The 72,089-nt window shown below is 46.8% G+C and overlaps 1 protein-coding gene across 1 annotated transcript; it reads left to right on the top strand.

The window, feature by feature from the left end:
* Nucleotides 1-13,088: 13,088 nt before the first annotated feature.
* LOC134970181 (NAD(P)H dehydrogenase [quinone] 1-like) lies at nt 13,089-51,123 on the top strand. The gene is made up of 6 exons (XM_063946199.1): nt 13,089-13,175; nt 19,621-19,785; nt 23,989-24,119; nt 26,810-26,926; nt 40,825-40,926; nt 49,977-51,123. Exons 1-6 carry the CDS (start codon nt 13,169-13,171, stop codon nt 50,286-50,288), a joined length of 834 nt encoding a protein of 277 aa, XP_063802269.1. The 5' UTR covers nt 13,089-13,168; the 3' UTR covers nt 50,289-51,123.
* Nucleotides 51,124-72,089: the final 20,966 nt, after the last annotated feature.

Genomic DNA, 72,089 nt, shown 5'->3' with positions numbered 1-72,089 from the left:
CCTCATGGGGAACCTGTCTTCAGAAAAGAGATTCCCTGTGTGTGTGAAGTGTCGGTACGTGTGTGTCGACATGTTTGACGAGGAAGGCTCACCTAAGGAGGAGGGGGAGTGTATGATGGTCAGGTCGCCGTCGGCAACGCCGATACCGGACTGGGTGAATAAGTGGAATGTCTTGAATGCAAATGTAAATTTACTGCATAAACGATTAGACAAGGCTGAAGCTAGGGATCAGTCAGGTAGTCAGACCATGCCTGTCCCTGTGGCACCAGGACCTTCGGGGTCTCAAAAACGCACCATATCCCAGATCACTGACACAGATACCGACACAGATACTGACTCTAGTGTCGACTATGAGGATGCAAAATTACAGCCAAAGGTGGCGAAAGGTATTCGTTACATGATTATTGCCATTAAAGGGGTTTTGCATATCACTGAGGAACCCCCTGTCCCTGACACGAGGGTCCACATGTATAAAGGGAAAAAGCCTGAGGTCACTTTTCCGTCCTCATTTGAACTAAGCGATTTGTGCGACAAGGCTTGGGAATCTCCAGATAGGAGACTACAAGTTCCCAAAAGGATTCTTATGGCGTATCCGTTTCCACAAAAGGACAGGATACGATGGGAATCTTTGCCGAAGGTAGACAAGGCGCTGACACGCTTATCCAAGAAGGTGGCACTGCCTTCTCAGGATACAGCTTTCCTCAAGGTTCCTGCTGATCGTAAGCAGGAGGTTACCATGAAGCACATTTACACACATTCCGGTACTATCGTTAGACCGGCTATGGCATCGGCATGGGTGTGTAGTGCTGTCGCAGCATGGACAGATTCCTTATCTACGGAACTTGACACCCTAGATAAGGATACCATTCTAATGACCCTAGAGCATATCAAAGATGCTGCCTTATATATGAGGGATGCTCAAAGAGACATTTGTTTACTAAGCTCCAGAATAAATGCTATGTCTATTTCTGCTAGGCGACTCCTGTGGACCCGACAGTGGACGGGGGATGCCGACTCAAAGCGGCATATGGAGTCGTTGCCTTACAAGGGGGAGGAGTTGTTTGGAGAAGGCCTCTCGGACCTTGTCTCTACTGCTACGGCCGGTAAATCGAATTTCTTACCTTATGTCCCCCCGCAGCATACTAAAAAGGCACCTCATTATCAAATGCAGTCCTTTCGTTCCAATAAAAGCAAGAAGGTACAGGGATCGTCCTTCCTTGCCAGAGGAAAAGGCAAGGGAAAAAAGCTGCATGTGTCACGTCTAGCAAAGTTTGGGGATTCGGCAGTTGAGACTTGCCCAAGGAGGTAGCAGGCTGGGCAAGAACAAAACGAGGGGGTTGGATATAGTTTCTTTGCATGGGATACGGAGCAATGGAGGATGTAGGCGGAGTTTGAGAGTCAATGGAAAGTATTTATTATGTACAGAGCAGAGGTAGAAAACTGAGGTTGATGAACGGTGACTTGAGAACGTGGTCGTAGACAAAGAACTGTGGAACTGTGGGTGAGAGTAAAACGAGGCTGAAGACAAGAACTGTGGACTGCGACTTCTGAGATGAAACTGCGGTAGAGGAGCTGAGAACTGTGGACGGTAGTTTGGGTCGTGACTGGAGACTGAGAACTGTAGACTGTGGCTTGAAAGATGAAGCTGGAGATAACGAGCTGAGGACTGTGAATGGTGGTTCGAGGACTTGGCTGGAAGCAAGAATCTGCGGACTGTGGCTTGGAGGACGAGGCAAGAGACCCGGGGTCGTCTGTGCCCAAAGGGTCTTACTGAACCGGGTTTTCCAAGAGCGTCTCCAGGGGCAGCAGCAGGCTAGGAACGGGAAAACTGCAGCAGCAACTGAGAACTGGCAAAGCAGGGTTAGAAGTATCAGAATACAGCAGGAATCCTGGGAGCACAGGCTAAAGCACCTACAACAGGGTTGTAACTTGAAGCACTGGCATCCCTGTCCTAAACCAGCCCCCTTTTATAGGAAGAAGTCTCCCTGGATTGGCTGGAAACTAGGAACAGGAATTATGTCAGAAACTTGGTCTCCAACATGGCGGCGCCCAGTAATGCAGACCTTTTCTGACAACATGCTGCTCATTGCCCCTGGTCTCCTAGGCAACGGCTTAGCGAGAGCGAGCTGCTGCAGCAGTTTGCAGACTGTCCATCCCAGCATGAGATACTGCAGGGACATGCTTGGATGCCCCTAGACATGCTTGGATGCCCTAGGCAAATGCCTAGCCTGCCTATAGCTAAGGCCGGCTCTGCCGCCGCTGCCCGGCCGCCAGTGAAGCCCGCCCCGCGGCCCCAGCGTTCCGGTAAGACCCCGGACGCTGACAGTATGCAGCTAGTTCCCAGGAGCAGAAGTCCTCCCCTACATCTGCAAAGTCCACCGCATGACGCTGGGGCTTCCCGGGGGGAGTCAGCTCAAGTGGGGGCACGTCTTCGATTTTTCAGCCAGGTCTGGGTTCACTCACAGGTGGATCCCTGGGCTATAGAGATTGTTTCTCAGGGATACAGGCTGGAATTCGAAGATGTGCCTCCTCGCCGGTTTTTCAAATCGGCTCTGCCAGCTTCCCCGTCAGAGAGGGAGTTAGTGTTGACTGCAATTCAAAAATTGTATCTTCAACAGGTGATAGTCAAAGTTCCTCTTCTCCAGCAAGGAAAGGGGTATTACTCAACCCTGTTTGTGGTCCCGAAACCGGACGGTTCGGTCAGGCCCATTTTGAATCTAAAATCCCTGAACTTGTACTTGAAAAAGTTCAAGTTCAAAATGGAACTGCTCAGAGCGGTCATCGCCAGCCTGGAGGGGGGGGGGATTGGATGGTGTCCCTGGACATAAAGGATGCATACCTTCATGTTCCGATTTTCCCTCCTCACCAGGCGTTTCTGAGATTTGCAGTACAGGACTGTCATTACCAATTTCAGATGTTGCCGTTTGGGCTTTCCACAGCCCCGAGAATTTTCACCAAGGTAATGGCGGAAATGATGGTGCTCCTGCAGGGTGTCGCAATTATCCCATACTTGGATGATCTCCTCATAAAGGCGAGATCTCGGGAGAAGTTGCTGGACAGCGTGTCGCTGTCGGTGAGGATGTTGCAGGGGCACGGCTGGATTCTCAATATACCGAAGTCCCAGCTAGTCCCTACAACGCGCCTGACCTTTCTGGGTCTGATTCTAGACACAGACCAGAAAAAGGTTTTTCTTCTGCTGGAAAAGGCTCAGGAGCTCATAGCCCTGGTCAGGAACCTATTAAAGCTAAAAAAGGTTTCAGTGCATCACTGCACGCGTGTCCTGGGGAAGATGGTGGCATCGTACGAGGCCATCCCCTTCGGAAGGTTCCATGCGGGGACCTTTCAATGGGATCTACTGGACAAATGGTCCGGGTCCCATTTACAAATGCATCAGAGGATCACCCTGTCTCCCAGAGCCAGGGTATCTCTCCTGTGGTGGCTGCACAGTGCTCACCTCCTAGAAGGCCGCAGGTTTGGAATTCAAGACTGGATCCTGGTGACCATGGACGCAAGCCTCCGAGGTTGGGGAGCAGTCACACTGGGAAGAAATTTCCAAGGTCTCTGGTCGAATCTACAGACTTGTCTCCACATCAACGTCCTGGAGTTGAGGGCCATATACAACGCCCTACGCCAGGCGGAGGCATTGCTTCGGGACAAACCGGTTCTGGTTCAGTCAGACAATGTCACAGCAGTGGCTCATGTAAACCGCCAAGGCGGCACAAGGAGCAGAGCGGCCATGGCAGAAGCGACCAGGATTCTTCGCTGGGCGGAAGGCCATGTAAGCGCCCTATCAGCTGTATTCATCCCGGGGGTGGACAACTGGGAAGCGGACTTCCTCAGCATGCACGACCTGCATCCGGGAGAGTGGGGACTTCATCAAGAAGTCTTCGCACAGATCGTGGGTCGGTGGGGACTGCCTCAGATAGACATGATGGCGTCCTGTCTCAACAAAAAGCTAAAGCGGTATTGCGCCAGGTCAAGGGACCCTCAGGCGGTAGCGGTGGATGCTCTAGTGCAGTGGTTCTCAAACTCGGTCCTCAGGACCCCACACAGTGCATGTTTTGCAGGTAACCCAGCAGGTGCACAGGTGTATTAATTACTCACTGACACATTTTAAAAGGTCCACAGGTGGAGCTAATTATGTCACTTGTGATTCTGTGAGGAGTCCTGCAAAACATGCACTGTGTGGGGTCCTGAGGACCGAGTTTGAGAACCTGTGCTCTAGTGACACCTTGGGTGTTCAGATCGGTCTATGTGTTCCCCCCTCTACCTCTCATACCCAAGGTGTTGAGAATAATAAGACTAAGAAGAGTAAGAACAATCCTCATTGTTCCAGATTGGCCACGAAGGACTTGGTATGCGGATCTGCAAGAGTTGCTCACAGAAGATCCGTGGCCTCTTCCTCTAAGACAGGACCTGCTGCAGCAGGGGCCCTGTCTGTTCCAAGACTTACCGTGGCTGCGTTTGACGGCATGGCGGTTGAACGCCGGATCCTAGCGAATAAAGGTATTCCCTGAGGAGGTCATTCCTACCCTGATCAAGGCTAGGAAGGACGTGACATTGAAACATTATCACCGTATATGGCGAAACTATGTTTCTTGGTGTGAGGCAAGGACTGCTCCTACGGAGGAGTTCCATTTGGGTTGTCTGCTTCACTTCCTGCAAACAGGAGTGACTTTAGGCCTAAAATTAGGGTCCATAAAGGTCCAAATTTCGGCCTTATCCATTTTCTTTCAAAAGGAATTAGCTTCTCTTCCTGAAGTACAGACATTCGTGAAGGGGGTGCTGCATATTCAGCCTCCTTTTGTACCTCCGGTGGCGCCGTGGGATCTTAATGTGGTATTAAGATTCCTCAAGTCACCTTGGTTTGAACCACTCACAACAGTGGAGTTGAAATATTTCACTTGGAAAGTGGTCATGTTGTTGGCCTTGGCTTCTGCGAGGCGTGTTTCGGAATTAGCGGCTTTGTCACATAAAAGCCCCTATCTGGTTTTCCACGTGGATAGGGCAGAATTTAGGAATCGTCCTCAATTTCTGCCTAAAGTGGTCTCTTCTTTTCATATGAAGCAACCTATTGTCGTGCCTGTGGCTACACGGGACTTGGAGGATTCCTAGTCCCTTGATGTGGTCAGGGCTTTGAAGATTTATGTGGCCAGAACAGCGAGGGTTAGGAAAACTGAAGCGCTGTTTGTTCTGTATGCAGCCAACAAAGTTGGCGCGCCTGCTTCAAAGCAGACTATTGCTCGCTTGATCTGTAACACGATTCAGCAGGCGCATTCTACGGCAGGATTGCCATTGCCTAAATCGGTTAAGGCCCATTCCACTAGGAAGGTGGGCTCGTCTTGGTCGGCTGCCCGAGGGGTCTCGACATTACAGTTGTGCCGAGCAGCTACTTGGTCGAGGTCAAACACCTTTGCAAAGTTCTATAAATTTGATACCCTGGCTGAGGAGGACCTCCTGTTTGCTCAATCGGTGCTGCAGAGTCATCCGCACTCTCCCGCCCGTTTGGGAGCTTTGGTATAATCCCCATGGTCCTTACGGAGTCCCAGCATCCTCTAGGACGTTAGAGAAAATAAGATTTTACACTTACCGGTAAATCTATTTCTCGAAGTCCGTAGAGGATGCTGGGCGCCCGTCCCAAGTGCGGACTTCTTCTGCAAGACTTGTATATAGTTTTTGCTTACATAAGGGTTATGTTATAGTTTCATCGGTTTAGACCGAGACTATGTTGTTTGTTCATACTATTAACTGGGTAGTTATCACAAGTTATACGGTGTGATTGGTGTGGCTGGTATGAATCTTGCCCTGGGATTCCCAAAAATCCTTTTCTCGTACTGTCCATCTCCTCTGGGCACAGTTTCTCTAACTGAGGTCTGGAGGAGGGGCATAGAGGGAGGAGCCAGTGCACACCCGGAGTCCAAAGTCTTTCTTAAAGTGCCCATGCCTCCTGTGGAGCCTGTCTATTCCCCATGGTCCTTACGGAGTCCCAGCATCCTCTACGGACTACGAGAAATAGATTTACCGGTAAGTGTAAAATCTTATTATCATTTATTTATTAACAGTTTCTTATACAGCGCAGTATATTCCGTTACGCTTTACAATTAGAACCACAGTAATAGAACAAAACTGGGTAAAAACAAACAGACATAAAGGTAGGAAGGCCCGGCTCGCAAGCTTACAAACTATAGGAATTGCAAATGATAAATAGCACCTCCTCCAGGAACTCCATTTAATTACCAGCCTTCAAACAATAAAATAAACTGCCCCTGGCATCACTCCATCAATAAAAGAATATCTTTGTTCTGGTGAATGACTAGCCCTCACTATTAGATTTATAGCCCACACCCGGTCCGTGCACCCACATTAATCTTCATCACTACCAAACAGCTGGAGTTAGCTTGGGTGCTCACTTACTTTTAGAGCGTATCACAACATCCAGACCCAATACTTCACTGTTTCAACTTTCCAGATATTAAGATACTGCCTATAGATGTATTATGCGCTGGCAGCACAGTGTGGGCCGTGACCCCTAGGTAGTGGAGTGGGACCTTATACAATAATAAGTACCAGGAAATTCTTCTGGTATACGAGCGGACAAGTCTGACAATGCTTGTGTGTTGCAAATTTGACAGCCAATTAGGCTACTTTGGACAAGACTGACTTCAAACCACAGAGCCGGCCCTAGCCAATTTGATGCCCTAGGCAAAATTTTGTCTGGTGCCCCCTAGCTCCGCCGCTAGTTCTGCATCTGTACCTGCAACGCTCAGGTAGTGGGGCCCACCGGGGGGTTACCCTGTGGGCCAGTTCAACTCTGCACAATGCCACACAGTAATGACCATAATACATATAATTACACACAGTAAAGGAACCTTACACATATGCCCCACATTAGTAATGCCCATAATACACATAATGCTACACAGTAATGCACCTTACACATATGCCCCACATTAGTAATGCCCATAATACACATACTGTATACTGCCACAGATACTGCCACACTTGCTGGTTATACAAAAAGATCAGTATCAAACATGTAGAAACTGTCCATTCTCTTCACTATTCAGTGTGTTTGCTGGTGTCTGTTACTCCCGTTAACTGCATGCACTTTACTTTATACTGTGGGAGCTAAATGCTCTGCCCTCCAGTCTGATGTGTCCAAAAGTCACGCTGCACTGATGTTTCATATAGAAATAGCACAACGCAACTTACTGACCACGTTACAGTGCTAGATGGCAGGGGAATTTTACGGTATGGACTGACTAGGAAATAAAGTGTGGAGAGAACACTGCCCATGTTATGTCCCTGCAGACACCTGGGGTTTGCACAGGGATAAGGGACACACACAGGATGGCAGGGTCCCCCTCCCCCATGTGCACAAGCAGTATAGGTGATGTCAGGTTTCTGTGAAGCAGTCTTCCAAAATACACATGTGTTATCATAAGAAGCCATCCAGTAATAACCTTATACAGGTTGAGTATCCCTTATCCAAAATGCTTGGGACCAGAGGTATTTTGGATATCGGATTTTTCCGTATTTTGGAATAATTAGATACCATAATGAGATATCATGGTGATGGGACCTAAGTCTAAGCACATAATGCATTTATGTTACATATACACCTTATACACACAGCCTGAAGGTAATTTTAGCCAATATTTTTTAGAACTTTGTGCATTAAACAAAGTGTGTGTACATTCACTCAATTCATTTATGTTTCATATACACCTTATATACACAGCCTGAAGGTCATTTAATACAATATTATTAATAACTTTGTATATTAAACAAAGTTTGTGTACATTGAGCCATCAAAAAACAAAGGTTTCACTATCTCACTCTCACTCAAAAAAGTCCGTATTTCGGAATATTCCGTATTTCGGAATATTTGGATATGGGATACTCAACCTGTATAGTCAGTAAAAATGTCACAGGTCCAGGAATTGCATTTACTGGGCGTCTGCTGTCTGTATGAGGTCTCACAAGTCAGAGGCATTCAAGCATGTCAGAGGAAGTTTAAGGCACAGTGTGCATTTTTTTTGACAAATGTAAACAGCAGTGTATACAAGTACTGATTGAATACATTTGGAAAGTAACAGTTAGTTTGCGGACTGTCCCTCTCAGCATGAGATGCTGCAGGGACATGCTTTGATGCCCCTAGACATGCTTGAATGCCCTAGGCAAATGCCTAGCCTGCCTATAGCTAAGGCCGGCTCTGTCAAACCATATAGGCCCAAACACATCACTGATTACAATTAAGAGCTAAGATGTTATTTGGCAACATACAGTAAATGTGTCTGATGACATCTAGCTGCGGATGTGGTCATTGTATGACCGCATTATTGGCCTGATGCAGATCAGACAGATGCTGTGTCTATGTACGCAGCGGCTGTGCGATGATACGCTAATACTGCAGGACGTGTCTCCTGGCGGCTTCTCAGATCAGCTGCTGCGTCTAAAGATGCAGCATCGGATCATGGGGCAGATGTATTAAGCCTGGAGAAGTGATAAAGCAGTGAGAAGTGGAAGGTGATAACGCACCAGCCAATCATTATGGAGTTAGGAGCTGATTGGCTGGTGCATTATCACCTTGCACTTATCACTGTTTTATCACTGCTTTATCACTTCTCCAGGCTTAGTACATCTGCCCCATGTGTGAGAACATCGGACATCTGAGTAAACCTCAGGTTACTCAGTATGTCTGATTATCAGGGAATCTGCGTCGGAAGATACCGACAGACGTGCGGTGAGCTAAATGGCTCAGGAGGCACTGGCTAGCACTAGAGCCAGATTTACATGCAATAAATGAGCCAAAGCGTACATCTGGGCGTTATACACAGGTGCAGCAATATAAACTCCTGGAAATTTGGTGAGTTTTGATCAGAGATGTGCAGAAAAGTTAGCCAGGTGAGGCACTGCCTCACCTGCCATAGACTTTTTACTCCAGAGTTTTGGCTATAAAAATGATTAGATTAATGCAAAGAAGATATTTCAAACATATTCTTTGTATTTTTCATATACTTTATACAGTCAAAACTTTGGCACAAACGTTAGTATGACAGGAAAGGCTTTGCCTCACCTGCCTCACCCCACCGCACGCCACTGCGACACGAGGCTCTGCACTCCTACAAAACAGGGATGACATGCCCCCGTTTTGGCAATGCTCCCTTGCCCTGCCTCCAAATGGAAGCGGCCTGTGAATCAGGCTGCAGTGGCCAGGGCACATGCATCTCCTACATGCCCCCCTAGGATCCTTCTGTTGTGAACAAATCTACCAGAGGTCTGACTAGCCAGTGGTCAGGTTGAGCATTCAGTATATGGCAAGTTTATAGTACGGAAACACAACCAGGTCAAATGTTACCCTTATTGTTCTGAATATTAGTAATAATTGCCGAGTATCCCATTTGGAAGTATGTTCTGGCTATACGCTGTCTTGGTACTTGCATGAATAATATCTTATGTTTGTTTTTAGTTGTATTGTGCTTTGTTCCTTGCTGACGACCAGAAGTGAATGTTATCAGTTGTGATCTATAATACCAGACTTTTAATAACCTTTAAGGTATTTTTGTAAACTGGTGCTACAGTAGGTTGTAAACCCACTGAAATCACCCGTGGTGATTTTACCTCAGGAGGGATTACTGGTCACTGAATGAATGGTGTCTCATGTCATAGCTCGGATACCATCCTCCGCTCTCCGGCTGTATTGCTGGATGGTAATGATTTACTGTAAGTTGTTTAGCTACATGCACAGCGCACGGCATCGATAACGCAGAATCCCTGATATGTTGTATGTTCCCCTGTAACCATTAACATAACTTTATTCCAGTTGTTGATTTTTTGGGGGACTTTGTCCTGACAGTAATAAACTCTCCGTAATCATACCTAATGTAACTCCAAAGATGAAGTAGGCACTCAAAATTCATGTATAGTTGATAAATGCTTGGGTTAGTTGTGCTGTGTCCCACTGAATTTGTAATCTTATTGCTTTATTACAAAAGTCCAGTTATAGTGGCCTATTGATCCGTCACATTACCCATAGTCTGCCCTGGCCTATGTCAAAGCTGCACAAGCAATCCGCAAGAACAGGTCACGCCGCGGCCCATACAGTACACACGGGGCCATTTTTGCCTATTTTCTAAGCGATCTGTCCAGATCTCTCTGCAGGGTGTGGTTCATTAGATCGACATGCATTAGGTCGACATACATTGGTTCGGACACTGAAGGTCGACATGAACAAAAAGTCGACATTCGTTTTTTTACTGTTTCTGGTGTCGTTTTCTTCGTAAAGTAACGGGGAACCCCAATTAGTGCACCGCATCCCCTCACATGGCTCGCTTCGCTCGCCATGCTTCGGACAAGGTGACTCGCTGCGCTCGGCACAGGTTATCGTTCCCAATTGTAGTCCACGTGGATCGTTAAGTATGAAAAAGGTGAAAAAATTAAGAAATTGTGAAAAACTCATGTCGACCTTTTGCATGTCGACCTAGTACATGTCGACCTAATGACCATGTTGACCTAATGAATGTCGACATTTAGTGGTCGACCCAATGTGTGTCGACCTAATGACCGCCTCCCCTCTCTGCAACCCGTCCTCGGTACATGTGTCACTGTGCAATGATCTGCAGGTGTGATCTTGTCTGCATAAACTTTGGGGATAAAGGCAGTACAATACATACTTGCCTACTCTCCCGGAATGGCCGGGAGGCTCCCGAAAATCGGGTGACCCTCCCGGCCCCCCGGAAAAGCAGGCAAATCTCCCGATCCCTGCCCTCCCCCCTGCCCAGCCGCCCACTTAGTAAGTAAAGTGGGCGGTCCGGGCAGTCAATATCGCGATTCTTGTTGAATCGTGTCATCATAGCCACGCCCCCTACAGTATAATGCCTATAATAGCGGCATTATGCGGTGGGGGCGTGGCTTAAATGATGAAATACCTCTGCCACACACCCACCCCGCCTCGACTACGCCCCCGTTCCGCCTCTGCCCCACCCCCTCTCCTCGTCACTACCCTTCCCCACCCCCTGCTGAACAGACCTGTCTGCTCTCTCCCGGAGAGAGCAGCAGAAGAGTCGGTAAGTATGGTACAATATCTATAGGTGATGCAAAGTGTTCACGGGTCCCTGACTCAAGGGGGGCCACACAGCATACCCTGCACCCACTGCAGTGTCGGACTGGAGCATGAAGGGCCCACTGGGGGCATGTAGTGGTAGTGGCCCATGCTTAGAGGTTTGGCCAGCCTCCAAAGGGGGTATAGCCAGTCACCACTGAGGTCTGGCTAACCATTATAATAATAATAATAAAAATAATATTCTATATATCTTTCTCCAATAGGACTCAAGGCGTATTATAGAGTACCTGGCCTGGACTCCTTGATAATTTATATAGTAATTAATGCTAGTGCATGCATGATAATGTGCCAGATTAATGACAGCAATGTACTGTAGCAAATACATCATAGTCCTGTTCAGTATAAGGTAACACATGTATAATATATAATTCAAGTGCACAGTCTATAACCTGTTCCCTAGAGGAGGAGGGCCCCCAGGCAGTAGGGCTTACCGGTGGTTTCCCCTGTACCCCTGTGGTGGGCCAGTCCGACCCTGACCCACTGAATATACTTACTTGGCCGAAACTGCTGAGAAATCACTAGGTTATGCGCATGTGCAGTATACTCTTCACTGCGCATGCACCAGCACGAGGGTTTGGCTGGGGTGGAGCTTGCATAGGGGACTCCTCCTCAGGTTCAATGCCTCTGGATGATCCCACACCTCCCAACTGTCCTATTTTCAGCAGAACAGTCTTTCTGGGACTGTCACCGCTGCTCTGCATAGCAGAGGGTAGGGCTGGCCATTGGTGGGTTATCCTTTGATGGTTACAATCGATAATACCGTTGATGGATAACCTCGATGATGGGAAACCATCTGTAAGGGAACCATCGATGTTCACCCTTACTGTAATATTGAGTGAGTAGCGGGCAAATCAGGGCCAGGGGGCATGGCTTCATGGGTGTCAGGGGCGAAGCTATGCTCTGTGTCCCTGACACCCTGGAGAAAAATATATATATATTTAATAGCACTTTATCATTGATGGTGGGAAACCATCTGGTTCTCCATGGTAAAAGTAGTTACCATCGGTCATATACCATTGATGATTTTAAATCATTGATGATCGATGGCTATACCTAGCAAAGGGTAAATACAGTGGAATGTGCATGGCATCTGAACACGGTGCAGAAAGAGACGGGGGCACTAGGCCCTATCTCCTTTCTTATAAGGCTCCACCCATTTTTTTGCGCACCCGTAGACCAGAGTCTTCACATGAAAAAGTTGGGAGTATGGGAATGCACTAAACAAACGTGAAGAACTTTGCTTCTAACCATAAATATACAAAACTTTTCTCCAGACCTCTCTATAGTGTGTTTGAAAGGGTTTCATATAAATCTAGTGGTTCCACACTGACCGAAGGACCGGTGGCCAGTTTGGTACCCACTATACAGTATAACGTGCAATCTTAGTAGTTCTGATCAGTTTGTGTGTTTTGTGATTTTATCATTGGAAGATAAATAGCATTGTTTAAGTGTGTACCTAGCTAAAGCATGCCCGAACAGCTCTGCCAACTGTCGCTCTGCTTGGCTGGTATGCAGAGCGACGGGGCGTGCTGTAAGGTCATGCCTCTGTGACGCACGACATGCCCTTGCGCCCTTGTGAGGCCTGGTGCTGCCTTGTCCTAATTGAATGTCTTGAAAACGAGAGAGTGTGAGTGTGTGACCTGTATTTTCTGTGTAACCCGTTTATTTGATGGTCATGAACAAATTCCAACACACTTAACTTTAACTTGCACTCTTTAATAAAGAAAAAATTAATATCGCAATTTTTACCTGTCGCTAACAGTGACCGGCTACAAGAACAGGTCTATTTGGTCCCTACCTGTTGTTTTCTTGGGATTTCGTCTATTGTACAACTACAGGTAGAAAGAGGGAGTGTTCCCTTATCAGGGTAAACCTAACAACCCCTCATACTGTCCTGTGTCACGAGACGCCACTTGTGTGACTGGGATCAGCAGCGTGATGGTGCTGCTATATATAGCCAGCTCTCTCCCTCACTAGGTTAGTACTCGGCTGTAGGTGAGCAAGACTCGGACGGCTTCCCCAGAGAGGTTCATAAAGGGAATTATGGCTGGTATGTATTTAAAATGCTTTCAAGGTTCTTGGAAATCTCTATTTTAATTATAATTACTTTAACTAGAATATTTACAGGGATCCTTATCCTGTAAGTCTTCAAGGTACATATGGGGAGATGTTTCAAACTTTCAAGAGCTATAAAGTGCCCATAGTAACCAATCAGCTCCTCATTGTCATCCCATAGACTGTTAGATAAATGAGAGCTAAAAGCTGATTCGTTGAGAATACTGTATATAGTCATATTCACATAGTGGATGCTACTAAATCAGCGTATTGTTAGATTATTTTGCAGACAATGGTTAATCATGCTACTGCATTCTATACAAGGAACAAGGTCCCTCATTCAGATGTGGATGGAGTAGCAGCAGTAATAGCACTGTATGTAAATGCAGGAGGCGTCTATTACATGTAGATGCTTCCTGCTCCAGTAATGATATGACCTACGTCCTAAGACGCAGCATTGGATAACTCAGTCACCATCAGGCGACAGTCGCAGATCCTTATAAGAGGCCAGGAAATCTCTGTCCAATGGTGGAGATCCCTGTCCTCTTCTCTCCCCCTAAATGGCAGCGACACGCTTGTCTTTCCTCGGACTGAGGCCGTCACTGCCGAAACGGCATTAGTCAGTCACTGACAGTCTGATGTTGCACTGCGTCCTTTGTTGCAGAACCCGTTCACGCATGCACAGAACGGGTCCTGCGCATGTGCAAAGTACCGAACATCAGTATTTTGCACATCAGGATGCAGATCTGAATTAGCCTCACAATGCGCATCTTGCTGTGCTCACGGGTTCCAATCAAAATGTCAACACCAGAATGTCAGCATGTTTATGATGTCGACAGATCACATGCTGAAACATGATGTCGACATGTTCAAAATATGGACAGGTCAGGCGGGGGTGGGAGTAGGATGTAAAATAATGGTTGGTTTTCCAACAGGATACTTACGCTATGCTTGGTATTATTCATCACCATCAGGGGGCGCTCTGACACCTGTCTGTACTTGTGCAGGGGGTAAGTCTGGAAAGCAGGCATAGTTACTGTATGTTTATAGAACCAGGGAGGGGGCGCTCTTTTGTTTCAAAATGAACCTTTCATTTTACGTATTAAAATAGGTCACAGGCCTGAGAATTCCTCCCAAAAAACTTTAATCACATCATGGACATCATCTGGGTGAAAATATTTAGACAAGTACACTTGTATTATATATCCAGTGTACCTATATGTACATAAATGCTATAAGCAAGGAATACCAATTGGATTATACAGCTGCTTTTGTATACAAAGAAGCAATCAGTTTGTTATCAACACTTTTATTTTTGCTCATTCACATTTAAATGAAAAAAATCATTATTAACACCTGTGTAAATGCACCTGTGTAACATGGCTCAGACTCTCTTTATATCATGATCCCTCTCCTGGAAATACAAAGTCAGATATACTGCTGAATCCTGTAGTCACGCTTATGTCCGTGTCTGTATCATCACCCTCACCCTGGACTGCGCCTATGTGAGGAAAGCCATATCAGCCTTTATACACCCCTTCAGTCATAAATGGTGATGTTATTGGAATGCCTAAGGCTCTGCATGACTGCATCGCCCAGTCTTATGTACGCTTGGTTCCTAGACCATGTGCAATGTGAAAACGCATCAGCAAAGGGTTCCACTATATGTAATGCCGTATAGCTGCTAGTATGGGCCCAGCAGCATACGATGCCTCTAAGTGCTCCCTCATTGTGTATGGAAGTAGCCACTGCAGGAAAAAGGACTCTGCATGTAGAACAAGTACCACAGTCTGCTTGGGAATTACAGCATTGCTTTATTGCTATGTTGGCAATATGTTGGAGGAAATCTCAGGATGTTGGTTGTGACTTGTTCCATTAATGCCCACTCTTCCCTGCTACGCTTCCTATGAATGCATTATTTGCTGCATCCTAATTTTGGAATGTTGACTATTATGTAACCAGGCTTGGACTGGCCCACAGGGACACAGGGAAAACCACCAGTGGGCCCCACTGCCTGGGGCCCCACCTCCTGCTCTAAGGATCAGGTTCCAGACTGTGCACTTGAATTATACATCATACATATGTTACCTTATACTGGACTATGGTTTATTTTCTACAGTGCATTGCTGTTATACACTGCTCAAAAAAATAAAGGGAACACTTAAACAACACAATGTAACTCCAAGTCAATCACACTTCTGTGAAATCAAAGTGTCCACTTAGGAAGCAACACTGATTGACAATCAATTTCACATGCTGTTGTGCAAATGGAATAGACAACAGGTGGAAATTATAGGCCATTAGCAAGACACCCCCAATAAAGGATTTGTTCTGCAGGTGGTGACCACAGACCACTTCTCAGCTCCTATGCTTTCTGGTTGATGTTTTGGTCACTTTTGAAAGCTGGCGGTGCTTTCACTCTAGTGGTAGCATGAGATGGAGTCTACAACCCACACAAGTGGCTCAGGTAGTGCAGCTCATCCAGGATGGCCCATCAATGCGAGCTGTGGCAAGAAGGTTTGCTGTGTCTGTCAGCGTAGTGTCCAGAGCATGGAGACGCTACCAGGAGACAGGCCAGTACATCAGGAGATGTGGAGGAGGCCGTAAGAGGGCAACAACCCAGCAGCAGGACAGCTACCTCCGCCTTTGTGCAAGGAGGAACAGGAGGAGCACTGCCAGAGACTTGCAAAATGACCTCCAGCAAGCCACAAATGTGCATGTGTCTACTCAAACGATCAGAAACAGACTCCATGAGGGTGGTATGAGGGCCCGACGTCCACAGGTGTGGGGGTTGTGCTTACAGCCCAACACCGTGCAGGACGTTTGGCATTTGCCAGAGAACACCAAGATTGGCAAATTCGCCACTGGCGCCCTGTGCTCTTCACAGATGAAAGCAGGTTCTCACTGAGCACATGTGACAGACGTGACAGAGTCTGGAGACGCCAAGGAAAACGTTCTGCTGCCTGCAACATCCTCCAGCATGACCGGTTTGCTAGTGGGTCAGTAATAGTGTGGGGTGGCATTTCTTTGGGGGGCCGCACAGCCCTCCATGTGCTCGCCAGAGGTAGCCTGACTGCCATTAGGTACCGAGATGAGATCCTCAGACCCCTTGTGAGACCATATGCTGGTGCGGTTGGCCCTGGGTTCCTCCTAATGCAAGACAATGCTAGACCTCATGTGGCTGGAGTGTGTCAGCAGTTCTTGCAAGACGAAGGCATTGATAATATGGACTGGCCCGCCCGTTCCCCAGACCTAAATCCAATTGAGCACATCTGGGACATCATGTCTCGCTCCATCCACCAACGCCACGTTGCACTACAGACTTTCCAGGAGTTGGCGGATGCTTTAGTCCAGGTCTGGGAGGAGATCCCTCAGGAGACCATCCGCCACCTCATCAGGAGCATGCCCAGGCGTTGTAGGGAGGTCATACAGGCACGTGGAGGCCACACACACTACTGAGCCTCATTTTGACTTGTTTTAAGGACATTACATCAAAGTTGGATCAGCCTGTAGTGTGTTTTTCCACTTAAATTTTGAGTGTGACTCCAAATCCAGACCTCCATGGGTTAATAAATTTGATTTCCATTGATAATTTTTGTGTGATTTTGTTGTCAGCACATTCAACCAGGGCCGGCTCTACCATTAGGCAGCTTTAGGCGGCTGCCTAGGGTCGTCAGCTCCTGTAGGGCGCCACCTAATTCATCTAGCAAAAAACTGAAGGATGTCTCTGTATGCGGCCTCCACCTTTTACACTGCGCTGGCTGCTGCTGCGGGTCAAATCAGGTGCAGCCACCACTATCAGGCTGTACCACACACATAGTGTCTCAGTGCTTCCTCCGTGCCGACATGAGTAACATCAAGTCATGTGAAGGCACAAAGGAGGCAGATGTAATTATGACTCCCGAGGGGCGCCTTCACGGTTGCTCCTCATAGCCCTGATGTACCTCCTGTAGGGGGGTTGCAGGTTAGGGGGCACCAGGTTGAAGCTTTGCCTAGGGTGCATAGAGACCTTGCACCGGCCCTGCATTCAACTATGTAAAGAACAAAGTATTTAATAAGAATATTTAATTCATTTAGATCTAGGATGTGTTATTTTAGTGTTCCCTTTATTTTTTTGAGCAGTGTATATTTGTTATTAATCTGGAAGATTATCATGCATGCTGCAGCTGAATTTACTGTATATATTTATGAAGGGGCCCAGACATTGAACTCTCTAATGGTTAGTCAAACCAATGATGTGTCAGGCCACACCCCCTCTGCGGACGGGCCACAGCCCTAAACATGGGCCCCTACCTCTGCATCCCCCCGGTGGACCCTACATAACCCAGTCTGACACTGTATGTAACAACAATAAGGTTTCACCATCCTACCCTACATCCACCAGGTATTATGTGAAGTCTAGCAGACATGTGGAACTGGCACTAGAGTAGCCCTCCCTAAGATTTCCTTGATCAGTAACAACTATCATTTGGGATGGGATGTAGTCAGCAGGCCGACCAACAGGGACTATTCCCACCCATAACGTGGGACACTGAGCACGCAGTGTGGTGAGCGCATTGAGTCCACAAGGGGCTTCATTGCGTCCCCCGCCGGCCATCTAAATGCCAGGATCCCACTGTCGGTATTGTCACCGCCGGTCTCCTGACCGCCGGTCACACATACCCGACCCTTTGGGATTACGGGCCGGATTCATAGATACGTCAGGATTGCGCACATCTCCGATGTTTTCAGATCTGTGCATTTTCAGTATCTATCCTGATTGATATGATGTGGCCATTTGTGGGCGGGGAAGGGGTAGCAATGGCAGCGTTACAGAAAACAGGGGCATGTCACTCCTGTTTATGGGTGCGCCGAGGCCAGTGGCTGCATCCTTAAATTCAGCTTCACTCGCTGGTAGCGTGAAAACACCGGCCATCCCTCGCAACCTGAGGGTCACTTAGATCAGTGGTTCTCAACCTCGGTCCTCAAGTACCCCCAACAGTTCATGTTTTCAAGATCTCCTCACAGGATTGCAAGTGAAATAATTTGCTCTACCTGTGGGTCTTTTATAATGTGTCAGTGAGTAATGAATACACCTGTTCAACTGCTAGGTGACCTGGAAAACATGAACTGTTGGGGGTACTTGAGGACCAAGGTTGAGAACCACTGCCTTAGATGACCGATCTTCACGCAAAGTGATCAGGTGCTGCACATTCGGACGAAGCAGCAGATCACAGAATCAGACAGGAGGCGTCTATTTACAAAGCATTAGCATATTATTGCACTGCAGCCGCATACAAAGTTGCAGCGGCTGTGCAACTGCATCCCTCAATCAGGCCCTATATAAGGAAAGTTTTATGCACATACTTGCAAAATGTCAACGGATTGTTTATAAATACTAGGGTGGCCGGGATACAATCCCGGGATTGGAGCTTCCAATCCCGAGGATTTCGGGATTGGCCACCACCTAAGTATTTGCTATGCTGGGCAGCTTTGAGTGTCCTCAGGAGGCTCAGACGCTGCCCGACTCCCCCTAGCTCTGTCTAGGTGCACTGCACAGTGTGACGGGAAGTCAGAGGTCACCCTGAACAGCCAGCCGCCCGCCGGACCTCACCGTCGCTCTGCACTGCCCGCCGGACCTCACAGCAAGTGGTCCACCCTCCCACCCATTCAGATTAGGATGAGTTATCCGGGCTGGTGGGACACATTGAAAAGCAGCCATGCCTTGTAAATGACTGCCCATTTTAAAAAAAACGTCTCGGCTGGCATACCGCACATTGGGTGAACTCGGAGTTCCCTACACATTATTGGCAGAAAAATGTGATTCATAACAATATGGGACAAGGTTACATAATGTATGGCGTAGTGTATGATTAAGGCAATATTAGTGAGAAGTTAATATAGGTGTGTACAGAATGCTCCCATTGCATAAAAGAAACATTGAAATACCAAAAACGTATGCATCACTCCCACCTAGATAGTAGATACAACCACTTTTCTTATCATTAGTTAAACCCACTAACAATTTTCCCCTTTGCTGTTGTTATCGGACCAAAGATCGTATTATGTCATTCTGGTAATTTGCTGCATATGGTACACAAAATATTTGTTTTATAAATGTGCCCTTGCAGTCTTTTTATCAGTCTTTATCCCCTCCCCAAACTATTGTGCAAAAAAAAACTCAATAAAATTTACTTTTTTTTTTTAAGGAACTTTTTAATTTAATAGAGAATACAAAATGAATGGTGGCCAGAGTTGGATTGGCCCACAGGCGTGCAGGGGAAATTCCCAATGGGCTGCACATGTGTCGTTCTAAACCTCCCTGCGGCTGGGGGGAAACAATAAACCTCTTTCTGACAGGCAACGGCCTTTTAAAAAAACATAATTTACCTCAGTCTCATATACTTAAATTGTATTTTATGTGTGCAATAATTTGTCTTATGTACTGTCTCTACTCTTAGCCAAAACAGCGCTGATTGTCTTAGCTCACCAGGAGCGGACGTCCTTTAATTACGCCATGAAGGATGCAGCGGCAGCTGCTCTGAAGAGGAAGGGGTGGAATGTCTTGGTGTCGGACCTGTATGAAATGAAATATAACCCTGTCTTGTCACGTGCCGATATTAAAGGTAATATAATACATCACTGTACTGGATTAAAAAAAAATATTTTCTATTAATGTGGTATTTACGGGATTTGCTCATATTTATCAAAGTATATCTGGGTCTCAATACCCCTTTTGGGGATATTGTGGGCTGAATTAAAATTCATGAGAAACAGCCTCCATTTCTCTAGGAACCGCTGCCATCGCTGGGATATAAACCACAAAGCTGACAGCTGGTGTCAGGGGCAGATTTAGGCATCAGGGTGCCCCTAGGCACACCAGTAATAGCCTCCCCCCAACACTTAATTATATTATTTGGTTATATCCTTATTTGGTGATTGGCCGTTCAATATAATATAATAATAAAACAAGCCATGAGCTATGATATTTTTAGGGGTCTATGTACTAAGCCTCGGAGAGAGGTAAAGTGGACGGAGATTAAGGGGGACATATACTAAGCAGTGATAAGAGTGGAGAAGCGAGCCAGTGGAGAAGCTGCTCATGGCAACCAATCAGCTGCTCTGTATACTTTTATAGTATGTAAATTATAAATGTTAAGTCAATGCTGATTGGTTGCCATGGGAAACTTCTCCACTGGCTCACTTCTCCACTGTTATCACTGCTTAGTACATGTTCCCCTAGGGATCCGGTCTGAAGATCGACACTATCTAGGTTGACAATGTTTAGGTCGACCACTATAAGTCGACAGTCACTAGGTTAACAGGGTTTCTAGGTCGACAATGTTTCTATGTCGACATGTGCTAGGTCGACAGGTCAAAAGGTCGACATGAGTTTTTCACATTTTTCTCTCTCTTTTTTTGAACTTTTTCATACTTAACGACCCACGTGGACTATGATTGGAATGGTAATCTGTGCCGCACGAAGCGAGGCACCTTGCCCAAAGCATGGCGAGTGAAGCAAGCCATGCGAGGGGTCACGGTGCACTAATTGGGGTTCCCGGTCACTCTACGAAGAAAACTACACACACAAAAAACACAAAAAACTCATGTCGACCTTTTGACCTGTCGAACTAGCACATGTCGACCTATAGTGGTTGACCTAAACATTGTCGACTTAGACACTGTCGAGCTAATGATCCACACCCGTTCCCCTAAGTACCAGCTCCTGTAATTTTCAAGCACAGCCTGTAACATGGCAGTTAGGAGCTGATTGGTTGGTACTTTATCTCTCTCCAAGGCTTAGTACATAGGCCCTCATTCCGAGTTGTTCGCTCGCTAGCTGCTTTTAGCAGTATTGCACACGCTAAGCCGCCGCCTACTGGGAGTGAATCTTAGCTTTGCAGAATTGCGAACGAAAGATTAGCAGAATTGCGAATAGACACTTCTTAGCAGTTTCTGAGTAGCTCCAGACTTACTCTGCCATTGCGATCAGTTCAGTCAGTTTCGTTCCTGGTTTGACGTCACAAACACACCCAGCGTTCGCCCAGACACTCCCCCGTTTCTTCAGACACTCCCGCGTTTTTCCCAGAAACGGCAGCGTTTTTCCGCACACACCCATAAAACGTCCAGTTTCCGCCCAGAAACACCCACTTCCTGTCAATCACACTCCGATCACCAGAACAATGAAAAATCCTTGTTATGCCGTGAGTAAAATACCTAACTTTTGTGTAAAATAACTAAGCGCATGCGTTCTGCGAACCTTGCGCATGCGCAGTAAGCGACTAATCGCAATATAGCGAAACTCGGCAACGAGCGAACAACTCGGAATGAGGGCCATAGACCTTTACATTTTATTTTTTCATTATACAGTATTATACAGTGTACACATATATACTATGTAGGACAGATTACACTCCACACATGATAGCATACAGTAAGGTACACTGGAAATATTTTGTAGTTACTGGTACATTTTGGACTGACATTAATAAAAGAAGCATCCAAGTGCCACCCAGCCTCTCCCTTCCAACAAGTGCTGTTCCCCCTCCCCCGGCAAGTGTCCCCCTGGGCATGTGCCTCATATGCCTAATAGGAAACTTGCCACTGGCTGATGTCCTTGGCTGTTGTACTGAGAGACCCTTTTTTAACCACTTGCCTGGCATGGTCGCATCAGATGCGACAATACTGGCAAGTGTCTTATCTGACCTGGTCACACAGGATGCGACCAGTCAGCTAAACATTGTTAGCTGCGGCAGGGAAGGGAAACTTCTCTCCGCTGCTGCTGTTATAGGGACCGGAAGGTCCCACTGCCTCCCTGCATTCTCACCTACTGATTGCCACGCTGCCGATCACTGCTGATCGGTCAGTATGGCAGGACCTACCCCTCCAGCGGCTGCAGACAATGGCAGCTACTGGGGAGTGTAAATTAATCCCCTGCCCCCTTTGTGTCTGCAGGCTGTCCTGGATTTCAAAATGAAAGCCGCGATGGGTCACAATGTTTCCAATAGTCAAAATGTTCGTGACCGATGTTTTGTGGGAAAAAATGTTGTTGTTTTGTTTTTGTTTTTTAATATCAAAGAAAAAATGTTTTATTTGTTTTTAACTAAAATCATTTTACATAAGGTTAAATACACGTTCTTCACCTAATTAACTAATTTAAAAAAATTATCATTTCTGAGCTTTCTTGGGGCAAAAATTCGGCAATTAAGGGGTTAAATGACAACGTATGAAGATTCCTTTGTAAAATATAAGGGTATAAATATTTTATACTCTAAATACACAATAAATGTGTAAAGATGACTGGAATTATTTTTGGCAATCTAAAGGTAATCATTAATATATAAAAAAAATGTAAGTATATAAAAACAGCTCCCTAATCACCTTGGTACCCCCAATCACTCATCCCAGAAAGACCCGTATTAAAAAAAAAACCACACACACACACACACACACACACACACACACACACACACACACACACACACACACACACACACACACACACACACACACATTCCCATATGCCACTCTTCCAACATGGCACTCATAATTAGTTAGAGCAGTCAATAGATAGACAACACATGTTAGACAGACATCACATTAGGTCGACAGGGTCAAAAGGTCGACATAAAAGGTAGACAGTACAAAATGTCGACAGTTTCAAAAGATCGACATGAAAATGGTCAACATAGAAAAAAGGTAGACAGTGTTTTGTTTTTACATGTTTTTGGACTATTTTATACCTTCTCTATCCATGTCGGCATAGAGTTGGTTATAAACCTTGTGGCGAGGGTATGCCTTTCTACAATTGGGGGTCCCAGATGATAAAACGATCCACACAAACAAACAAAATGCAAAAAAAATGGTGTCTAAGTTTTTTGTGTCGACCATTTTCATGTGGACCTTTTGACCCTGTCGACCTTTTGTACTCTCTACCTGTTTATGTCGACCTTTTGACCATGTCGATCGTCTGACCCTGTCGACCTAATGTCTGTCTAACATGTGGTGTCTATCTATTGACTGTCTAACTAAACGCTGTCTATCATCCCACACCCGTGGTCAATGGGCTGGCTGTGGGTCAGCAGTGGCCAAGCGAGACTGTACACTGAGACCTCCTCAGATGGCTCCTCAGCTGGCTACTGACTTATGTTCTGCTTTGGTATAAAGCAGAGAATAAGTCTTGAATGGGAGTAGGCAGCTTGTTCGAGGCTCCTAATGTGATTATACTGTATAGCAGGGCTGGCCAAACCAGTCCTCAAGATCTACTAACAGTTCACATTTTCCAGACCACCTAGCTGGTGCTCAGGTGTAGTCATTACTAATTAATATGTGCTGCATTCATTCCTAACTGACACTTCTACAGATCTCCAGGAGGACTGGAAAACATGAACTGTTGGTAGATCTCGAGGACCAGTTTGGCCAGTACTGCTGTATAGCAATGGTATGTGGGGAATAGGTGTGGGATGACAGATTTGCTCTCATCCATTACCAGATTTCCATTCCAACCAGCTAGGTCTGTCAGATAATCTGCCAGATAATTGTGTAGTGTTTACTTAGCTTTACATGGCTTAGGCGTGGCCTGTCACTCAAGTGTGTGATTTGGGCTAATTCGATGTTACCCGTGTAGACTTTTTCCTTAGTCTTTTTCTGATTTTGTGTCCTGTAATTTTGGAAGGTTTGGGCACATCACGTAAAATTGCTGCCTTCCATGGGTACTGGTGATGGGTCCAGTATAGTACCAAAGCCCCTCTTAGCCTGAGTGCCTCCCAAGGTACAATGTAAATGCATCCACGCATCTGCCATTATTATTTCCTGGCATTCTTACACAGGTAAATCTAAGGACCCAAAACAGTTCAAATATGGCCCTGAGACATTGGAAGCATGGAAGGAAGGGCGCCTTACCAAAGACATTGTTGAAGAGCAGAAGAAGATTGAAAAAGCCGACCTGATTATTTTCCAGGTATACCTGCTTCTTCTAGATTTACAGATAACATGCATGACTGGAGGTGCAGGGTATAGAGGCTGCAGAGTTAGGATGCAGCATCCCAACCATAAAGTCTCTCTCTGGCCACAAAAACTAAATGGTGTCCATGCATGCAAGAATCAATGTTGAAACAATATTGACAGTATAGTCACCTAGCACATAAATGGGGAGATTCTAATGTTTGAAAAGTCAGCTGGGAGTCTGTTTTTTCCTAATAGACAGGAAAACACTGACACCCAACCGACTCTTCAAACATTTGAATCTCCCCCTTTATGTGCTAGGTGACTATACTGTCAACATTGTTGCCAACATTCATGATTGGAAGAGCATGACAAATTAGGCAATACCCCAAAACCACACCCAGATCTGCCCTAGCCACACCCAGCCAAGGTATGTTGGGTTTCGGTAAGCCACACCCCTTTCTGCTGCTGAAAATCAGAGGTGTTGGCAGGTATGAATCTAAGGCAGGGCTGGCCAAACCGGTCCTCGAGATCTACCAACAGTTCATGTTTTCTAGGCCTCCTGGAGATCTGTAGAAGTGTCAGTTAGGAATGAATGCAGCACATCTTAATTAGTAATGACTACACCTGTGCACCAGCTAGGTGGTCTGGAAAATGTGTACTGTTGGTAGATCTCGAGGACTGGTTTGGCCAGCCCTGATCTAAGGCACTGGAACTTCTACCCTACTTTGATCACACAACAATTTAGGGGACATGTACTAAGCAGTGATAAAAGTGGAGAAGGGAGCCAGTGGAGAAGTTGCCCATGGCAACCAATCAGCTGCTCTGTATAGTTTTATAGTATGCAAATTATAAATGTTACGTCAATGCTGATTGGTTGCCATGGGCAATCTCTCCACTGGCTCACTTCTCCACTTTTATCACTGCTTAGTACATGTCCCTATTAGGGGTCTATTTACTAAGCTTTGGATGGAGATAAAGTCGCTGGAGATAAAGTACCAGCCAATCGGCTCCTAACTGACATGTCACAGGCTGTGTTTGAAAAATGGCAGTTATGAGCCGATTGGCTGGTACTTTATCTCCAGCAACTTTATCTCCATCCAAGGCTTAGTAAATAGACCCCTTAAAAACAATTCTGTTTCTCCAAGAGGAGATTTATCAAACCGTGGAGAGAGATAAAGTACCAACCAATCATCTCCTAATTGACATTTTTTTTTAAACATAAGCCCATATTTATCAAGCCTTGCACTGTGGTAAAGTTCCAACCAATCAGCTCCTAACTGAGGGGCAGATTTATTAAGCCTGGTGAAGTGATAAAGTGGAAGGTGATAAAGCACCAGCCAATCATCTACTAACTGTCATTTTTCAAACCTAGCCTGTAAAATGGAAGTTAGTAGCTGATCGGCTGGTGCGTTATCACCTTCCACTTTATCACTTCACCAGGCTTAATAAATCTGCCCCACAGCCTGTAACATGACAGCTGGTTGGTTGGTACATCACCGGGCAATTTATCACTCTCCAAGGCTTGATCAATCTGTGTCATAGCTTGTAAACTGACAGAAGATGATTGGTTGGTTACAGAGGCGGATTGGCCATAGGGTCTACAGGGAAGTTCCCCGGTGGGCCGACACACCCGTGGGGCCTGTTTTGTTTGAGGACATGTGGTCCTATTTATAGACATAATGAAAAAGATGGCAAACAATTTGCATATATGAAAATGACTGCCACTTAGCCTGTGATTGCAGATGATCTAGTGCAGTGGTTCTCAAACTCGGTCCTCAGGACCCGACACGGTGCCTGTTTTGCAGGTAACCCAGCAAGTGCACAGGTGTATTAATTACTCACTGACACATTTAAAAGGTCCACAGGTGGAGCTAATTATTTCACTTGTGATTCTGTGAGGAGACCTGTAAAACATGCACCGTGTGGGGTCCTGAGGACCGAGTTTGAGAACCTGTGATCTAGTGTATGCTCTGTCTGCCTGGTTGGCTGACATATAAGATTGAATAGTGATTGGGACACGGTTGGTGTAATAAGCAAGAAAATATATCTTTCTAAAGAATTATATAGTTTCCTAAAATCTAAAGGTGTATCATATAATGTGTTCATAATATTTAATTTTATTTCCTTTTAACTTCCCCTTGATGCTGGACATCCCCACTATCTGGAAAGTCTTGGGGGGAGGCTGCTGCTGCCATGGCCCATGGCTAGACCTTACACCTCTGGTGCTGCCCAAGTGGGGCCACTAGTACAAATTTTTCCAGGGCCGCTTTTTGTTCCCAATCCACCCCTGGTTGGTTATCTCTCTCCAAGCTTTGATACATCTGCCCTTTGTGTGAAAAGTGTAGTTGGCACCTGCATGGGCTGCCATTTTGTAAGTTGAACTACATTCTTCAGTATGTAACCTATCAATCAATAAGAGACCAGTGACCTCACTGAGCCAAGGGGTGTTCCTCGTGAATTAATAAGTAGAGTTTCAGTTATTTCAGACAGTCTATATAAATTGATAGGCTACAATTCCCTTTGATATTCTTTAGCTCACCATATGTCACCTTCATTGTGTGTAGGCGACAGATGCACGTTAAAAGTCTTCTTTTGTATAATACTTCCAACATAGTCAGTGTTTCCAGTGTCCTTGTAGAGTGCACTATACAGTAATGGTAGGATTGTGTTACTCAGGCAGCAGCATATCTCCTTTCTTCACAGTTTCCCTTATATTGGTTTGGAATGCCGGCCATAATGAAAGGATGGGTGGAACGAACGTTCTGTATGGGCTTCGCATACAGTATTCAGACAATGTATTCCAATGCAGGACCGTTCAAGGTAAAGCAACCTCAATACCTGTATGTACTGACCCAACATGCACAGGGATGCAGCCTAGAATTCACCTATGAAACCTCTGAAGAACCCTCACTGAGGCACCTTATCTCATACTATGAACTGTTAGGTTGCACATTGGCTTCCAGTTTGTTGGTATATTTTAAGTACTCTAAAAGTGCAGCAGAATTATTATACATCCTTTTTCACATCACACCTCCACTGTTCTCCAATATATGAATAGCACCTTATTGCATCACAGGAGTTGTATAATGACGCAAGCTTGCAGATTTTGAATGAATGCAAGTAAATGATTGAAGAACTGATACTAGTATCTCCAAAAGCTATGTACATAGGTTGGGCAGTACACTGTAGCTAGTTAGCTGCCTGTGGGACATCTGTTTCAGCCACTGTGCAGGGGAAGAGTAGTAGGGTTAGGCTTGCTGCTTGCTTGCTTGTATAATCCTACTATATGGTGTATATTCCAGCAACACAGTCCCGCTATTCGGACACTGTCCCTTTGTCCCTCACGTGGGCAGCAGTGTCCCGCGGACGGGGGGGGGCAACTTTTGATCACCCACTGCTCTGCTCTGCAAAGCAGCCGGTGATCACTGAATACATGCTGTGTACACGCGCACGGCATGTATTCAGTGCTAGGAGGGGAGCAGGGGGCTGCCCAGCTGCTCGGGGAGCGCTGGGCACGCCCCCAAAAGGCTGGAAAAGGCTCCGTTTGACGAGGCCATGCCCACTTGGGCAAGACCACGCCCCCATGACTGAGGCCACACACCCTTTTTGGATCGCCGCGTGATAGTCCCGCTTCATTGGGAGCTAAAGTTGGGAGGTATGGTGGTGTAATATGAATCAGGGGCACTATGGGGGTCATTCCGAGTTGATCGCTAGCTGCCGTTGTTCGCAGCGCAGCGATCAGGCAAAAAAACGGCATTTCTGCCCATGCGTATACACCGCAATGCGCACGCGCAACGTATGGGTACAAAGGCTTTTGTGGTTTTGCACAGGTTCTAGCGACGTTTCTTTCGCACTGGCGGCCACAAGAAGATTGATAGGAAAGGGGCATTTCTGGTTGTCAACTGACCGTTTTCTGGGAGTGTTTGGAAAAACGCAGTCATGCCAGGAAAAACGCAGGCATGGCTGGGCGAACGCTGGGCAGGTGTGTGACGTCAAAAGTCAACCCTCCAACGTTAGAATCAATGCACACGAAGAGTAAGTTCAGGGCTGGTCTTGTTTTGCACAAAATGTTTTTGCAGGCGCTCTGCTGCACAGGCGTTTACACTTCTACAAAGCGAAAATACACTCCCCAGTGGGCGGTGACAATGCGTTTGCACGGCTGCTAAAAACTGCTAGCGAGCGATCAACTTGGAATGACCACCCATGTGCGGTGTAATCAGGGCCATCCCGACCATTACGCCAAGTACACAGCCGTGTAGAGAGCCACACTGTGGAGGAGCCGCCGCTGCCTTCTCCATCCCCATAATGCTAGCTGACCATAGTACCCAGCCCCGAGAAGCCTGCATGGTAGTTGTACTAGTGTATTGATTATTATTTATTACCAGTTATTTATATAGCGCACACATATTCCGCAGCGCTTTACAGAGAACATTTGACAATCCACATCAGTCCCTTTTTCAGTGGAGCTTACAATCTATATTCCCTACCACATCTACACATTCATGCTAGGGTTAATTTTGCTGGGAGCCAATTAACCTATCAGTATATTTTTGGATTGTTGGAGGAAACCGGTGTACCCAGAAGAAACCCATGCAAGTACGGGGAGAAGATACAATCTCCACACATTTAGGGCCATGGTGGGAATTGAACCCTTGACCTGAGTGGTGTGAGACAGTAATGCTAACTATTACACTGTCCGTGCTGCCCTTAAAATCACACCTGGCAAACTTCCGGTTCCGGTGCAGCTGATATGAGGCGGCTTTCCCCTCAGCTCCAGTGCCGTCCGCCCGCTATAACCTGCTAGGGCCTCTCAGGTCCACCCGCCCAGTCCAGTGACCTCTCGTTAGGCTGAGCAACGCACCGGGCACCGTATGGACAAGTTTTTGTCCAGCCAGATGCCCGGCAAACACCCGTGCCCACGCCTGGAAGGGGACCGTAGCGCGCTTCACGGGATGGCCACCGGGATGGACCCGGGACCAGAGACATCCACTATCAGCCTCCCCCAGGTACTATTACCTTCTGCAGCTACCACTAAGGTCCAGCCACCTTCCGCTGCCCCTGCTTGGGCACACCATGACCCCCCCTTCTCCTCCTATGGGCCCTACACTGGCAGATAAAACAGAACGATATGAGCGTTCTCGTTCATAAATGAACGAGAACTCATTCATATCGTTCTGTGTGTAGGCACCAACACTTAACGTAGCGTGGCCCTGTGCTCGTTAATCGTTGGTGCCCCGTCGCTTATGCATGCAGGCCGGTATGTACGAGATTGTCCGTATTAGCGTGCAGTGCTATGGAGTCGGGTGACGGGAGGAGTGAAGAAACTTCACTCCCCCCGTCACCTCCCCCCCACCGCTGGGTCACCCGTCGGCCATATCCGCCGTCGGGCAGCTCGGCAGCGGATCGGTATGTGTGTAGGGCCCTTTACATATGCTGATATTGGAAGAAACATTTGTGATAATCCGCAACAAGATACCCCCTTGTTTGTGCCTGGATGACACAGTTACACACAAAATGAACACACGAGGGGGGTTAATTCTTTAAAGAAAACCAAATACCTATGATTACTCGGGTAGATTCACCATAATACAGGGTTGGTGTTGCTCCCCAGAGTCAGAAAACCAAATATTCTAGAAAGAGAAAAGAAGACTCTATCTTGGGGGCACTCTTTGAAATATAAATAGGGCCAGATATACCCTTAGGTATCATTAAAATATAACCTTTAATTGTATCTTTAAAATTAATAGGAATTTGAAAAGGAAAAATATATAAACACACACACAGGTTTATTCATATACACCTTGGGATCACTTGTCTATCACAAGGAGTTCAAAGAACACTGATTGCTCACTATGGAGCTTATTGGTTCAGAGAACACTGATTGCTCACCGAGGAGCTTGTTTTAATTATTTTTATTCAGATTTTTTTATAACCAATTATGATCTCTCACTGTTTAAACAACCATATCATGAATAGGTATTGATTTACCGAACGTCAGCTCCTATATTCTCAAACACATGTATAATTATAAAAATTCAAAATTTGCCCAAATGGTATATACACAGTGTTGAGAGATGCAGAATGCCCATCATATTTATATGGTATCTTATGCGCTCATTAGTAGCCCGACATAAATAGTTGGTATAGAGTAAAAAAGGAAAGAGTAAAAAAGATGATCAGTATGCCATGGTACATTGCTTCTACTGTCTCACCGTCATGAGCTCAAGGTTTTTGTTAGCTCAGCGGCCGGTGGATGAGAGGGCAGCGACCTTGAAATTTCTGACCAGAAAGAGGATAAGTGGCCGTACTGCTTTCCCTGTTAGAGCGGATGGAATGTCTCGATATCCTAGGACATTGCAGGACACTGCACCGCAATCCAGGGATGAGTGTTAACCGAAATTGAGTACAATTCCTGCCTGTTTAATTTTCAGGTAATTGCAGGGAGATGATAGGGAGTGGTTCAATGTTAAACCAGTGCCGTGCACATTCTCACATAGAAATGCATTTATCAAAAAAGCCGTTCTCCACACAGGCTATTAGCAAAGTACTTTCCCAAATTTATTTTCAGGTATACTTTATCGGTATACTAATATTGTTAGGCTCACTTAACATAATTCATTATTTTCTCTAACATTTGACCATAGGTCACTGAACAATATGTGTTGGGCTAAAAGTAGCAGCAAACCCAGCTAGAATGAAAAGTTTTTATGACCGCAAACCCAGTCCAGCCGCTGAGATCTCTTTTCGTCATGTACTCTGGTCACTAGGACCGGTGCAGCGGACGGCAAATATGAAAACAGCAGCGCTTCGGGTATTACTGGCCGGAAAAAAGATTAGTAGCTGTGCTGCTTTCCACGTTAGAGCGGTTGCAGCGCCTTGATATCATAGGACAGAGCAAGGACGCTGCACCACAATCCGTGGATGAGAGCTAGCTGAAAATAGGAAGATTACCGTTCTAAAGGCAGCAGGACTTCTGGACGGAGCAGCGTATGTTGGTTGTAGGACCAGTGATTCTAACTTTCACAAGGCGACATTGCCATGCTGATTCCAGCCGTGCCAAAACGCGTTTTCACCCGTAGGCTTGCTCACTTCACTGCACTATCTGGCATCACTTGATAATACCCGAAGCGCTGCTGTTTTCATATTTGCCGTCCGCTGCACCGGTCCTAGTGACCAGAGTACATGACGAAAAGAGATCTCAGCGGCTGGACTGGGTTTGCGGTCATAAAAACTTTTCATTCTAGCTGGGTTTGCTGCTACTTTTAGCCCAACACATATTGTTCAGTGACCTATGGTCAAATGTTAGAGAAAATAATGAATTATGTTAAGTGAGCCTAACAATATTAGTATACCGATAAAGTATACCTGAAAATAAATTTGGGAAAGTACTTTGCTAATAGCCTGTGTGGAGAACGGCTTTTTTGATAAATGCATTTCTATGTGAGAATGTGCACGGCACTGGTTTAACATTGAACCACTCCCTATCATCTCCCTGCAATTACCTGAAAATTAAACAGGCAGGAATTGTACTCAATTTCGGTTAACACTCATCCCTGGATTGCGGTGCAGTGTCCTGCAATGTCCTAGGATATCGAGACATTCCATCCGCTCTAACAGGGAATGCAGTACGGCCACTTATCCTCTTTCTGGTCAGAAATTTCAAGGTCGCTGCCCTCTCATCCACCGGCCGCTGAGCTAACAAAAACCTTGAGCTCATGACGGTGAGACAGTAGAAGCAATGTACCATGGCATACTGATCATCTTTTTTACTCTTTCCTTTTTTCTCTCTATACCAACTATTTATGTCGGGCTACTAATGAGCGCATAAGATACCATATAAATATGATGGGCATTCTGCATCTCTCAACACTGTGTATATACCATTTGGGCAAATTTTTAATTTTTATAATTATACATGTGTTTGAGAATATAGGAGCTGACGTTCGGTAAATCAATACCTATTCATGATATGGTTGTTTAAACAGTGAGAGATCATAATTGGTTATAAAAAAATCTGAATAAAAATAATTAAAACAAGCTCCTCGGTGAGCAATCAGTGTTCTCTGAACCAATAAGCTCCATAGTGAGCAATCAGTGTTCTTTGAACTCCTTGTGATAGACAAGTGATCCCAAGGTGTATATGAATAAACCTGTGTGTGTGTTTATATATTTTTCCTTTTCAAATTCCTATTAATTTTAAAGATACAATTAAAGGTTATATTTTAATGATACCTAAGGGTATATCTGGCCCTATTTATATTTCAAAGAGTGCCCCCAAGATAGAGTCTTCTTTTCTCTTTCTAGAATATATGCTGATATTGTGCAGGTTGTGAGGTTGACAGTGCAGCCCATGTTAAAGGAACAAGCCACACTAAATGCAGCTGCTCTGCAACAGGCAGTTACCGACATTAAGAGCCAGTGTAAACAGCTGGCCAAGTGGGTATTGGCAGTTGAGCATACTGCTGGAGAAAACTCTCAAGCCATTTTTATCCATGCAAGATTTAACAGCGCAGCTGAAACAATTTGACATGCAGGTCTGAGCAAAACAGGACGATTTGTAGAATCGTTCCCGTAGGAACAACTTGAGGGTAGTGGGGCTGCCAGAATCTCTTAAAGGGACAGCCTTATATCATTTCTTGACGTATACCCTGCCTGAATTTCTTGAAATTCAAGACGTCTGTTCGGATAATGCGATTGAACGGGCCCACCATACGGGACAGCTCTGTGACTCTTCTTCTTCTAGACCTCGAGTCGTTTTATTCAAATGCCTGAACTATATACACAAGGAGACCATCTGGTCCGCCTCTTGACGGAAAAGGGACCTTATGTGGAATGATTCCAAGCTTCTTATTTTTCAAGACTATTCCCCTGAATTGACAAGGCTTCGTAAAGCTTTTACCCCAGTGTGTTCGCAGTTGGCTTAGGGGGGAGGGGGAGGGGGGGGGGGGAGTTTGCCCTCCTCTACCCGGCTCGTCTGAGAATCTTCAATGACTCCTCCTTTAAAGATATTACTTCAGCCGATGATGCAGCTGCATTTCTGGGGCAAACCCACTCTATGGCTGAAGATGACATCTGAAACTGACTCCTGCTTTCTTTGCCTCACCATATTGGACTCTTTCTACTGTCTACGGTTTATTTCCATGAACTCTCCTCTTGTTGCCTCCTCTCGTCTCACAGAGTTCTGCTCGGACTTATTTGCTTGTTGGTTTTCTACAGTCCTCTTCCCATTCATCACAGCACGGCATACTCCGTTGTGGTGAAGTATCAAATACGCACCTGTTTATTATTGCTGTATTATTTGTTTTGACTATATGCTGATCGCTATATTTCTATGCACAGTACCATTTTTCTTTTTTATCTCGACTCAGGGGATGTAGTATAATATTGTATTTTTCTTATTTTTCAGGTGTTATTGCATATTGTGGTTAAACTGTCTTTTTGTTGATTTTCTGTTGGTCACTGACATGGTTTTAGGAGGGATTATTGCTCCCTCTTACACGTTTTTAGTTATGGCGGATTAGGTTGGGAGCTCCGCCTATCAAGAATGTGTAATCTGTCTTTTCTCAGAAATGTGAATTGTGAAGTTCTTTTTCTTAAAATTGTTGTTGGAGTATACTTTATGATCCTCCTCTGCTGTTCTCTTTTCCACCTCGTCCCATTCTTTCCCGCCCTGTGTCTTTTTACTCTAATTACCAGGAAGTCTGAGTCAACTGCTTAATTTCTGTGTTTTGTGATATATGGCATTGGTTAAGTGGGCTCTTGGAATGTGGGGGGTATTCACTCCCCAAATTAAATGCAAAAAACTTCTTCTTTATCTAAATAAGATGCATTTAGAGTTGGTACTCCTACAGGAAACTCATTTGTTGCTTCCAGAAATAAATAAATTGTCCTCCCTCGGTTGGACGGTCCTTGCAGCTGCCCTTACACTTCAAAGGCTAGGGAAGTTGTCCTCCTGGCAAGAAAACGCCATGCTATATAAGTATTGCATACCGATATTGACCCTGACGGCAGGTATCCTCTGGTAGACCTTTATGCCTCTCAATATACCTTTTGTAATATATATGCACCTAATTCACACTCCACCCCATTCTTTCTTATGCTTTTGAATAAACTAGCCCCATTTGTGTCTGACCGTTTAGTTTTGGGAGGTGACTTTAATATTGTTTCCTCCCCATATTTGAACTCCAATTATGCTACGCCTAGAAGACCATCTCCCAAGGTCGGCATCCCTTTTATTGCTCAACAATTACTACTAACTGATGCATGGAGGGCCTTCCACCCTGTTGACAGAGACTTCACATGTCTATCTGCCGCTCATGGTTCACTATCACGAATAGACTATATCCTTTTGTCAGACTCCATATTTTCCAATATACTTGATGCACGTATTGAGCCGATGTTCCTCTCAGACCATTCCCTTATTTGGATATCCTTTTCTTCTTCCTTAGACGTAGGTTCTTATAAGCTTTGGCGCTTTCCTTCTTATTTTGCCTCTTCTTTAGGGTTTCGCAACAAACAAGTTATTTTGGGAGGAGTTCAGGTTTGATAATCTCTCCATATTGGAATCCGACCCTATTATTTTTTGGCAGACCTCAAAGGCTGTAATTAGGGGGCGTATAATCCAATATATTTCCCAGGTAAAGAAAGGCCGTGTTTCCTCATAAATTGCTGCAATCTCAATTGACGGCGGCATACCAGGCTTATAAGACCACCCCGACTTCTGTTACCAAATCTACTTTTTTTTTGGCAGAACACAAATTTGATGGCCTTCTTTCCTCTTTAGGCGACAGGCATACATTTTACAAAGATCACATGTTTTATAGATTCGGTAATAAAACCGGTCGTTTACTTTCCAATTTAGTGAAGTCTTCTACTTCCCTTTCTCTTATATCTATTCAGCGACCTTACAGCACTTATGCCTCCCCTGATAAAGATATTGCCTCTTTGTTACATGACTTTTATAGTGATATATATACACAACCACCCAGGGATGTCTCCGGTGAATTTTGCTTTTGGGAATCTATTGCTACCTCCTCTACTTCGGCTGAGTCACAGTCATCCCTCTGTGCCCCGTTTACATCCCAGGAAATTGAGATTGCTATAAAACATCTTAAACCTGTGAAGTCCCCTGGTCCGGATGGATTCTCCGGGGAGTATTACAGAATATTATTACCGAAACTCATAGATCCTTTGGTTTCAGATTTTAACACCCTGCTCACCGCCCGCTTTATGCCCAAATATTTTACAGATGCTATTATTCGCTTGCTGCCTAAACCAGACAGGAACCCCCATCTACCTGGCTCGTATAGACCTATAGCTCTACTCAACGTAGGCTATAAGCTGATCACAAAGCTTCTGGCAGACAGGATAAAGTATCTGCTTCCTTGGGTTGTTCATTTGGACCAGACGGCCTTCATAGTCAGGCATTCCTCGGGCAACATCCGTAAGGTTATTGTAGCTTCCCACTGGCTGCATTCCTCTTCAGAGTCTAACACTTCCTATTTACTGTCACTTGATGCTGTGAAAGCACTTGATCTAGTTTCCTGGGATAATTTATTTAACACCCTTAATAAATTTGGTTTCCCCGACCGATTAATCTCCCTTCTACGTATACTATATAATGACATATTCTAGAATTATTTGTAATGGCTACCTGTTGGCTCCTATACCCTTAGGAAGAGGCACCAGACAAGGCTGCCCTCTCTCCCCACTTTTATTTGCATTGGCAATTGAACCCTTAGCGATTGCTCTTCGCAACTTATCTGAATTTCACGGTACTCATATTGCCCATCACTCCCTCAAGATTGCGTTGTTTGCGGATGATAAGTTGCTTTTTATTTCTGACCCCCTCACCTCCTTTCCAACCATCCTCCATTCCATAAATTTGTTTGGCCCGTTTTTTAGGGTTTAAGATTAACCATGACAAGTCTGAGCTCCTCCCACTGACCTCTGCTGCCGCCACTCTTCTGTCTTCTTCTCCCTCTTCTTCTATCCTATCTCCATTTAAACACAATACTTCTAAACTGAAATATTTGGGAATCTATATTCCACCTTCTCTGTCTGATATCTGTGCTCTTAATTTCGCTCCCATACTACACAAAATTGCTACACAATTAGAATCCTGGTCATCACTACCTTTGTCCCTCATGGAGAGGGATGCAGTGCTGAAAAGCATTATTTTGCCTAAAATAACACTGTCTAACCCCCCAGCCCTGATCTGTACCCCAGTCTGCATGTGTTCATAATTACACAAGCATGCTTTTAGAGTACCTTGCCTATGTAAGAAAGCCCTGCTCGGCCCATCCAGGTGCAGGCTGGTGTGAAAATCACACAAGTCTGCCTGGGCTCATAAACCTCCTAATAATAATCTGTGGACCCCTTATTCAAAAGTAAAGCATTCATTACCTTTAATACCAAGACATAATGACACGGAGACTTGAATTTGGCAGAAAATTGTCAGCTATTTATTGTACCCTAACCATTAGCAAACCTGTAAATTGAAAATTTTAGTTAACATGCCGATTCAGCCGGCATATGGTGGCAGAAAAAAGAACGGCTCTATTCAACTGACGCTAACCTTAAAACATTAAAATTCAAAACCATCCTAATTTAAACACAAACTATAAAATCGGTAATAGGTGCCCGACTCATACCCCCACAGTGACTACCCACCCTGATGGGTGATGCCGCTGCCCCCGGACGGGTGGTCGAGCGGCCTTAAAAGTCGATGGAGGTGAGTGCACCTAAACCACACCAAACTGTAAATCACTACAGCTAACAAGACAAACTACAACCTGCCGTTCTTTTCCGCCAACAGCGAAAGACTCCTCCCCAGAGTCTTCGCACCGCCACCATAACCTCAACCTAACTCCTGCAACACTAGAAACAGATCCTCCAGGAAAAGCATCATCCCCTCATTGAACAGATGCACACCATCAGGCCGAAAAAGGTGACTGTCTCGAAACCGAATCCTAAGTGGCGAACCACTTTGCCTCCGTGGGACAACACCCACTTTGCCACCGCCCCATTCACCTTTTGCCTGGCCTCATCAATCAGGTGACCGTCCGCCACACCTCGCCAACTCAACCTTGGCACCATCATCGAGAACACCAAGACACAATTGGTCCATGCCGCGGCCACACTGGCCAGATCCTTCATCATGGCCCACCGCATCTCCAAAGATGTCCTCTTCCCCAGGTCGTTGCCACCTAAATGGACAACCAGCACCCTAGGGACTCCATGCTCGCTGACCTGACTGACCAATCTACTCTTCAGATCTTTCCACATCATCCCCTGCCAACCAAGCCAACGAACGCCATGAGCCCTAGGAAACATCTGTGCCCCCTCCGAGGCCAAAAACCTGGCTGCCCAGTACACATAAGAGTGGCCAACCACCCAGATTGCCACATCATCTTCTACCCAACCTGAAGAGAAGGAAAGGGGTAAAAAAATCGGTTAATAAGTATCTAAAGCAGAGTTTATTAAACGCATTAACCTGAAGGATCTGCCAAAAGAAAAAATGGTGTTTTCGTGTCTTGCAGAAGTCACGGCCTAGCCGATCTGCACAAGCTTCTAGCCAATTTGAAGCAGAACATAAACACACAATAGGAAAAATCAAATTAAAATAAGAAAATAAACAGGGGGGGAGGGGGGTATAAAATGGGAAAAACATGTAAGAACTCAGCTGGAGGTGAAAGCGTAAAAACATGCTGAGGGACTTTGATTAGAACTGATCAGCCGAATTGTGGATTAGAATTCAGTCCGTCAAGTAAGGCAAAAAATCGCAAAAGAACTCCAGACCCCCGCTGCCAGCAGCGGCGAGTGGCTAATCCCTGAGTAGGATAAACAGGGGGGACAAACAGATACACCACACAAGGACGTACTGAACTTTACAACAGGACTTATACAACTACAAATAAACAAAACCATATTCAAGCAAACATATCATGCAACGGGGTGAATATATCGTCTGTAACTCGATGACTTCCATCGCCCCACCTCCTGGATTTCAGCCACGGAAAACCCTGCCAACGCAGCCGACGTCGCAGCCCCGATGCGGAAGGAATGCGTCCCGAAAGCAGCGGGTGGAAGGCCCAAGCTTGCCAGACAGCGCCCCAGCATCCAACGAAACTGATATTTCGTCACTGGCAGCCCGTCATAATGCAGCAACCACGACCCCCGACCATCGGGCCGCACTGCCGCATATTGTACAGCCAACCTCACTGGGCAAATGCTCTCCTCCAGCGCAATTCAGCAGCAAGAGAGACCAAGCTGGCCTAGCATTCCCCATATATATTAACCCTCCCCTTTTTCCATGGGCTGTACTTTCCTCACAGCTAGGTCCACCTCTCACAGGAGGTTTAACTCTTTCCATTCCTATGTAGTCATTTCTCTCTCCTTAATACGCAAAGACTGTTCTGGGCATGGGCAGTGTGAAAATAACCCACACAACAAGAAAAAAGTGATCTGTTAGTGGTGCACTGGGTTTTTAAAATGTAACTTTTATTTACTGTCCTAAAATATGATTAATCTATCTTACTAGATCGAAAACACTATGCGAAATATTAACAACATATATGTGAAAAGATTATGACACTGTGAGACGATACAAAGAAGAATAAATATAAAAAAGAAGAATTAAAACAGCCTGGGTGTCTTTACTGTGTCTGTGTATTATATATTTATTGTATCCTTTTATTGGTAATTTTAATACCTGAATGTGTTACTAAGTATGGAAAAAGTGGGGGATAGGGAACCCAACGCGTTTCGTCACATATGACTTCTTCCTTTGAAGAAGTCATATGTGACGAAACGCGTTGGATTCCCTGCACTGACCCCCTGCTTATTATTTTTAAAGCTAAGTCTAATCTCCTATCTTATATTTATATATTTTTATCTATTGAAAATTTGTACTTTTTATCTATTAACTTTTATATTGTATTAAATTTGGATTATTTTTATATATATATTTTTTGGCTCATAAATTCAGGAGTTTTTTAGTACATACTTTTTAAACAACACATGTCGCCGGTACCCCTATCCCCCACTTTTTCCATACCTTTTAGCATTACTCCACCAGCATTGCATTTTTAGGGGGTGGCAGACACCTAAAACAAGGGAGTGTGTGTGTTTTTAAAGATATTCTTCTTTTTTAATTCTTTTTTAATCAGTTTGACATAATTTTGGAATTTATCCCACAAGTGGCGCTGTACATATATTTTCTACATACGTGTTACTAAGTATGTTCACAAAATTTTTATTTTTGAAACTAATGTTTCTTATCTAAGCTCAGCTGTAGTTCTTGGCAGGCAGCCAGATCACATTATGCAACAATGTTTGCTACAGCCGTAAGCTGCTATTACTAATTGCATCTAAGTTAGAAGGGGAGCATGTATTGATTATGTTGCACACTGTATCATTCAGTGTACAGCTTGTCTGGTTTGATATAAATGCTATTATCATGCAGCAATCATGGATTGTAATTCAATGCTGACCACTTCTATGATTTAGTATAAGTGCCATTAAAACGCAGCAATCCTAGAATATAATTCAATGTTGACCGCTTGCTTGTATTAGCCGTGATGTCTGCGATTAGACAGCCTTTATTTTCACTGATTCTCTCCAGTGACCCGCAGGGTGTCAGTTTATATTAATGCCTTATAGCAGACCTGGAGATATTAGCGCTTTTAATCCCTTGTCTGCTACTGTAATGTGTATGCAGGTTATATATATATGCTCAAATATACATGGAGGATATTTCTATATGCCATTGATACAATAAAGTACCTCTGATCAATATTATTGTAAGTCCGTATTGAGATAAATCAATTTATAGGGCTGCCAATGGTGTTTTAATACATTGTGATTATAATGCATTGATTGCCCCCGTACCGATCTGACTTACTGGTAATTCCATCATAAGTACACAACTGATTACTATATCTAGAAGTATTTCCACTTTATTATTATCCCGATCTTACACATATATATTAACAGATGATATGACACTGTATGCAACACCACTATAAACGGGTTTTCTTATAAGCAGGTAGTGTCACTTCTTAATATGACTACCACTGAGCATTGGTATACATTCTGGTTTGACTATACTGAATTGAACCGTGTGATCTATTTTTCAATGCCGTGCTTTCTGCCTGTAGTACACACTATTTCTGGCTGAGCATTGTTGATACTGAAATTATAAGTAACACATTCAATTTAAATAAAGCACAGTAGGACACCAGGCTGGAGTCCTACGTACGTTTCGCATACAGGCTTTAACCCTCCCTGCAAACGCATGGACACGCCTGCGTTTTATCCAAACACTCCCAGAAAATGGTCAGACAAACGCCTTCTTCCTGTCAATCTCCTTGAGAACGCCCGTGCGAATGGATCCTTCGCACAAACTCATCACTGAGCGGCGATCTGCTTTGTACCCGTGCGGCGTGCCTGCGCATTGCGGTGCATACACATGCGCAGTTTAGACCTGATCGCTCGCTGTACGAAAACGCAGCCTAGCGATCAGGTCTGAATTACCCCACATATCCAGAGAAACACCGGGATTTTTTAGTACATGTGAAGCCTTTATATGTATGTGTGCCAAAAAACAGCTAGCACTGTGGGATGGTATAATTTGTATAGCAGATGTTTTCACAGTATTTCTAACTATCTGAATATACTGTATATATTTTATTTTACTTTTTGTCTGTTTCTAACAGGATAAGAAAGCCATTCTCTCATTCACCACTGGTACCTCAGAAGCAATGTACTCACCTAAAGGGATCAATGGAGACATAAATGTTATGTTATGGCCACTGCAGGTATCGTATCAGACGTGTTTTTATTTAGGTTATGATTCTGCCTAGTCACGCTTTAGCTATATCCACTTCATTGCGGAGCCATGTTGTCAGTGTCGCCATGCCCAGTGGTATAGTAGAAAGTGGGCGCAAAAGATGTTTTTGTTTGCTGGTTCAAAAAAGTGGTCTCTATGCCACATTGGGGGGTGTTTTTATTCTTGGGAAGGTTTGGTTGGCATCAGTGCTGCACCAATGCTCTTAGTACTCGGGTGTAATTGCAGTCATATGTTGCTATACGGCTGAAGCATTAAACCTGATCACTGAGTTAAAAAGTGTGGAGAAGTTGGCTGTGGTAACCAGTCAGCATCTACCGAGCTTAATCAATGCTTTCCTTGCTGGCCCACTTCTCCACTGCTTGATATATCAAACCCCAGTCTTGCATTACTAAGCTTTTATTTATTATTTATTTATTAACAGTTTCTTGTATAGCGCAGCATATTCCGTTGCTTTTTACAATTGGACACAACAGTGATAGATCAAGACTAGGTAATAACAGACAGACATAGAGGTAGGAAGGCCCTGCTCGCAAGCTTACAATCTATACTGAAATAGTTATTCATACCAAAGATAGGTGTTATCTATTACATAGTGGTCCACCAGATTGCAAAGGTTCTTGGTGAGCTGTATGATATGGCCACACCAATAGCGGAACTAGCGAGCGGTGGGCCCAGGTGCAACAAAATGCTTTGCCCCCTCCCCCCCCCCCCACATCCCATCCAAGTCCACCCCCTCACCCCTGGAGAGGATCTGGTGAGGGGGACCTGCTCAGTGCCAGAGAAATGGATACCTAACAACAGTGCCGTAACTAGACATTTTAGCACTGTGTGCAAGAAACGGCATCGGAGCCCCACCCCTGCATGCAAAACAGGGGCAGTGCGCGCCGTAGGCGCGCGCAAAAATACATAGTGGCGTGGCTTCATGGGGAAGGGTTGTGGCCACAAAATAATACCAATTCATAAAACGGTGCACAGTACGGCAGACAGCATCCCCCTTTTTACACATCACGGCAGACAGCGTCCCCCTTTTTACACAGTACGGCAGACAGCGTCCCCTTTTTACACATTACGGCAGACAGCGTCCCCCTTTTTACACATTACGGCAGACAGCGTGCACTTTTTACACAGTACGGCAGACAGCGTCCCCTTTTTACACATTACGGCAGACAGCGTCCCCCTTTTTACACATTACGGCAGACAGCGTGCACTTTTTACACAGTACGGCAGACAGCGTCCCCTTTTTACACATTACGGCAGACAGCGTCCCCTTTTTACACATTACGGCAGACAGCGTCCCCCTTTTTACACATTACTGCAGACAGCGTGCACTTTTTACACATAACGGCAGACAGCGTGCACTTTTTACACATAACGGCAGACAGCGTGCACTTTTTACACATTACGGCAGACAGCGTGCCCTTGTTACACATTACGGCAGACAGCGTCCCCCTTTTTACACATTGCGGCAGGCAGTCCCCCATTTTTACACATAGCGGCAGGCAGTCCCCCATTTTTACACATAGCGGCAGGCAGTCCCCCATTTTTACACATAGCGGGAGGCAGTCCCAAGAAAGAAAGAAAGAAAGAAAGAAAGAAAGAAAGAAAGAGACAGAAAGAAAGAAAGAAGAATTATACTTACCCTCTCCGCTGGCTCAGGCTCCTTAGTGCAGCGTCAGACGATTCCCGGGCTGGAGACTCACCATGCACATAGGGAAATTAGGGAATGACCAGCAGCTCCAGCTCCTCTCTCCCTCCCTCCCAGTCCCTCCCATTATGACAGTGGGCGCCGGGGACGGCCACGAGATCTTGGCGTGATGCTTGTCAGATCCCCGGCGCCCAACCACAGAGAGAGAGAGAGAGAGAGAGAGGAAGCTGAGGGAGGGGCGGAATATAAACAGGAAGGGGGAGGAGCTGAGTTAGCTGCCCCTCCTCGCTTTCCTGATTGACATCATGATCTTGCAGCACTGCAGCAGCATTTTATTATAGGAGGAGGAGGAGGAGGACGTGTGGAGGAGGAGGCGCTGGAGAGAGCATTCCTTCCAGCAGCAGCAGCAGCCAGTCACAGTGAGTGAGACCTGTTTGTATGAGGGAGGGACGGACCCTCCTCCCTCTTCGGCTGGGACCCCTCCTGCTCCTTCCCCTTCAGCCGGGCTGCCGCTGAGTGTGTTACAGGGGCGGCAGCCGTGGCAGCGTGTCTGGTGCTGCGGCTGCTGCCCTAGTGCCCTGATCTGTTCGTTAAGACGGGCGGGCGGCGGGACGCAGACCCGACGGGAGCGCTGGTGTGCGGCCGCGGCGGCATGATACAATGAGTCATTGTAACTCATTGTAATGCCGGCGGCTGTGGGCCCTTGAGTGCGGCGGGGCCCCAGTGCAATGCACTGGCTGCCCTGCCAGTAGTTCCGCCCCTGGGCCACACATCAATGATGAACCGTGGTAAGGAGAAAGGGAAAATGAAGAGAGAGAAAATAATGTGAGGATATGTATGAACTGTACAGTGGGGGTGTAATTGGATAGGAAAGCTTATAGAGGTTATGTGGGCGGTTCTGCAATTTAATAAGCTTGCCTGAAGAGGTGAGTTTTTAGGGAACACTTGAAGATTTGGAGAGTCTTATTGTGTGTGGGAAGGCATTCTACAGAGTCGTTGCAGGCTCTGTAAGACCGAAGAAAGGCCTGCAATCATGAACGGAGCGAATTATGAGTGTAGATGAGAGATGTAGATCTTGTGAAGAGCGAAGAGGTCAGGTTGGGAGATATTTTGAGATAAGAAAAGTAATGTACGTTGGTGTAGTTTGGTAAATGGCTTTGTGTGTGAGTAAAATCTCCTATATATTAGCCCGAGTCTGTGACTCTGTGCCTGGCCATAACGCTGGGTGGAGTTACAGTGCTGGGGGGAGGCAACGGCCTCTGCCCTGCACAGCACATCAGTAGGGAGGCGGACACAATCAGCCACTGGATGGACGCCACACTGCGCCCGCTCACACAAGAGCCGCATTAAGGGGGGTCACTACCCTGGGATCCCTAACTTACGGGTCCCCTCAACCGGAGCTCTGTCCCCATTCAGGTTGCCGGGGCAGGAGGGATTCACGCTGCCGGGGGAGGATTGCGGGCTGTGCATGCGGCTTCCTCCTCTCGGCCAGCACGGCCGAGCAAATTCCAGCCTCCGCCGCTATCAGGAGAGATGCTGCTGGCGGCGGAGGCTGGAGATTGCTCGGCTATGCTGGCCGAGAGGAGGAAGCCGCACGCACAGCCCGCACTCCGCCCCCGCCAGCGTGGATCACTCCTGCCCCGGCAACCTGGTGTCCTCTCACCCTGCCGCAGCACTCCAGTTGCCTGTGTGAGCCAGGTGAGCAGCGCGAGCAGCATAGGAGGGGGGGGGGGAGAGAGAGAGAGAGAGAAGGAAGAGGGATGGTTATTTGCGGCTTGATTTTCTCCTGGTAATCTGCGGGGGGGGGGGGGTGTGCTGGTGCTGGTGATCAGCGGGGGGGGGGTGATGGTGCGCACTCCTGTCTTGGGTGCCTTGGGTCCCCCCATGGCTTAATCTGGCCATGTGTACACCCACACCCCATGCCATGGACCCCTCACTTATGCAACCCCATCACCACCTAACACAGGGGGGCCATGCAGACCACCGCACGCCATTTGCACAACGCCACACCACCCACCCATCCCTGCGCACACAACACTCCCATGGCACGCACCATGCTCCGCTCCGGACACAGCTGCCAGCTCACACACACACTGCGGCCATGTGGAAATGAGCGCCTCCTTTCCCGGCAACACACAGCCACCCAGACCCCGACTGACACCTGCACCCCACACCACGGAACCCTCCCTCCGCCAAACCCCGTCACCAGCTACCAAATCCAGCTACTGAGGGGCAGGGGCGGAAGTCCCGGAGGCAGCGGAGTCGGCTGCCGCCGGGCTCCTAACCTGAAGAGGGCGCCTCGCAGCGCCCACTGACTTTACACAGATTGACATGCGGACGAGCGTCCGCATGTCAATCTGCGGTCTCCCTCCCTGCTGTGTTGGAGGGACACGGAGCGCATAGAGCGTCTCTCCTGTGTCCCTCCCTGGCTCTCTCCCCCGGCGGTCTAATACAGGAAGTGCCGTTCGTGAGCTCTGATTGGCTCACGAACCGGCACTTCCTGTATTAGACCAGCCGGGGGAGAGAGCCAGGGAGGGACACAGGAGAGACGCTCTATGCGCTCCGTGTCCCTCCAACACAAGGGGGGGGGGGACAGGCACTGGGGGCATATACCTGGCACTGGGGGGCATATACCTGGCACGAGGGGGGGGGGAGACCTGGCACTGGGGGGCATATACCTGGCACTGGGGGGCATATACCTGGCACTGGGGGGAAAGACCTGGCACTGGGGGGCATATACCTGGCACTGGGGGGCATATACATGGCACTGTGGGGGAAGACCTGGCACTGGGGGGCATATACCTGGCACTGGGGGCATACACCTGGCACTGGGGGGCATACACCTGGCACTGGGGGGCATATACCTGGCACTGTGGGGGAAGACCTGGCACTGGGGGGCATATACCTGGCACTGGGGGGCATATACCTGGCACTGGGGCGGGGGGCATATGTGGCACTGGGGAGAGGGATATATTTGGCACTGGGGGCATATACCTGGCACTGTGGGGGAAGATCTGGCACTGGGGGCATATACCTGGCCCTGTGGGGGAATATCTGGCACTGGGGGCATATACCTGGCACTGGGTGCATATACCTGGCCCTGTGGGGGAATATCTGGCACTGGGGGCATATACCTGGCACTGTGTGGGGAAGATCTGGCACTGGGGGCATATACCTGGCCCTGTGGGGGAATATCTGGCACTGGGGGCATACACCTGGCACTGTGGGGGAAGATCTGGCACTGGGGGCATATACCTGGCCCTGTGGGGGGAATATATGGCACTGGGGGCATATGCCTGGCACTGTGGAGGAATATCAGGCACTGGGGGCATATAGCTGGCACTGTGGGGGAGTAGGCACTGAGGGGGCATATGTGGCACTGTGGTGGAATATTTGGCACTGGGGGGAGCAGGCACTGAGGGGGCATATGTGGCACTGGGGGGGGGGGGGTATATTTGGCACTGGGGGCATGTACCTGGCACTGGAGGCATATACCTGACACTGTGGGGGAATATCTGGCACTGGGGGCATATGTGGCACTGGGAGCACGGCCCTAGCAACAAGCACTACCCCCTAGCAACGAGCATGACACCCAGTGCATGAACCCCCTGGCAACGAGCATGACACCCTGAGCATGAAATCCCCTGGCACCGTGCATGGAACCGCTGGCAACGAGCATGACACCCAGTGCATGAAACCCCTGGCAACGAGCATGACACCCTGAGCATGAAAACCCCTGGCACCGTGCATGGAACCAAGAGCATGAAACCCCTGGCAACGAGCAGGTAATTTAAAAGTAATTAGAAGCCTTACTGTAGAACTTAATGTGTAATGGGCATTACGGTGTGTGGCATAATGTATCACGGACATTGCGGTGTGTGTCATAATGTGTCGGGGATTACGGTGTATGGTATACTATATCGCGGGCATTGTGATATGTGGTATAATGTCTCAGGCTCATTGTGGTGTGTGTTATACTGTGTCAAAGACATTGTATGTGCTATAATGTATCAAGGGCATTGCAGTGTGTAGCATAATGTATAATGGGCATTGTGATTCCTGTCATAATGTGTCACAGGCATTACGGTGTGTGGTATAATGTATCAGGGGCATTGCAGTGTGTAGCATAATGTATAACGGGCATTGCGATTCCTGTCATAATGTGTCGGGGGCATTACGGTGTGTGGCATAATGTGTCGTGGGCATTACGGTGTGTGCATATTATGTCATGTGCATTATTGTGTGTGGCATAATGTCTAAGGGCCACTGCAGTATGTGGCATAATGTATACTGGGCATTACTATAAGGAGGAAAAATTACAAATAATGTAAGGGGCATGAATCAGGATTATTTTTCTTTCCCGTCTGGGCGTGCAGGTTGGAAAACTGGGGTATAACGCAGTCTTTTCCTGCAATGTCACGCCCCTTTATGGTAAGCCATCCCAACGAAGCCACACACTCTATACTGCCAATTATGGAGGGGGGGGGGAAATAATTTTTTGGCTTGGGGGAGAAAAATTTCTAGTTACGTCACTGAACTGACTCATTCCTGTAAGCCGCCACCACAGCGCAAACCCCAGGAGAGTACGCTGGTGAGCGCCTGCTGTGGGAGGTAGGAGAGGAGCTGCTGCTACCGTTTCCCCGCTGCTGTGGGGAAGGGGGGGACGGGATGGATGGACACACGTGCGAGGCGGAGTTTAAGAGCTGGTACCACGCTTGCCTTGTATTCCACTTCCTAATTGCGCTCTGCCTCCGGTAATTGGGGAGGAGAGTAGAGCCTTCTTTCACTACACAAGGTATCCATCTATGCTCCCTTTCTCCCTGTATAAGTGCACTGCCAGTATACTGTATGTATGTTTGTGTATATATAGATAGAGGTAGGGGTCTGGCACAGCCACATAATAGACTAATACATTGGGTGCCCTCACAGCAAAGTAGTTTAGCAAAATAGAGGTGGTGCGGCACTCCAATGATTTGCACACTGACACCAATTGAAGTAGTGCAACGTTTCAATGCCCGTTTAATGAATCTGCATTTTTGTCATATATACAATGACCCCCATTCTGCCTCATCCCGCCTCATATATACAATGACCCCTCATTCTGCCTATATATATATAGCCTGCAGGATCAATATTGGTGTGGTGTGGTGTGTGTGTATGTGTATATATATATATATATATAATTTTATTTTTTTGCCTCTATATAGGGGGGCACCTGTATTTATATTGCCTCCGGGCGTCTAGGACGAACTTACGCCACTGCTGAGGGGACATGCTGGCCGGGACCCGCCGTCCGCACAATGGACCAGCACACACCATGTTAACACTGCCCGTTGCTGCACATGCGACGCCGCATCACACTGCAAGCACCCCGCACCCCACTCTACTTCCGTTAGGTGTATCGCAGCAACTGCCCCCAGCCCTGCGGGAGACATGTATGTTCCACGCCAGCACCAGACACCCACACCTCGGGACAAGGGACACGAGTGCACATTCCAGATTCTATACACCCAACGCAGACACTCACAGACGCCCGCCTTGCACTATCATCCATCCCCGTATGTGCAGCAATGCCTTTTGCCCTAATCCACACTTGCATGCCCCCATCACAAGGGGGGGAACAAGTGCCACCTCATGGTCCCACACAGCCCTATCACCACAACACTTTACAGCTCCAGCAGCCAGAGACATACCATCGCCTATCAGCACACAAACAATGCAACCTCTTCTCCCTTACACACACACACACACTCACCCTTCACACTCCTAGCAACACGCACGCACCCTCCCCCGCCCGCTGCACACACAAAACACCTTCCTCATCTTTGCTACACCTTCCCACAACACACTCCGCCACCCACAGTCCCTTCACCCCCCTCCACAATGCAGCACAAAACCACCCAAAACCTATCACATACAACATCTGCCCCTAACCGTAAAACACATACACCTCAGATGATGAACGTCTAGTAAGGAAGATTAACCTCGCAGCTGCACTCAGAATGAGCTTTACTAATTTGATACAATTTGGAATCATACAGCAATAAATTTGAATTTCTCAGTAACAGATTACACTGGAGCACACCGCAAATAATAAAAGGAGGGACAGAGGCTGGAGAGCCATAGTTGAACGGTTACGCCTGATACATCATCGTGGGATGCTGTCAAGATGGTGGTTGTCAGGATCCCAGCAGCCGAAATATTGATGCTAGAATCCCGACACCCATTGGACTCCACATGCCGGAACTCCGAAGGGGCAGTAGACAGCCAGTATTCTAACCGCAAGTATAGCCGATGGGTTAGGCTGCAGAGGTGGGGTAGGTTAGGCTGCGGGGAGGGGGGGGGGATAGGCACCCCGGGGGGGGGGGGGTTAGGGTCAGTCTGCGAGGGAGGGAGGGTTAGGTTTAGGCAGTGGGGATGGGGAGGTAGGTTTAGGTGGATAAGGGTAGGCTGCAGGAACAGAGGGTTGAGGAGAGAGAAGTAGCCTCTACTTACCCCTGTCGAGATTTCAGACATCGGGATCCCGACATCGGTATTATGAACGCCGGGATCCCATGCATTACATACTGATTCCAATCAGATTCTACTTAACATTTATCTAGCTGCTTCTAAAAGATAATAGATAGAATCTGAGTTGTTACGGGCAACATCACCAGTTCTAAAAAAACTCACTTCTTAGTAAATTTACCCCATTCTGTGAGGGAGTATTATGAACGCCGGGATCCCATACATTACATACTGATTCCAATCAGATTCTACTTAACATTTATCTAGCTGCTTCTAAAAGATAATAGATAGAATCTGAGTTGTTACGGGCAACATCACCAGTTCTAAAAAACTCCCTTCTTAGTAAATTTACCCCATTCTGTGAGGGATGTACTAAGCATCACATCCACAATGCAGTACATCTCGCCACTTATCGGGTATGTACTGCTGTCCAGAGCAACCCAACACAATGTCTCCTCCCCTCCCCCCACTTTCCCAATTAGTCCAGTTTTGAAAACTAATTTCCCCACAAGGTTTAAAAGTGTGTGAGACACCTTATGGGAAAGTGAAGGTTTACATTTACATTTCCAATGCTGCAGCTATGTGATTAGTTTAAATGAGAGTGAAGACACGTGCGCAGTGTGAAAAGGGGATTTCACAAAAAAAATTAAAAAACATGGACAATGGATGCTAGTGTGACCACCGTGTGGCAGTACATATCCCATTTTAAGGGTCTGACTCCTCACCATAGAACAGAGCTTTCAGGTTGCCTGTTCGCACTGCATATATTTACATTCCATGGGCTCCCCACCATTTGTGCATAAATACCCTGTACATCATTTTATTAGGTTACCAAAGGAGTTAACTCATTATTTGTGTATTTGCAGAATGGGATTCTGAATTTATGTGGGTTCCAAGTCCTGGAACCTCAAATCACATATTCTGTGGCTCACTTACCTCAGGAAGCTCGAACTGGGATGCTGAAGAGCTGGGAGAAGCGACTTGAGACTGTCTGGGATGAGAAAACCATCAAATTCCTTCCTGTCCAGGATTTTGAAGACATGGCCAATGGATTCCAGATGAAGAAAGACGTGGAGGAGGCCAGGTCCGAAAACAAGTATGGTCCAACTGTAGGACAGAACATGGGCAAGCCGCTGCCACCCGACAGCCAGTTGAAGGCTGAAGGCACCCGATTGTGAGACTGTTTAGCAAAGTGTTTATGTGGGGCAGATTGCCCTTGTCAGAAAAGAGACCATACAACCATATAACTATGCCGGTAGCAGCACTTCAAAGACCATCACTTATAGGACCTACACAGACCTCTCTAACTGTTCTATGGAACATCCTCATATTCATAATTTTATACAGTGAGGTTCTGTTCAAGCTAACATTTTATTGTATGCTCTGTTCCACCATCTTAACAGTATCGCTACCTCATGTAACTGTCTTCATGTCAGTTGCCGATATAACATTTTCATGTTTACCTCAATGTCTTTGGTGATTCTGTCTTCCTGAGGTATACATCGGGGAGTGAAGATGTTTTTAGGTAGATTTAAGATCAGCAAACAGCAAGTGATGGAAAGTGTATAACTGGGTACACACTTGGCTGGCGGCTCAGCCGACCGATATAATTATTGGTAAGGTTTTGTGCATAAATTATCTGGTGCATACACTCTTACCAATTCTCCGCCCAACATGCCTGGTCACAGGAACCCATAGTGACGTCATTGTCGGTGGGTTGCCCGTACACACAGGCAGATGTACCGGTATATCTGCAAGCTATATCGCCATGTGCTGGGCTGTACAGCCAACGTGATAGGTCTTGGAACGATGCTGTTTATAGATATATTGGGTGTACACACGAACAGGTGTACATATATCACTTGTCATCTGTACTCAGCCTAAGCAATCAGAATAATCATTATATTATAGAAGCCAGACAGAAAAATGTAACAAATATATTTAACTTGAAAATATGTAAAATTCAAAATGTTGTTTTGAACATTTAATTAAAAATATTTTCCTAAGTGGGAATTTGACTTATACTAATACCTTTCTAGAGACATACTTTCCTTCAACAGTATACCAGTGACTGGTAGTGTAAACATGTAAACAAGCCTCACATTCCCTATATTTGTGGAGAAAGCACAATAATTACGTATGTACATTCCTGAGTTTGTCACTTGCTTTTTTATATGTCATAAAAGTTTTTACTCAAAACAGTATAAATGCAGACTAATGGGTATACAGTAGAAGACTATAATGACAATAGGCAATTAAACATGAAGACGAAGAGTTGAACTTTGTGAAGTCTAATATACGCTGAAGTCTGCAAACTTTTAAAGCAATATCAATAAATGTTGATATGAGTAAGTCAGCCTCTTGTCTTTGTGGTGTTCATGGGCCTGACTTAGAGATGGATGCAGTTCACATGCTGCTCAGTCTTTGGACGCAGGAGGCGCCTGAGGGGAAAAGACAGCATCACAGGTCCAAGTGCTGCTTCCTAAGATGCAGCATTGGACATCTGCAAGACCATTGGCCATCTAACCCGGTTACTCAGACTGGTCCTTGCAGCCAGGAAGTATGCATCGGAAGGCGCAAACCCTGGCCTTGGTACTTCCACAAACTGAGGTTGGCACCTTCCTCACCTTGCTCCCAAATGTCTTCAGCCCAGTGGGTACTGTGTGTGATGATGCAGGACTCATTCTGCACATGTGCCATAGAATCGGCAATGTATGCACACCATCGGGTTTAGATAATAGGATTTTAATTACCTACCGGTAAATCCTTTTCTCGTAGTCTGTAGAGGATACTGGGGTTCCATTTAGTACCATGGGGTATAGATGGGTCAACTAGGAGCCATGGGCACTTTAAGAATTTGATAGTGTGGGCTGACTCCTCCCTCTATGCCCCTCCTACCAGACTCAGTCTAGGAAACTGTGCCTGAGGAAATGGACATACTTTGAGAGAAGGATAGATAAAGATAGTGGTGAGATTCCGAACCAGCACACACAAACAGAGGAAAGCTATGCTAATCCAACTTTAAACAGGAACAACAACAGCTGAACCAACAATACTTAACCAAGTAACAGTGCAGGAAGAATGAAGCACCAGGCGGGTGCCCAGTATCCTCTACGGACTACGAGAAAAGGATTTACCGGTAGGTAATTAAAATCCTATTTTCTCTTACGTCCTAGAGGATACTGGGGTTCCATTTAGTACCATGGGGATGTGACCAAAGCTGCCAAACCGGGTGGGAGAGTGCTGAAGTTCCTGCAGAACTGATTGACCAAACTGAAGGTCCTCAGAGACCAAAGTATCGAACTTGTAGAACTTAGCAAACGTGTTCGAACCAGACCAAGTAGCCGCTCGGCAGAGCTGTAAAGCCGAGACACCCCGGGCAGCCGCCCAGGAAGAACCCATCGACCTAGTAGAGTGGGCCTGTACAGATATTGGAACCGGCAAACCTGCCATGGAATAAGCATGCTGGATAGTGAGCCTGATCCAGCTTGCAATTGTCTGCTTTGAAGCAGGACACCCAATTTTATTGGGATCATATAGAACGAACAGCGAGTCGGATTTCCTGTGATGAGCTGTCCTCTTTACGTATACCTTCAAAGTCCTCACAACATCTAAAGACTTTGAAGTAGTGGAAGTGTCGGCGATAACCGGAACCACAATATGTTGGTTGTTGTGAAACGCAGACACCACTTTCGGAATAAATTGCTGACTAGTTCTGAGTTCAGCTCTGTCCTCATGGAAAATTAAATAGGGGCTCTTGTGAGACAAAGCCCCCAGCTCCAATACACGTCTTGTTGAAGCCAAGGCCAAAAGTGTAACGGTCTTCCACGTAAGATATTTTACGTCCATCTCCAGTAATGGTTCAAATCAGTCTGATTGGAGGAACTGCAGCACCAAATTGAGATCCCAAGGTACCGTGGGAGGCACAAAGAGAGGTTGGATGTGCAGAACACCTTTCAAGAACGTCTGGACCTCAGGGAGAGAAGCCAATTGTTTCTGAAAGTAATAGACAAGGCCGAAATCTGGACTTTAATAGAGCCTAGACGTAGGCCCACATCCAGTCCCGACTGCAGAAAAAGCAGGTGACGTCCCAGATGAAATTCCACTGCAGAATATTGTCTGCTCTCACACCAAGAGACATACTTCTTCCATATACGGTGGTAATATTTAGACGTTACCCCCTTTCTGGCTTGGATCATAGTCGGGATGAACTTGTCAGGAATCCCTCTCCTGGCTAGAATCAGCCGTTCAACTTCCATGCCATTAAACATAGCCATGCCGTGGGAGGCACAAAGGGAGGTTGGATGCTCAGAACACCTTTCAAAAATGTCTGGACCTCAGGGAGAGAAGCCAATTGTTTTTGAAAGAAAATGGAAAAGGCTGAAATCTGGACTTTTATGGAGCCCAGACGTAGGCCCACATCCACACCTGCCTGCAGAAAAAGCAGGAAACGTCCCAGGTGAAATTCCACCGCAGAATAAATTCTGCTCTCACACCAAGAGACTTATTTCTTCCAAATACGGTGGTAATGTTTAGACGTTACCCCCTTCCTGGCTTGGATCATAGTCAGGATAACATTGTTAGGGATCCCTCTTCTGGCTAGAATCAGCCGTTCAACTTCCATACCGTCACACGTAGCTGCTGTAAGTCCTGATAGACGAACGGGCTCTGTTGCTGAAGATCCTTGCGAAGAGGTAGAGGCCATGGATCTTCGAGGAGCATCTCCAGCAGGTCCACGTAACCAGGCCCTTCTTGTGCAGTTCGGAGCAATGAGTATTGCTTGAACCTTTTCCCTTTTTATTCTTTTGAGAATTCTTGGGATCAAAGAACTTGGAGGAAACACGTACACCATCTGATAGATCCATGGAGTCGTCAGAGCATCTACCACCACTGCCTGTGGGTCTCTCGACCTGGAACAATACTGCTTGAGCTTCTTGTTGAGGTGAGAGGCCATCATGTCGATTTGTGGATATCCCCACCGACGTGTCAAGCACCTGAACACTTCCGGGTGAAGGTCGTGTCTGCTGAGGAAGTCTGCTTCCCAGTTGTCTACTCCCAGAATGAAGACTGCTGACAACGCCACAGCGTTTTTTCCTGCCCAGAGAATTCTTGACACCTCTGACATTGCTGCTCTGCTTTTCGTACCGCCCTGTCAGTTTATGTACGTCACTGCCGTCACATTGTCTGACCTAGACCTGAATGGCCTGATCGTGAAGAAGATAGGAGGCCTGCAGAAAGGTGTTGTATATGGCCCTGAGTTCCAGGATGTTGATTGGATGGATGACTTCCTGACTTGACAATTTTCCTTGAAACTGCACCCCCTGTGTGACTGCTCCCCAACCTCTGAGGCTTGCGTGGTTTCATGGTTAACAGGATCCAGCCCTGAATTCCGAACCTCCGATGCTCGACGAGGTGAGAAATCTGTAACCACCACAGAAGGGAGATCCTGGCTTTTGGTGACAGACTGATCCTCTGGTGCATGTGAAGATGCGATCTGGACCATTTGTCCAACAGATCGAGCTGGAAGGGTCATACGTGAAACCTTCCGTATTGAAGCGCCTCGTAAGAGGCCACCATTTTCCCCAGAAGGCAAATGCATAGATGCACAGATATCCGGGTTGGCTTGAGGACATCCTGAACCATCGAATGGATTACCAATGCCTTTTCCAACGGAAGGAACACTTTCTCATACATCCTAGAGGATGCTGGGGACGACATCAAGACCATGGGGTATAGACGGGATCCGCAGGAGACATGGGCACTCTAAAGACTTTTCATTGGGTGTGAACTGGCTCCTCCCTCTATGCCCCTCCTCCAGACCCGTTTAAGAAATGTGCCCAAGTCGACTGGATGCACTCTGAGGAGCTCTACTGAGGAGCTCTGAAAAGACTTATGTTAGGTTTTTTATTTTCAGGGAGATCTGCTGGCATCAGACTCCCTGCTTCGTGGGACTGAGGGGGCAGAAGCAGAACCAACTTCCTCAGAGTTTCATGGCTCTGTTTCTGGCTGACAGGACACCATTAGCTCCTGAAGGGAACTGAATGCTAGCCGTGTCAAGATGCTCATTCCCACAGCACGCCGTCACCCCACTCACAGAGCCAGAAGTCAGAAGACAGGTGAGTATGAGAAGAATGATCTTCAATCAAGTAAGTGACGGCTGAGGTGCGGCGCGGCTGGCGGGAGCGTAGCACGCCATTGCTGCCCACACACACAGGCACTGCAGGGTGCAGGGCGTGGGGGGGTGCCCTGGGCAGCAAGAAAAATACCTCAAACTGGATAAAAGGGGGCATAAGATGCCGCTGGCACAGCCCTACCCCCGCAAGTATAAATATTAATAATAATAATAATTTTATTTATATAGCGCTCTTTCTCCAATAGGACTCAAGGCGCTTAACAGATACATAGCATAATATAGTACAGAAAATAATTAAGTACATTTTCATAAAATACAGAAGCATGAAGATACTAAAAGGGACATTATGGAAATGCTTGAGTAAACAGAAAAGTCTTGAGTCTACTTTTGAAGGATTCTATAGTTGGGGCCTCTCGCACTGTGCGGAGAAGTGAGTTCCATAGGGTCGGAGCCGCATGACTAAAAGCTCGACCCCCAGATGAATTACGGTAGATTCTAGGTACTGCTAAAAGTCCTTCATCTACAGATCGCAGTAATCGAGTGGGGCAGTATGGGGTCAGAAGCTGTTTCAGGTACCTTGGGCCTTGGTCATGTAATGCTTTGAAACTCAGTAAGCCAATCTTGAAGATGATTCGCCATCGTACAGGCAGCCAGTGAAGGGAGTAGAAGATGGGTGTTATGTGGCTAGAGCGAGGCTGGTTGGTTAATAGCCTGGCAGCTGTGTTTTGCACCAGCTGTAAGTGCTGCAATTCTTTTGCTGGTAGACCAAGGTAGAGGGCATTACAGTAGTCTAAACGAGATGATACAAATGCATGTATGACTTTTGGCATATCATCTAAGGGAATTAAGTGCTTGATTCTGGCTATGTTCCTCAGGTGAAAGAATGAGGATTTGATTGTGGCTGATATCTGATGTTTAAGTGTCAAGCCACCATCCAGGACAACGCCAAGATTCCGCACACGATCACTGGTCTGTAATTCTGAATCCCTGAGTGTAAGTCCAGTTGGTTGGCTATGCTGCAGTCTTGTCCTTTGGTGTTGCGGTCGTATCATAAGGACCTCTGTTTTATCCGGGTTCAGTCGCAGCCAACTGGCGCTCATCCACTCCTGTAGTTCAGCTAGACAGCCATTTAGGGTTGCTATTGGGTTATCAGTGCCCGGAGCAAAGGACAAGTACAGTTGTGTATCATCTGCATAGCAGTGGTAGACCAGACCATGGCGCCTGATTAATTTGCCCAATGGGAGCATGTATACTGCAAAAAGCATGGGGGATAGTATAGAACCTTGTGGGACACCACATGGCAATGGCACTGGTGGTGATGAGTATAATCCAGATGATACTCTCTGTGACCTGCCTGTGAGAAATTATTTGAACCAGTTTAGGACTGTGCCATCCAGACCCCAGAAATGTATCAGTCGCTCAATCAGAAGCCCATGGTCCACGGTATCAAATGCTGCCGAGAGATCCAGAAGGATTAATATTGAACAGTCACCTCTGTCTTTTGACATCAGAAGATCATTTAACACACACTCCAGGGCTGTTTCAGTGCTATGTCTTCTCCTGAATCCTGATTGAAATGGATCATAAATATCATGGGTTGTCAGGCGGGTTTCCAGTTGATTTGCAACGACTTTCTCAATAACCTTTCCTAGGAAAGGAAGGTTTGATACCGGTCTGTAGTTGGTCATGCAGTCGGGATCTAAATTAGGTTTTTTAAGAAGAGGTCTAACAATTGCTTCCTTTAGGGGTCCAGGAAAAATGCCTGTCTGCAAAGAGCATTGAACAATTTTTGTAAAGACAGGACCAATTATATCCATACAACCTATTAGAAGCTTGGTTGAGGCAGGGTCCAGATCACAGGTGGTGGGACGCAAAATCCGAGCAATTTCAGCAGTGTCCTTTACATCCACTGGGTCAAAGCTGGTCCATGAAGGCAGGTAGCTTATATTGGCAGGCTTTGTAGTTTGGCACTCCTTTGATGGCACTGTGGAGATTCCAGCCCGGATGGTGGATATTTTATCTGCAAAGAAGTTTGCAAACTCATTGCATCTTGCCTGGGAGAGGGTCTCATCAGTCTTCCACTGTGCGGAAAAGTTGAGCTGGCCTATTGTTTGCTGCTGTGATCTCATTTGACAGGAACTGTGCTTTCTTACGAGTGATTGTCGATTGATATTCTTCGTTATGCTTTATTAGTTTTATTTTGTCATCCACTAGGTTAGTCTTCCTCCATCGTCTTTCCAGTCTACGCCCCCTTTTCTTGAGCTCACTAACACTGTTGTCGAACCATGGAGCTTGACGTTGTGGTTTACGAGGTCTTAAACGCACAGGGGCGATAATATCAATTGCAGCCATAACATCCCTATTATAATAATGGACTAGGGAACAGGGATCTTCACAGGCACCCAGTATAGCAGAGAGATCCAGATTTGCTGCAAGAGCCTGGGGAGTCATACCCCTCCTTGGACGATACCTGGTCAACTCCACGGGCAGAGATCTTATTTGAGGGGTTGCAACTGAGAACCAGAGGGAGTAGTGGTCTGACCAGATGGCTGGGTTTATTTTTAGGTCAGTGACTTCTAATCCAATCTGAAAGACAAGGTCGAGAGTGTGACCACTTTTATGTGTGACCACTTTTATTGTCATGGATACTGAGGGGCGGAGCTTCTTCCTCAGGCAGCCAGCACACTACTCAGCACCATTTTCTCTCTCTCCTCAGGCTGCAGAGAACACACTGGTCCTCTCCTCCACTTCTGACAAGTACAGGGTGCTATAAAGGGGGGGCACAAAGCGATTGTGGTGCATTTGATAGTGTATATTACTATTTAAAAGCGCTTTTGGGCTGTGGACATACTGTGTTCACAGGCAATACTGGCGCTGGGTTTGTGAACTGGCTGCTCCTATCCTGTGTCCCTCTGACAGATTTTACTGTGGGTCTGTCCCCAAAATAAGTCCCAGTGTGTCTGTGAGTGTGGTGTACATGTGTGAGGCATGTCTGAGGCAGGGAGTTCCTCCCCAGAGGAAGCCATTTTAGGGACACAGAGTTGTAATGTGGTTGCGCTACCGGCACACCAAGAGCCTGCATGGGTGAAAGAGCTACGTGACAGTATGCATCTGATTAACCGTAGATTAGATAAGTCTGAATCTAAGGCTGCATGCTGGAGAAAATCTGTAGACAGGCCCGGCGCCACCCGCTCAGCAAGGTCTGCAAAGCAGGGAGGCGCCGGGTGGGAGAGGCGCTGTCCCCGCTCTGCGACCTTGCTGGTCCGCAGTGCTGCCGTCCGCTGCCGCAGGCTCTGACTGTCAGTGTCAAAGTGACAGGCAGCTCCGGCAGAACGAACATAAGGTCTCCTCCTGTGTGCTGTGTGTGAGCCTGTCAGGTGCCGCCCCCTTCCTTCTCCTCCACGGCTTGTTCCTCCGCGCTGCACCTAGCTGGAAGATAGGCAGCAGTGCGCGCACCAGCACCCCCGCGCCCCCCTTCCCCCATACCCCCTTCTCCTGAGTCTCCTCTCTGTCACTGAGGAGACACAGCAGTTTTCAGCAGACTCCCTCCCTTCCCATCAGTGCAGGATTCACGGGGCACCGATAAACAGGAAGTCACATGATGCACAGGAGGAGCCAGCCAGAAGAGGAGCAGCGTTGCAGTGTAGCAGCCTGCAGCACCACAGGCACACATAGGAACTGAGGCCCAGCTAAGTCTCAGGTAAATTATGCTGCAGATAAATGGAGGGAGGATGAGGTGGGGGGAAGAAGGGGAGAGAGTTAAAGTGTCAAATTCATGTTTTTTTGGGGGGAGGAGTGACATATTAATATGTGCTGGGGGGTTATGTCATATTGTGTTCTTTTTGGGGGTTGGGTGGGTTGTATTATATTTGTTTTGGGGGGTAGTGTTATATTAATGTGTGCTAGGGAGTTGCATATTAACGGGGGGGGGGGGTAAAGTGTCATATTCATGTGTTTTTTGGGGGGAGGAGTGACATTAATATGTGCTTGGGGGGTAATGTCATAGTAACGTGTTTTGGGGGGTAGTGTCACTGTCATGTTATTGTGTGCTGGAAAGGGGGGTAGTGTTATATTAATATAAGCTGGGGGCAATATCATTTTAATGTTTTTTTTGGGGGGGTGGGTTGTATTATATTTGTTTTGGGGGGGTAGTGTCATATTAATGTGTGCTAGAGAGTTGCATATTAATGGGGGGAGATAAAGTGTCCTATTCAGTGGTGTAACTACTGTGGAGGCTTGGAGGCGCAGGGCTACGGGGGCACCGCCACTGATTCAGAGCAGATTGGCATGCGGACTAGTCGTCCGCATGTCAATCTGCTAAATGTCCCTTCCAAAATGGCCGCAGCCATGGAGGAGACATTCTAGAGGTCATACTTGACCTCTAGCGTCTAGGAAGGCACTCTGCAGGCTGCAGCCCTGCCAACTTGCTACCCTGGTGCGGCAGCAGCAGCAACAGGGGGATCGGTCAGCAGTGCACGCGGCACACTAAACAGCGGGGAGCGGTTTGGGCAGCATTACTCCCCATGACACCCAGTGCATGAAATCCCTGGCAACGAGCATAACACCCAGCGCATGAAACCCCTGGCAACAAGCATGACACCCTGAGCATGAAAACCCCTAGCACCGTGCATGGAACAAAGATCATGAAACCCTTGAAAACGATCAGGTAATTTCAAAGTAATTAGAAGCCTTACTGTAGGGCTTAATGTGTAGTGGGCATTGCGGTGTGTGGCATAATGTATCATGGACATTGTGACTGCATGGCTTGTATGTTCCAGCGAACCAGATGCAGCTTGCCGCAGCTAGTCGCAAGCACAATGCGGCCGTTGCGGGTAGGATGAGAGCGAACACATCTGTATTTATAGGAGGGCGCAAAATTTATAGTTTGCAGGAGGGCGCCGAGCACCCTAGCACCGGCCCTGTCTGTAGAAGATGTGATTTTTCAGGATGCTGTTATTCCTTATGCGGGTGGCCCCTCTGGGTCACATAAGAGACCATTTGCAAATGTTGTAAACACTGATACCGACAAGGATTCAGATTCTTGTGTCGACAATTGTGAATCCAGAGAGATAGATCATAAATTCAAGTATACAAAGTAAAAGTATACAATATATGATTGTGGCTATAAGGGACGTGTTGGAGGTTACAGAAAGCACTCCTGTACCTCAGGAGAAAGCTTATTTATGTAAGGAAAAGAAATCCAAAGTCGCGTTCCCTCCTTCACACAAACTAAATGCTCCGTTTGAAGGGATGTGGGTGAATCCTGATAAAAAAAATTTCGTATTCCCAAAAGGATTCACATAGCTTATCCTTTCCCGGTTGAAGACAGGAAAAAATGGGAGTCACCCCCTGTGTTAGACAGTGCACTTTCCAGGTTGACAAAGAAGGTAATTCTCCCTGCTCCTGGCACGGCTTCTCTTAAAGAGCCGGCAGACCGCAAAATGGAAACGACATTGAAATCCATTTATGTTACCAATGGTACACTGCTCAGGCCCACTATTGCCTGCGCATGGGTGAGTCGTGCTATTGAAAAATGGTCAGAAAGCGTGTCATCAGAAATTGACACGATTGATAAAGATGAGATACTCCTTAAGTTAGGGAATATCAAGGACGCTGCCGCCTACATGCTGGAAGCAATGAAGGATATTGGACTTGAGATCACAAGCCGCTACCATGGCAGTATCGGCTAGGCGGGCATTATGGTTTCGCCAGTGGAACGCGGATGCAGATTCCAAAAGAAACATGGAGGCTCTCCCATATAAAGGTGAGGCCTTACTTGGCGATGGCCCGGATGCGTTAGTCTTGGCGGCCTCCGCAGGTAAGTCAACATTTTTGCCCTCTGCGTCTGCACCGGCAAAAAAAAAGAGAGACTTCCGGGGGCGGGGCCAACTAGCATGGCCGCTTTTTAATGTGGCTCCTCCAAGCTCTATGTGGAATCCCTCACAATCCTTCCCTTCTGTGGGACCCACTGAAGGGAAACTTGCACCCTCTTGCAGCTGAGCCTTCCCTGATCAGAGGGATACCAATATTGTGCGGGAGACCTGTATATTAACCCAGAGTAAAGCCATGGGATCTGATGGCCGGCATGACCCCCAGCGAGCTGATGGTGCGAAATGGCCTCCACCTGTAACCCCCGCTGTAACCTGTGGACACTAACCGCGGCCCGCCGCTACTAATATACCGGCACCCGACCCCTGACTCTGTACCTGACCTGGTCTCTGTGCTGCCGCGGGGAACCCTCGTCGGAGCGGGATGCGTGGAGACGCGGGCGCACATCTGCTCTTGTCTGTGTCCCCTGTCACGTGCTGCCGAGGCTGGGAGCGCACTGTCCTCGGCGTCCAGCTGACCGCCGCTCACCGCTCCCACACCTGTCTACAAGCCGCAACGGGGCACTGCTGCCGCTCTCAGTGACATGCCTGGAACCTGCATCCCTCGGCACCTGTGAGGCGGGAGACTCGGCGCGGATGACCCGTGAGGAGAGCGGCGCCTCTACGCTGGTGTCCGGATCTGTTCTGGTGTGATCTGGAGTCCTGCTGCTGCACGACCGCTAGCCGCGCTCCTCCTGCCGCAGTAAACCTGCTCCTGCCGGGATTGTACATTCGGCTGACCGTGCGGGATCCCTGGAACCATCTCCATCCTGTGACTTCTACAGCCTCCTTGGCGGCACTGATGGGGCTCCTGCTTGCCTGCATGGGATGGCGTGCTCCTTCTCCCCCAGGTACTAACATTGTGTGTCTAGTCTACCCCCCTCCCTTTCTTTCTCCTTTACTAACAGACCCTGGTCTCTTCTTCCCCTTCGACTTTGTTCCGTTCCCCCCTATTGTGTTTTCCAACTCCCCAGCACCATCCTTCCTTGCCCACTCCATCTTCCCCTCTGCTTTGATTTTCGCTCTTCCCCTGCTCATACTTACACCCATACTTTCCTGACACTGGGGGATAATTGTGCTCTCACCTACGATTACTACCCGGACGGGTGAGGTTGCAGTTCTACATCTAGCTACAAGACCTCTTCCTAAACAGTTGGTGTTGCGATTACAGGGGACTGCTAGGTGGCTGCCATTGGGAAGAGTATAAACTATCTTTAACCGGACCTTGCTTATTTATCCAACTCCCCCGGCACTTCCCCAAGGCGAAGAGGTCATTTGCCTTTATTGAGGTGACTTTTTGTGTTTACTTACCCTAGATTTCTACAGGACTTCCTTTACTCGCATACTCTGATTTCTGTCATAACCATTATTATTTTTCGACTACCAGTTTCTCTCTTTTCTTATTCAAGAGTCCAGAGATTTTACTATATAAAGCTACAGTGCCACCTTGTGGTTGGATAGTATAATTTTTCTTATTGTTATACTGCAGCCTTTTCTTATTTTGACACACCTATTTGTTTTGCTCTTAATTGTGTGGGGTTCTGGAATTAGGGGTATATGACCTAACTGCAACCGCTCTTTAGATCTCAAGATTTGGATTTCAGTTATTACTCAGATTATTATACCATTATCCTTGTACGCAATCTGTGGCATTATGTTTTGGGTAATTCTCATTCTAGTATTTACTGTTTGACCTCTAGGATGTAAACTTGTTGACTCCCTGGAGAGCGGCCTCTTATCTATTTGTTATATCACTCCCGGGTTGGAACTACCTCACCCCTTGATACTCTGACGCTTGGATTATTTACCTTCTGGCCTGGTGTATGGACAAGTTTCTTAACAAGTCGCTGTCCTCACTCCCGCCCAGAACCACTCGTACTATGGTTAACCCCAAAAAAACACCAGCGAAGCCTGGCCCCTCCCCACCTTCACCCCAAGGTGGTTCCTCCCCCGTACATTCCACTGGGGAGAGGGGACACCTCCTCCACTGTCTCCAGACTTGGCTTCGGCGTTACTCGATGTATTGATGCCGAAAATTGAGGAGAAATTTGAATTACTCATGCCTATGATAGGTGAGAAACTTCAGAGTTTCCTCCCCAAATCTGAGGTTAAATTTGACCAGCTCATGCCCAATATTGACAAACGGTTAGACAAATTACAAACATCTCTAGATTCAGCCTTGACTTCATTGTCTGATCATTCTAATAGGCTGGGTACACTGGAACAACGGGTTAGTAACGTTGAAGACGACTTACATGTTATACAGTCGTCCAACACATCCACTATGGCCTCCTATCAAGCGCTTGTCGACAAAGTAGACGACTTAGAAAATCATCACAGCGAAATAATCTTCGCTTCGTAGGTATCCCTGAACAAGTTAGGGGGTCAGCCCTGATAGATTTTATTAGTATACAACTGGTCGAAGCGCTCAACCTCCATAGTGACATAGACGTTCCACGTATAGAGCGAGCTCATAGGTTGGGCCCGGAACGTGAGGGTCCTGATAGGAGGCCCCGCCCAGTGATTGCTAAATTCCTGGACTACCGCGACAAGGAGAGGATCTTGGCTGCTTTTAAACGGAACCGTGACTTGGTCATTGAGGATCATCGTATTCTTATTTTCCAGGACTTCTCCGTCGCGGTGGCCCAGAAACGCAAAGAGTTCTCCCCGCTCTGTAAATTCCTGGATGATCATAACAAGCGCTTTGCATTGTTGTACCCGGCTAAATTAAAAGTCACCGAAAATGGGCAGACATTTATTTTTGATAATCCGACTGAGGCCCGGGCTCACTTACAGCCAACTCGTCAGTCTGGGGACTCCCCTACCCGGTCACATTAATGAGCCTTTATGGCTTTCTTGGAAAATGCGATGGTATGCTCTCCTGTATTTGTGTTAACTAATACACTTGGTTATATTATTTGTATGTTATTTTAACAACTGTTATGATGTTTATTTTCTATGTTTGGTTATACTTATGTTTATGCTTGCTACACCCTGAAATGAACTTCAGGGGCTGGCGCCTTGTTTGTTTGAAAGGGAAAAAATGTGAAAATTTTCTTTTGAAACTGACTATTTCATGGTTATACCCATTGTATGCGGTCTTACTCTATATATTGGGCCCGGATCCATGCCTATTATGCACCCTTGGGGTTCGCCCTGCTTGCTGGGACAGGGGTGACCCAGCGCTTGCTAGATATACCCACGTTTGTACGCATCCACTGACTGGTATAGGATGACGACTTATTGTCCTAGCCCACGTGGCTCTCTCCAACAACTGCCCTGTTCCATCACGATCACCTCATGGAATGTGGGCGGTCTTAACACCGCAATAAAATGTAAAAAAGTGACCTCCGCCCTTAAAAAACTCAAGCCTGATATTGTCTATATTCAGGAGACGCATTGGAAGAGGGGGGAAGATTCCACACTACGTGATGGGTGGGTGGGTGACTGTTTCTCTGCGCCATACCGCACCAAATCACGCGGAGTAGCGATAGTTTTTGCCCGACACCTTCCCTACACTATTTTGCACACGGATCTAGACCCAGAGGGCCGTTATATTCTCAAATATATGACGCTAAATTCACTCTGCTCAATCTGTATGCTCCCAATACTGAACAACCGGCTTTTTACCAACGTATTTCGCAACTTCTTCATAGTAGAAGCAATTACGAACTCATTATAGGCGTTGATTTCAATACAATCTCGGACCCTTCGGTTGATAAATGCCCGACTCCGATTAACCGAATGGCCCCCCAATGGGGTCAGATTTCTCGATTACTAGCGGATCATTCTTTAGTTGATCCATGGAGGTTGTTTAATCCCACTGACAGGTCTTACTCGTTTCACTCGGCGGTCCATGGGTCCTTCTCCCGCATAGATTATATACTGCTGTCCACGCCTCTGCTCTCGCACACTACGGATGCCCGGATGGGAGACATTGCTGTTTCTGACCATGCACCGGTGTCAGTTACGCTTAGCGCTCGCTCCATGGGCTCACGCCCTCTCTTCTGGCGATTTCCCTCATACCTCTATCACTCGGAACAGTTCAAACGGTTTCTCAAGTTGAAATGGGCGGAGTTTTCGGATGATAATCTGGAACACTGGGACAACCCTGTCTTGTTTTGGGAAACGTCCAAAGCGGTGATGCGGGGGCACATTATGTCATATGTAGCGAACAGAAATCGGGTAAACAAGGCGCAGCATGATGACCTGTTACACACGATGCAGTCACACTTAGCAGAGTATATCACAAATCCTAACTCCCTCACTCACAACGCCTATATTGACTCTCGTCGCCTGTATGACAGTTTTTTAGTGGCACAAGCTCAACAGAAACTTGACTACACTAAACAAAAATATTTTCGCTGGGGAAACAAAACGGGGACTTTACTAGCAAACATGACCAAAAGCTTTAAGCGACGTGGCCACATTTCTATGATACGTGGCACTGATGTCTTACACACTCACAATGCGGACATTGTGCGGACGTTCCAGGACTATTTTCGTCAGCTTTACACACCGACCCCACACGACCCGGCTTTGTCGGCCAAACTGCTAGACGAGGCAAATCTCCCTTGTATAACACCCCTACAGCGGGAAGATTTAGAGAGGGCGATTTAGAGAGGGCAATCACAGAGGAGGAGATTACTAAGGCCATCTCCTCTATGCACCTAAACAAGGCGCCAGGGCCGGATGGCTACTCTGTTGAATATTATAAACTCTTGCATCACGATGCAATCCCGGCATTACATGCCTTATACAGACATATTCAATTAGAGTCTCCTTTATACCCCACTTTCAACCAGGCTTTTACAACCCTTATACCAAAACCTAATAAAGATCATTCCCTGCCATCCTCTTACTGACCCATCACACTTTTGAACGCTGACTTCAAAATTTTGGCCAAGATAATGGCGGACAGACTCCAGTCCTTTTTAGCGTCTATGCTCACGGACCATCAACTGGGTTTCACCAAGGGCAGACATTCGGTGAAGGGGATTCGCACCGCCATAGCTGCGGTTGTGGCCGCGAGCCTCCAGAATGACACTCCGAATATGCTTCTGAGCCTAGATGCAACTAAAGCATTTGATATGGTCTCTTGGCCCTACCTCTATGACATATTAGAAAGAAGGGGCTTTGGAGGGACATTCCAATCCTTAATAAAAATTTTCTATACCCAACCGTACACTTCATTATTAATTAATGGGACTAGGGGGGACAATATTGAGCTCACCAGAGGGACGAGGCAAGGTTGTCCACTTTCGCCTTTGCTTTTCAACTTAGCGTTGGATCCCATGTTGCGGGTGCTCCAGAGTTCATCCCAATTCAGGGGCATCACCATTGGCGTGGCAGAGGTAAAGATATCGGCATTTGCCGACGACGTCCTCTTATTTTTGTCAGAACCAAGGAGGGCCCTGGGACCGCTGATGGAACGTATCAAAGAATTTGGGCAGGTGTCGGGGTTTGAAGCCAATTTTGAAAAATCCACGGCCCTGTATTTAAAGCCGGGCTATGCGCGCCCGGCTTGGTTTCGGGAAACCCCAGTTAGTTGGGCAACTAAAGCAATTACTTATCTAGGGGTACAGATCCCCCAAAATTTGAACAATTTGTACAGTCTTAATCTGAAACAAATTGTGCACAGTATGAGGGAGGATACAGAACGTTGGAGACGTCTTAAAATTTCGTATCTGGGTAGAGTGAACTTGGTAAAAATGATTTTATTTCCTAGACTTTTATACCCACTACAATCCCTTCCTATTTTACTGTCTAGGAGTACTACGACAGAAATTAATAAAATCATGCGCACTTTCATTTGGAACGGTAAGCGAGCGCGTATTAGTTTGGTGAAACTGCAGCAGCGTAGACACAATGGAGGTGTAAATCTACCCAATGTATTGGAATATAGTTATGCCTCCCACTTACGTTATTTGAGAGATTGGCTACATGGTGGAAATCTGTACTCCAATACGGCCCTGGAGACTGCCTTCTTAAATGGTGGTAGTCTTATCTCTTTTTTGCATCTACATGAAGGAGAGATACCCACTCCGGTTCGCGCAAACCCCCTGCTAATGTCTACTCGGAGAGTTTGGCATACCTTACGGCGCAAATGCTCCTTAAACCCACATGTGTCCCTTTTCCTTCCTCTAGTCCGCAACCCCGGTTTCCAGGACGGAAACGCAAGCCATCCTTTCACTCTCTGGGAAAGACACGGCATTACATCCATACGTCATATTATACATAGTGAGCTGCGAAAACCACTTACGTTTGCACAGGCGGTGACACTCTTTCCAATATTGAATAGGTTTCCCTTAGCGTACTTACAAGCTCAACATTATGTGGCTGTTACTTCTAGGCTGCTCTCCCCGCAGGACTATGACAATCCATTAGATAAATTATTATTAAACGGGAACTCTCTATTCATTATTCATTCTTGCACACGCCTCTACAATATGATAACATGACAACGGGACTGGCACAGTGGAAAGACTATTTCCCGTCTTTTACTATGACAAAATTGTTAAGGTCCTTTGAGCTATCTGTTAAATTAATACCTGCTGCGTCCTATGTCGAACTCTTCTTGAATGTTTGGCATAGAACGTACTTGTCGCCACACCGTAGACACCTAATGGGACTGTTAGAAGACTCTTCATGCCCTAGATGTGGTACACAACGGGCTGAACTGTTTCACTGCCTGTGGGGATGCCCCATAATCCGGAGATTCTGGGTCCAGATATGGAGATACACTACCCAACACTTAGTTAACTACTTACCGATTAGCCCTGAATAGGCAATATTTGGTATTATACCGGAGGGTATTAGGATGGCACAGGGTGTTAAAAAATTGTTGATGATAATTTCCGCAGCAGCTAAAAAATTTATCTTACAGATGTGGTTACAGCCCTCGGCCCCGTCAATATCCCTTTTCTCAGGGAAGATTTTTCATATTTTCAGAATGGAGTGGCTGGAAGCCTCTTTACAAAAGGAACGGTTTACCATGAAATTTTTTGAGACATGGGAAAGTTATATAGAAACCCTATCTCGCCCATTAAAGGAACAGGTGTGGAGATGTTTTCACAACACTTTATGGTACGAAACTAGAGTTCATGGACAGGACCCCCCAATTTCATTTGGGACTGAATAGTTTTTGTTTCACCAAACCCATTTGGGGGGGTCATACTACTTTACACTGAGAGAGAGTGAATGCGGATGTTGGTGTGGGCATGGATCCGGGCTCATGCAATCTATCTTCATTACCCGAGGGAATCTTTTCTGTGACTTTAATATATATATATTGGTTCCTATATTGATTCACACTATTGCCTTATCTCCATTGTTTGAAGAACGACTATTTCTGCTATACCTTCAACTGATTGTATACTTTGATGTACTTTATTGTGAGATTCTTTTTATTATGCTTCAACTGAAATAAAAAATTATTTTTTGGGGGAAAAAAAAGACCTACCACCCGCAAATGCAGTCCTTTCGGGCCAATAAATACAAAACGGCGAGAGGTTCCCCCTTCTTTGCAGGTAGGGGAAGGGGAAAGAAGCCCACACCGGCTCCAGGTTCCCAAGAGCAAAAGTCTACCCCTAATTCTGCCAAATCCCCAGCATGACGATGGAACTCCCTTGCGGGAGGCCGCTCGGGTGGGGGCACGTCTCAAACTCTTCAGCCAGGATTGGATTCTGTCTGGCCTGGATCCCTGGGTGTTGCAAATAGTATCCCAGGGATATTACAAACTAGAGTTTCTAGATGTTCCCCCATGCCAATTTTTCAAATCGACCTTGCCAGCTTCTCCGCCAGAGAGAGAAGCAGTAACAGCGGCAATCCAAAAATTATGTCAAGACCAGGTTATAGTCCTGGTACCGTTGTCACAACAAGGGCGGGGTTTTTTTTCAAGCCTCTTTGTTGTTCCGAAGCCGGACGGCTCGGTCAGACCGATCCTAAATCAAAAAGATCTGAATTTCTTCCTGAAAAGGTTCAAGTTCAAGATGGAATCACTTCGGGCGGTGATTGCCAGTCTGGAGGAGGGGGACTACTTAGTGTTGGTGGACATAAAGGATGCTTACCTGCATGTTCCCATTTATCCTCCTCACCAGGCTTATCTGAGATTCGCGATTCAGGATTGCCATTACTAATTCCAGAGGTTACCTTTCGGTCTCTCCACGGCGCCGAGGGTATTCACCAAGGTGATGGCGGAGATGATGGTCCTCCTTCGTCAGAAAGGAGTCAATATAATCCCTTATCTGGACGACCTCCTGATAAAGGCGAGATCCAGGGAGCAGTTATTACAAAACATATCCCTCTCCCTGTCAATACTCCAACAACACGGGTGGATCATAAATTACCCAAAAGTCACAGTTGGAACCGACGACAAGGTTGTCTTTCCTCGGGATGATACTGGACACAGAAGTTCAGAAAGTATTTCTTCCGCTGGAAAAGGCTCTGGAAATCCAGAAAATGGTAAAACAGATATTGAAACCATCAAGTGTGTCGATCCATCAGTGCATTCAGTTGTTGGGGAAGATGGTGGCGGCCTACGAGGCCATACAGTTTGGCAGGTTCCATGCCAGAGTATTCCAGTGGGACCTGTTGGACAAGTGGTCGGGGTCACTCCTACACATGCACAGGAAGATAATCCTGTCGTCAAAAACCAGGATTTCGCTCCTGTGGTGGCTGCACAGCTCTCACCCGAGGGACGCAGGTTCGGGATTCAGGACTGGGTCCTAGTAACCACGGATGAAAGTCTCAGAGGCTGGGGAGCAGTCTCTCAGGGAGAAAACTTCCAGGGACGTTGGTCACAACAGGAAGCTTGCCTTCACATAAACGTTCTGGAGCTAAGAGCCATTTACAACGGCCTTCAACAAGCGGTACATCATCTTCAAGACCGTCCCGTGCAGATCCAGGCAGACAATGTAACAGCAGTCGCATACATAAACAGGCAGGGCGGAACGAAAAGCAGAGCGGCAATGGCAGAGGCGACAAAAATCCTCCGCTGGGCAGAAAAACATCTACAAGCTCTGTTGGCAATATTCATTCCGGAAGTAGACAACTGGGAAGCAGACTTCCTCAGCAGACACGATCTCCATCCAGGAGAGTGGGGCCTCCACCAAGAAGTCTTCGCAGAGGTGACAAGTCTTTGGGGAGTTCCTCAAATAGACATGATGGCATCTTGTCTCAACAAGAAGCTTCAGAGATACTGTTTCAAGTCGAGAGACCCTCAAGCAGTAGCAGTGGATGCACTGGTGACCCAGTGGGTGTTTCCGTCAGTGTATGTTTTCCCTCCACTTCCGCTGATCCCAAAAGTACTCAGGATCATAAGAAAGACAAGGGTTCGAGCAATCTTCATTGCCCCAGACTGGCCAAGAAGGGCTTGGTACCCAGATCTTCAGCAGTTACTCATAGGAGATCCTCGGCCTCTTCCTCCTCGGGAGGACCTGCTGCAGCAGGGGGATGTGTGTATACCAAGACTTACCGCGGCTACGTTTGACGGCATGGCTGTTGCGCGCCGTGTCCTAGTCGGGAAGGGTATTCCTAAGGAGGTCATCCTCACTCTTATTCAGGCCAGAAAGGGAGTTACGTCAAAACATTTACCACCGTATTTGGAGAAATTATGTGTCTTGGTGTGAAACCAAGAAAGCTCCTACGGAAGAGTTTCACTTAGGACGTTTTCTCCATTTTTTGCAGGATGGTGTGGAGACGGGCCTACGATTGGGATCAGTCAAGGTCCAGATTTCGGCCTTGTCAGTGTGCTTCCAAAAACAATTGGCCTCTCTTCCAGAGGTTCAGACCTTCGTGAAAGGGGTTCTGCACATCCAGCCTCCATTCGTGCCTCCAGTGGCACCATGGGACCTTAACGTGGTATTGCAGTTCCTTCAATCGGATTGGTTTGAGCCTCTACAAAAGATAGAGTTGAAGTTTCTCATATGGAAAGTGGTGATGCTTTTGGCATTGGCATCCGCAAGGCGGGTGTCGGAATTGGGGGCCTTGTCTCACAAGAGCCCTTACCTGATTTTCCATGAAGATAGGGCAGAGTTGCAAACTCACCAACATTTTCTTCCGAAGGTGGTTTCTGCTTTTCACATAAACCAACCTATTGTGGTGCCAGTAGTTACTGACACATTCACTGATTCAAAGTCTCTAGATGTGGTTAGAGCTTTGAAAAATCTATGTTGCTAGAACAGCTCGTATACGGAAAACAGAGGCTCTGTTTGTCCTGTATGATCACAACAAGATTGCCTGTCCTGCTTCCAAGCAGACTATTGCACGTTGGATTAGAAATACGATTCAGCAAGCTCATACTACGGCTGGATTGCCATTACCAACGTCGGTAAAGGCCCACTCCACTAGAAAGGTGGGCTCATCCTGGGCGGCTGCCCGGGGGGTCTCGGCATTACAACTTTGCTGAGCAGCTACTTGGTCAGGGTCAAACACATTTGCTAAGTTCTACAAGTTTGACACCTTGGCCGATGAGGACCTAAAGTTTGGTCAATCGGTGCTGCAGGGTCATCCGCACTCTCCCGCCCGTACTGGAGCTTTGGTATAGACCCCATGGTCTTGATGTCATCCCCAGCATCCTCTAGGACGTATGAGAAAATAGGATTTTGATAACCTACCGGTAAATCCTTTTCTCCTAGTCCGTAGAGGATGCTGGGCGCCCGTCCCAGTGCGTACTTTACCTGCAGTTTAGTTATTACAGTTACACAAGTTGAGTTACCTTGGTTTCAGCATGTTGCTGCAATTAGTTCATGCCTGGTGGCGTGTGTTATGTTGAATGCCATGTGTGCGGCATAGTTGAGGGTGTGAGTTGGTAAATATCTCACCACTAGTTAAGTAATTCCTTTCCTTGAAATGTCAGTCTCCCTGGGCACAGTTCCTACAACTGGGGTCTGGAGGAGGGGCATAGAGGGAGGAGCCAGTTCACACCCAATGAAAAGTCTTTAGAGTGCCCATGTCTCCAGCGGATACCGTCTATACCC

This window comes from Pseudophryne corroboree, chromosome 11 (genome assembly GCF_028390025.1).
Source record: "Pseudophryne corroboree isolate aPseCor3 chromosome 11, aPseCor3.hap2, whole genome shotgun sequence".
NCBI lineage: Eukaryota > Metazoa > Chordata > Amphibia > Anura > Myobatrachidae > Pseudophryne > Pseudophryne corroboree.
Note: the sequence above shows the minus strand (reverse complement) of the source record. Positions and strands in the feature narration are given on the sequence as shown.

Coding starts and splice junctions, on each gene's coding strand:
- LOC134970181 (XM_063946199.1), top strand. Junction 19,786..23,988: donor GTCACGTGCCGATATTAAAG/GTAATATAATAC, acceptor ATTCTTACACAG/GTAAATCTAAGGACCCAAAA. Junction 26,927..40,824: donor CCAATGCAGGACCGTTCAAG/GTAAAGCAACCT, acceptor TGTTTCTAACAG/GATAAGAAAGCCATTCTCTC.